The 72,089-nt window shown below is 42.8% G+C and overlaps 3 protein-coding genes across 3 annotated transcripts in view; 1 reads left to right on the forward strand and 2 right to left on the reverse strand.

Annotated features, from left to right (window-relative positions):
- GABRE (gamma-aminobutyric acid type A receptor subunit epsilon) overlaps nt 1-932 on the forward strand; it is a 24,007-nt gene extending 23,075 nt beyond the window's left edge. Inside the window, exon 9 of the mRNA XM_072818301.1 lies at nt 1-932. This exon is cut by the window's left edge and continues 961 nt beyond it. The gene's annotated coding sequence lies outside the window, so the exon portion shown is untranslated.
- A 27,883-nt stretch (nt 933-28,815) lies between these two features.
- LOC140627517 (melanoma-associated antigen 4-like) lies at nt 28,816-34,506 on the reverse strand. Its single transcript, XM_072815881.1, has 2 exons — nt 34,365-34,506; nt 28,816-30,436 (listed from the first exon to the last, which is right to left on the reverse strand). Exon 2 carries the CDS (start codon nt 30,414-30,416, stop codon nt 29,328-29,330), a length of 1,089 nt encoding a protein of 362 aa, XP_072671982.1. The 5' UTR covers nt 30,417-30,436; nt 34,365-34,506; the 3' UTR covers nt 28,816-29,327.
- Nucleotides 34,507-40,286: 5,780 nt separating this feature from the next.
- Nucleotides 40,287-44,350, reverse strand: LOC140627551 (melanoma-associated antigen 10-like). Its single transcript, XM_072815934.1, has 4 exons — nt 44,253-44,350; nt 42,398-42,464; nt 42,035-42,132; nt 40,287-41,453 (listed from the first exon to the last, which is right to left on the reverse strand). The coding sequence occupies exons 2-4, from the start codon at nt 42,451-42,453 to the stop codon at nt 40,540-40,542; spliced, it is 1,068 nt and encodes a 355-aa protein (XP_072672035.1). The 5' UTR covers nt 42,454-42,464; nt 44,253-44,350; the 3' UTR covers nt 40,287-40,539.
- Between the last annotated feature and the right edge of the window lie 27,739 nt (nt 44,351-72,089).

Consider the following 72,089-nt stretch of genomic DNA (forward strand, 5'->3'; position numbering starts at 1 on the left):
TAGTATCTCCCTCTGCTGCTATGCCACCTCCTTCTCCCCGCATTCCCCACCTCCATCCCTCATCTGCACTACAAATTCAACGCCTTGCATCCATTGGGTATCTATTTTTGTGTGTGGTAATAGTAATGACCCCTTGCTTTATATGCCACCTTTTTCCTCTTCCTTGACCCCTGTGACGTTATCTGTAACTTCCCCAGTGGCTTTCCCAGCCCCGACCCAGGTGCTAGGCCATGGTGACTTCTTGGGGCCAAGACACTAAGAGAACTTTGCTTTGCAGTGGACATTACTAGCACAGATTGGTGCCCTCTAAAGGCACAACATAAGAGTTTTGCCACTTCCTTGGCCCCTGGACCCATGAGCCAGTCCACTCTTATCCTGGGGCACTCACAATCACAATCAACGAATTGAATTCCCTTAAATTTGTATAGCACTTTACCTTTTGCAAAGCACTTTTGACAAATTATTTCTATTTTGAGCCTCATCATAGCCCTGGGATATATTCAGGGCAGGGTTCTCATCCCCATTTTGCAGATGAGAACCCTGAGGCACAGATTTCTATGGGACTGTGGATCTCACTGGAAACTACTCAGGAGCCCACTGTCACCTTCTAGACCACATGACAGGGCTAGGCAGCTCTGTTCATCATGGTTTGATTCTATAGCCTCTGCCAACACCCCAGTGGCAAGACCCAGAATGGCAGCCTCTTTTCAGCATTGGCCTGCTCGATTCCTGGGCCCCCAAGACCGAACCTCTCCTGGCTCTGGTAACCCAGTGAGGTGAATTTGGACACGCCCCAATGCTTGTATATGCTGAATGAAATCTGTGTCTGTATTTTGCTGGGGGGTGGGTAGGGTAGGGAGATACATCTGCTTTTTGTCACCATCACCTGAAAAGGGGAAATGTATCAATAAATATATCAGCAAAGCACAGAAGGTGTAGCTGGTTTCTTAGGCATTCAAGTTTGTTCTCAGTTCAGGATTTAAATCTCAAATAAATGACCCAAATTTGTCTGTTCCCCTCTTGCATCCATGACTCCCAGACCTACCAAGCATGTACCATGAATTCTCTGTTAGTGGAAAAGTGAAGGAAAGAGGGTGACCAAGTGGATGGCCCCCTTTTACTGTTTCACTTACTTGCTCCTATGCCCTTATTCCCCGCCATGTCCTCTTTGCTTTGTCCATCATTCTCACCTCACCTAAGCAGAAAGCTAGAAGTTTCCTGGAGATTATCAGACTCAGAACACTTTTCCCCCATTGCCACCATGTAGAGATGGAGATGCTGAGGCCCAGAGAGGAATATCTACTCTTGCACAAGCAGATAGTGGAGTGGAACCAGACCCTAGGAATCCCAATACCTTGTTTTGGCTGGGAGTAAGTCTGGAGAGCCTGATCAATCCACCCTTCAAATTAAAACTCTCTAAAGGCATATTGAGGAGTGTTGGCTCTGGCATCAGGTGACACATCCAACTCTAAGGGAACTCAGAAACAAAAACAAGAACCTAGGAGGAGACAAAATGGCATGTGAACAGCCAATGTTTTTACTCTAAAGTTCTTGAAATGAGACCTTCCCTATAAGAAATCTGCATGACTTTATTGTGTATTTTTTGATTCCTAACCCATGGCAAAGTACAAATAACAATTTAGAATGAGGAAAATAGTTCCTCACTTTTACTTACATTAGAAAGATGCAGAAAATAAAAAGTAGTCAGGTTATGTTTTTGAAATAGAAATAGTGCAAAACAGATTCCTTAATCACACTCTAATAGAGCTAAGAAATAATAAAATTCTTATCATTTATAAATTATAAAAAGCTCATATAAACAGTTCTTCAAAAATAATTTGAAATTGGGTGCATGATATATCTAAAAAAAATAATGAAAAAAACCTACATAGTAAAGCATGTGGGATGCAGCCAACACTGCACTCAGAAAAATTCATAATTTAAGCATTTCCAGTACTAAACACAATGCATGAAAAATGAGTTAAGTATTGAAACCTAGAAATTGAAAAAAGGATAAAAACACACCTTAGAAAAGATTCAGCAAAAGAGGAATTTTTAGATCATTTAAAAATCAGTAAGTAAAACTGAGTCTGTACCTCTCGTAATATCAAAATTATGGGGTGACTGGGTGACGGGCACTGAGGGGGGCAACTTAACAGGATGAGCACTGGGTGATATGCTATACGTTGACAAATTGAACTCCAATAAAAGAATAAATAAATAAATAATTTTTTAAAAAATTTTAAAATGTCTTAGGGAAACTGTAAGACAACAGGGGTGATTATGTTTATCATCTCAGGATGGTAAAGGCCTTTCTAAGCATAGCATAAAACGCTAGAAACTATAAAGGAACATATTGAAAAATCTTTTCTTACGAAGAAATAGCAATAATTAAAACAAAAGCAAAGAACACAGTTACTTGTTAGTTTTTCTGAGAAGCAGTCTCTGAGACTGAAATTAACACACAGGAGGTTGATTAGGGAGTGGTTTTAAGGTCCATGTCCATTGAGGGGAGTGAAGGGAGAAAGGCTGGGTGGACAAGAGATTGGCCTACAGTAGTAAGGGCCTCAGCTGAACACATGAGAAGTTCTGGGGTTGGGATGGGCCTTCCAAATTGTTGCAAATCAGGGCGATGGGGTTAGGTCTTGACATGTTTTCACTGACCAATTAGTTGTTGGATGTGAGCATAAAGCTGGAAGGACACGAACTCAAGTATGCTTGGAGAAGGACTCGCTTGAAGCCTGTCAGCCTCCAACAATCTCAGCGGCTGGAGAAACAAGAGCTTCTGTGTCAAAGTAGCAGGGATGTAGGAGGTGTTGGTAACACCTACTATAGTTCATTCCTCACCTTACTCAGGCTCATCTGCTTCATATAGATAAATTCTGCAGAAATTATCTCATGGTTATGTTGAGCTTCTTTCCTGCAGAAAACTTAGAATATCAGTGAAAGACACTATAGCACCTGCCACTGGAGCTGGTTTCAGGACCTTAACTGGTACTCATTATTTCTGTCCTAAACTACCCATTCTAGAGTTCCTTTTACTCTCAGCTAGTATCTCTGCTGACATAGGTATCTTATCTGGTGCAGTGACTGAAAACGTCACCCTTGAAGGGTCTGAGACACCATGCCCTTCTCAGGCCATGGCTGAAAAACCTATCATTTCCAAGGGATAGCTAAGTGGGTCACCTAGACACCAAATCTATTCTTGCCTAACCCCATTGTATAGCGATACCCTCATCCCCTCCTAATGATTAGAGTAAGTTTCCCCTGTCATAATGCTGACTTGTTTTCTTTTGGATGGTACCAAAAGTGACCGGGCGGTTTGTTTTCTTTTGGCTGTTGCGAAATGTAACCAGGTAGCAACCATAGATTAAAATTCAATGGGGCTTCTGTGTGTCTCCTGGTGAAGGTACTTGCAGTCTTAGAGTCAAGAGCTCCAAACCTGCAGAACACAGAATTGTGAGCATGGGAAGCACAAAATCACTGGGAATGATGACAAACAAAACAACTCCTACTCCCATTCCCAAACTTGTATATTCTTCCGTATATTGATTTAGGATGACACTGATTTAGGATATATAATGTTTTCTGGTAGGTGATGGCCCATCCTCTCATGGTATCATCTCCAAACTGGCACTTCAGTTGTGTCATCAACACATCATTTCATCACTCTGCTCAGTACCTTTTCAGTGGTGCAGTATATAACGGAATCCCAGGCCATGTGCTTAGTGTTGGACTCCTTTGGCCAGAAAGTGGATCTCTGGGTCCAATCCAGTATTTTAGATGAAATCCTGTCTCAGTAGATCAACAGCCTCTGCTCTTAAATGGTAGTGCTGGCTGAGGCCCTCCAGGAAGAAAGGCAAATTCATATTCAAAAATTGCGTTGATTACAGTCAAGATGAGTCATTGCCACATGCAGTTTTGAAGAGGTTTAATGGACTCAGCTTACCCCCAAGTCGATTTCTGGTTTCCTTCAAGAATGATGACGTATTAGAGATTCACCACTGGTCTCTGAGGTGGGCAAGGTCAATAGCTAAAACAGCCTTAGTGAGTAGGTGACCATGCTGTTGTGCCCACATACAACCTCAACCCTGCCATTGTGATAGGGTTGACAAATAGAGTAAATAAAAGTCCAGGACATCCAGTTAAATCTGAATTTTAGATAAGCACCAAATAAATTTTAGCATAAGTATACTTTATTTGAAGTCCTATTGTCCCTGGGCTGCTCCCAGCCCAAGACTGAGGAGAGTACGAGAGTATGGACACTTGTGTCAAATGCAGAGGGACTCCTCTAACAAGCAATCTATTCCAGAGCTTCTCATAAACTTGACTGGTACTTCTCAAACCTGCTTTACAGCTTGGTGGTCTTCCCCCTATTCTTCTTTACTTCTCCCTCTCCTTTCAGGTGTCAGACCACATTCCCACCTAAAGGTTTCTCCAGTCTGCTCCTGCTCTTTCTTCTTTTACCTTTCACAAACATTTCCCAAAATCAATCTCTTTCTCTTCTAATACCATCTTAGCATCTGTTTCCCAGATGACCTAAGCTCTCACAGTTGAAACCATGAATAATATGAGAAAGCACACAGTAAGATGGGGTTCTGAGATGGGATCACTCACCATCTGGCTGTCAAGGAGCAACTCACCCTGAGTGGTATATGAAGCACAAATAGCATGTGGCACAATGTGAGAGCCCAATCCCAATTCACTGGTGGTTACCTGGGAAAGCATGCTAGTGAAGGGAACCTGGATTGCTGATTCAGGCACCTAAGGGCTATAGCAGAAACAGTTTATACAAAGAGAGCAGAGTTGGCCAGTTATTGCTAAATTATATTGATGACGTACAGAGAGATCCTTATAACTGTGATTATACCCTTATTCATTTTTCAAAGGATCTTCCAGCCATTAACTCAGATGACTGCAGACTTCAGAGAGAGGGATACCAAGACATCTCAAGGACTATTGGACATAGGTCTGAATTCATTTTGATACCAGAATACCATCATTAGACTTCTCTGTCAGATCTGAGGACTTATGGAGACCAAGTAATAAAGTGAATCCTAGGTAGAGGTTCATAGTGGGATGACCAGATCTACAGACCCATTCAGTGGCAATATTCCCAGTTCTGTAATTATATAATTGAATTAGATATATCTGGAAGTTGAAGTAACCTCTAAATTAAGTCCATGATCTCTGTTATAAGAGCTATCATAGTGGGAAAGGCCAAGTGGAAACCTCTAAAAATGCCCTTTCCCAGCCAAGAGAGTAAAAAAATAACAATATAACAAACCAGATGACAGTAATTAGTGCCACCCTTAGAGATCTCAAGCAAGTCCCCTTTATGTCTCCACTTAATCTACCAGACTAGGCCCTGAAGAAACTGGATGGATCCTGAATAATATATATTACCACAGGTTTTGGTAAGTAATAGTTTGGATTGGAGCTGCTGTACCATACTGTTGCTAGAGTAGGTTAACAAAGTCCCAAGTACATCGTACACAGTAATTGATTTGGCAAACGTGTGCTTTTCCATTCCAATTAGAAAAGCGATTTAAAAACAATAGACAGAATACGAACATTTATTTGTAGTTTTCCTCAGGGCTTCGTTAATTCTCATATGCCCAGTCATAATATAGTCAGAAAAGATCAAGACTGTCAAGATATCACACAAAACATCACTCATATCCATTACTGACACCATCCAGTGACACCATCTACTGATTAGAGAGGATGAGTAAAATATGACGTGTTCCAGAGGGTAGGAGATAAACTCTGCAAAGATTCAGGAAGTTATCAATTCAGTGAAGTTTTTAGGAGTCTAGTAGTCAGAGGCATGTCAGGCTGCCACCTCCAAAGTAAAAGACAAATCGTGTCTTGAATCCTCCACTACAAAGAAGGAAGTAGTGCACATGGTAGGCCTCTCTGGGTTCTGGGAACAAAATATCCCACCCCCAAGATTATTGCTCTGGTCCATATATCAGGCAACATAGAAGTCTGAGAGCTTTGAGAGAGGCAGGGTGCAGGATATTAATCTGTAGCAGGTCATTATAATTCATTATAATATATATATTATAATTGACATATATATTATAATTGACATATATATATATTATAATGACTATGTTGTCTTATAGAAGAAAGAGCCCCATAGGAAAGGAATAGATAGGAAAAGTGTCTGATTCACTGAGAATAGAGAGAATGCAATGACTTCCGGGGCTGATCCTGACCCTGTAGCTGAGGACCCCAGGCTCCAAGAATAATGTAATTAAAGGATAAGACAACTTGATAGACAGAAATACATGCAATTTTATTAGCAAAAACATGTATCACCATGATTGGAACGCAGCAAAATCCTTTTCCTAAGCTGACTTTCAGAGCAAGAGGCTTTCACAGGAAACTTATGAGCTTTAAAATTAAAATAATTTTCCATATTCCCTACAACAGTCCTATGTCTCTCCCAGCATAATAGTCAGACATAAGCAAATGCCATAGGAAGGGGGTGCCTGGCCATTGGGGTGAATTGATATGGAGAAACGCTTATAAGAACTACTTTTACAACTTTTGCCCTCCTCTGATGTTCTGATAAGGGCCATGACTAAATCCTGTGTGCTTTATGCTAAATGACCCAAATCCTCAATGTTCATATGAAATAGATAGAATATATATTATTCCTCTTTTCACATATAGCCATTTTGTATCAATGGGATAAATAACTGTGCCCAGGATCTTGGAAAAAAGTTAAATTACCAGAGGCATCATAACTCAGCTAGCTGGGAAGGTCAGCTAAGGAACACCATAATGAAGACATCTAGCCATCTTTACCCATACTGACTTGAAGAGTTTGGCTATAGGATAGCATATTAGGAATTTTGAGTAGGACTAAATATTCCATTTTATTGGAATAATAGATCTCTATATGATTCATAATATTATATCTCAAAAGGATAAATGCCACTGTGTGTTCACGAGCTTAGGACAGACTCTCCTTTGTGTTGGCTGGAGAGCGAGAATGGAGCTAGAGCCATACCAGTGGTCACAAGTCCAAGTCTCAGGCCTTGGAGATAAGATAAGAAATGCAGAGGCTAGCAGAACATCTCAACATTATTATCTACTGGTTTATACCATTTATCTGATATGGGTTTGTTTTTCTAACAAGATCATAATTTTTGGCATTCAAGAGATATGGAGTGAGCTCCTACAGTGTACCAGAACCTGTGAATAAATGCCATGTAGAAAAATAAAGCAGAATGGGGAAACTAAGGAGTATCTGGGCAGGAGCATGCTTGATGTGGATGAAGTATAGCATGGAGACCAGGGTGGCTGGAATCAACTGAACTCTAAGGTGAGTAATTTGACAGGTAAGAGAGGCAGAAGAGAGCAAGATCATATAAAGTCATCTAGTTATTTGTAAGAAGTTTGGCTGTTGCTCTGAGTACAAGGGCTCTTGAACAGAGAAATGACCTCATCTGTCTTCATTTTTTTAAAGGATCTCCCAAGCTATGGTGTTAAAATTATTCCATCACTGGAAAATGGCATATATAATGATATCACTTAGGAGACTATTGCAACAGTGCAGGTGAAAGTTCATGGTGGTTGGGACCAGGATGAAGAGAGTGAGAAGTACATCAATAAGGGAAATTGTTAAGGTTGAACCAATAACATTTGTTGATGGTTTGGATAAGATTGTGCAGCTGAGACTTTTCTCTGCATAACTTAAACTATCAGTCTTTGCACAAAGGAGCACACTGAAGTTCCAAGTTAGAAAGGAAATCCATGGTGTCCTGTATCCTTTAATTGATACTCAGGACAGACTCTCCTTGAAAGTGCAAGATCCAAGAATGAAAATTTCAACTGTGATGCTTTCCTTCTCCTGAAGGGCATGTTCAGTCTAGCTTGACTTGCACACTCTTAGTTTGAGCTCAGTAACCATGTGGCATACCTAATTCTTTGATAAATGTAGTTTTACCTAGACTCCAGTGAAGCTGATAGGGAACTGAATTAGAGGCAGACAAGTAAAACCCTCAGACAGATAATTCCCACCAGAATAAGTAAAAATTCAATGGGAAATGCAGCGTTATGACGTTTTTAAGGTCAGGTATTCACATTTCAAGTAAAGTACTTGAGGGAAATCTCATAAAATGGACAAGACGGGTGATCCAAAGTGCATAGAGCCTCAGGTAGCGCTTCTCAAACTGTGGAGTCAGTTCTGCCAGGACTCAGGCCCAGTAAATTGTTTCTTTGCCATAAGAATGGGCTTTACAAAATTTCAGAAGCTCCTCTAAAAATGAAATGATTACCTTGCAATAGAGACCTAGCCTTGGTATGGATTTCAAACCAGTTCCATATTTTATGGATAAGAGCAGCCTGCAATGAGGTCACTTAGATATTTCCCATCTTTATCACCAAGTTTGACAAATAGTAAAGGAACTACTGACAACCAGCCACATGCTGGTCAAAATTCAAATCCAACCTGTCAAGAGAAATGTGATATTAATTCCATGTCAGGAAATATCACATCTTCATGATAAAAGTGATTATGCTGTATTTCTAGACCTTGACTAGATCTCATCCCAAGACACAGTAAGAGAAGAGGCAAACACTCTGGGTGGTAGCCAAACTAAGAGCAAACTTTTTATCAAAAGTCCATGGAAGAAAAACATTCATATATATGGACGAAAGTTATTGACCTGAGGACTTTGCAGAGTTTTGCTAATTTAAAAATAATGGAGAGAGATCATCTTCCTGCATGACAGTGTATGGGGGGTGGGTTCTGCTAACCTTCTCCCCAGTGAAATGGTGAAAACTATACAAACAACAACAACAAAGCAACAATCATTTAAAGCCCCTGGAAATGGTTCTAAGTAAAAGCAAATGAAGAAACATCTATTTGAGAATATCTAAAAATATTCCACAAGAAAGGTAAGAATCTATGGTATTTAAATGAAGACTGCTCCCCACTCTCTCCTTCCAGTTCAGTAGAAGAGACTCCCAATATAGGAAATAACAATAACAAAAAACTGAACCAGTAAAGACAATTAAAATGTAGTCAGAGGGTTCGAGCTTTAGAAATTATTAGTCACAGATTTAAAATAATCATGTGTAATATGCTAAAGGGAATGAAACAATAGATTGAGAATTATTTCAAGGAACTGGTACTAATGAAGATAATACAATGAAACTTCTAAAGTCAAAAATACACTGGGTGACAGGCACTAAGGAAGGCACTTGATGGGATGAGCACTGGGTGTTTTTTTAAAGATTTATTTATGATAGACACAGAGAGAGAGAGAGAGAGAGAGAGAGGCAGAGACACAGGCAGAGGGAGAAGCAGGCTCCATGCTGGGAGCCCGACGCGGGACTCGATCCCAGGACTCCAGGATTGCGCCCTGAGCCAAAGGCAGGCGCGAAACCGCTGAGCCACCCAGGGATCCCCGAGCACTGGGTGTTATACTATATGTTGGCAAATTGAACTCCAATAAAAAATATATATAAAATAGATAAACAAATAATAAAAAAATAAAGTCAAAAATACAATTACTGATAGTAAAAACAAAAAGGTAAATATAACAACAGATTCCTCGCAGTAGGAGAAAATACTAATTAAGTGAGATATAGATCAGAAGAAAATATCTAGAGTGAAGTACAGATAAAAAGATGAAAAATACATAAGATGAGGTAAGAGACATAGGTAACACAGGGAGAAGGTATAACATAGTGTAAAAAGAATTCAGGAGGAGATGAAAGAGAGAATGGAGTAAATATAATCTCTAAAGAGATAATGGTAACAACTTTTCTGCAATGACAATGGACATTAATTCATGGATTCAAGAAGTCCTATGAACACAAGCAGGATACAAATAAATAAAGCTATTCTGGGCATATTATACTAAAACTGCTGTAGACCAAGCCAAGGATTGAAATAAGAAAACAAATTACCTTCAGATAATTTCCCATGGCCTCTGTGACAAATTACCACAAAACTGATTACTTAAAGCAAGAGAAATATATTCTTTCACAGTTCTGGAGAACATTAGCCTGAAATCACCAACAGTAGACCAAAATCTAGGCATCAGTACAATTGTGCTCCCTCCAGATGTTCTAGGGGAGAATCTGTTCCTTGCTTCTTCTAGCTTCTTGCGAGTGCCAGCATTCCTTGGTTTGTAGCTACATCATTCCAATCTCTGCCTCTATAGTCACATTGCCCTCTTCCATTCTGTCTATCAAATCTCTGTTTCTCTTTTATATAGACACTTATGATTACATTTAGGCCTCACCTGTATAATTCAGGATAACCTCTCATTTCAAGATCTTTAAATTGCCACAGAAAGTAGAATACAGCAGTTAGAGGGATTGGGACAAGGATACTATGTGAGGGAAAATTATTCAGTCTACCACACATCAGAAGAGCAATAATTAGACTGACAAATTCTCAACAGAAACTGGGGGCACAATATAATGGTATGTTGTCTGCCACACAGAAGAAACATAGTTTCCAATTTAGAATTCTATATCCAGAGAAAATATACTTCAAGAATGAAGGTAAGAGGCACCTGGGTGGCTCAGTCAGTTAAGCATCTGCCTTCATCTCAAGTCATGATCCCAGGGTCCTGGGATACAGCCTTACCTCAGGCTCCCTGTTCAGCAGGGAGTCTGCTTCTCCCTCTCTCTCTGCCTCTCCCGCCTCACTTGTACTCTCTCGAGTGCACTCTCTCTATCTTAAATAATTTAAAAAAAATTTTAAAGGGTAAAATAAGAATGTTTTCAGACAAACAAAAAACAACCAAATTTATCACAATCAGATCTCTCCTAATGGCAGAATATTAAATAGGTTTTTCCAACAGAAGAAAAATGATTCCAGTTGGAAGACCAAAGATACAAAGAGTAACAAAGAGCAAAAGAAATGATAAATACTTTATTGGTAAATTTAAATAAATATTGACTGCATACAACAATATAATTATTCATGCATACTCACATATGTGTATATATGTATATGTGTGCATAATAAAAGTGTATAGTTAAAAAAACAAAAACAAATATTTGGAAGTAGGATGAACTAAACAGAGTTAAAATATTCTAAGTCACTTGAATTATTAGGGAAAAGGATATAATTAGTAATTTACATAAATATTTGTTAAGTCAGACAAGTATAGAGGAATATTTTTGAATAACGACAAAAACAACAATGCAGGGATACATTGCTTCCAAGTTACTTGAGAGAAAAATCAGGGAAAAAAATCCTAACCAAACCAAAAAGAATGCAAGGGAAGAGGGGAAAATAACATAGAATGGGTGAGACAAAAAAATAGAACAAAAAGTAAGATGATTGATTTAAACTCATATATTTAAGTAATTACATTAACTGTGAAAGACTAAAATGCTATTTACAAGAGATACATATACGGATACAGGAAACCAGAAAGTCAAAGTATGAGAAATTATGATATAAAAACCACAAATCAAAAGGAAGTCAGCATAGCTATATTAATTTCAAAGTTGACTTCATAGTGAAAAGCATTACTAGAAATGAAGAGGGACAATTATTAATGCTAAATTTCAAGGCATCAAGAAGCTATAACTTCTCAAGTTTTGTATTTATCTAATAATATAAAGTATATCATATAAAATAAAAATTACTAAGACTAAAAATGGAGATAGACAAATTGACAATTACAGTACCAAATTTTTTCACATCTCTCTCCATTACTAAAAGATCAAGCAGAAAAAAAATTAGTAACACATAGAATACTTGACCAACACAAATAGTGAACTTGATATGATGGATATCTATAGAACACTGCATACAACGAATGCAGAATTCTCATTCTTTCCAAGTGATCATGGATCATATACAAAGTTGTCTATATGCTGGATCATATAGCAAACCTCATATTTCAAAAAATAGAAATCATATTAAGTTATGTTATCTGTTATGTATGCTGTCTCTCACATAGAGTAATATTTACAATAAAATTAAGCAAGAAAAAGTAACAGACAACTGGAAATTACCCATGGGTTTGGAGATTAAGAAACTTACTTCTAAATATCTCATAGGTCAAAGAATATAGCACAATGTAAATTAAATAATATTTCGAGTGGAAAAAAATGAAAATACTACATATAAACATCATCAAGATTAAATGCTTCTGTACAGTGAAGGAAATAATCAACACAACTAAAAGGCAACCTATGGAATGGGAGAAGATATTTGCAAATGACATATCAGATAAAGCGTTACTATCCAAAATACATAAAGAACTTATCAAAGTCAACACCCCAAAAATAATCCACTGAAGAAATGAGCAGAAGATGTGAGTAGACATTTTTCCAAAGAAGACATCCACATGGCTAACAAACACATGAAAAGATGCTCAAGTCTATGTCTTCCTCTGTGAGATTTCTGTTCATGTCTTTTGCCCATTTCATGATTGGATTGTTTGTTTCTTGGTGTTGAGTTTAATAAGTTCTTTATAGATCTTGGATACTAGCCCTTTATCTGATACGTCATTTGCAAATATCTTCTCCCACTCTGTAGGTTGTCTTTTAGTTTTGTTGACTACCAACACGCACATGAGAAAATGCTCTGCATCACTTGCGATCAGGGAAATACAAATCAAAACCACAATGAGATACCACTTCACACCAGTGAGAATGGGGAAAATTAATAAGGCAGGAAATCACAAATGTTGGAGAGGATGCGGAGAAAGGGGAACCCTCCTGCACTGTTGGTGGGAATGTGAAATGTTGCTGCCACTCTGGAAAACTGTGTGGAGCTTCCTCAAAGAGTTAAAAATATACCTGCCCTACGACCCAGCAATTGCACTGCTGGGGATTTACCCCAAAGATACAGATGCAATGAAACGCCGGGACACCTGCACCCTGATGTTTATAGCAGCAATGTCCACAATAGCCAAACTGTGGAAGGAGCCTCAGTGTCCATTGAAAGATGAATGGATAAAGAAGATGTGGTTTATGTATACAATGGAATATTACTCAGCCATTAGAAATGACAAACACCCAACATTTGCTTCAACGTGGATGGAACTGGAGGGTATTATGCTGAGTGAAATAAGTCAGTCGGTGAAGGACAAACATTATATGTTCTCATTCATTTGGGGAATATAAATAATAGTGAAAGGGAATAGAAGGGAAGGGAGAAGAAATGGGTAGGAAATATCAGAAAGGGAGACAGAACATAAAGACTCCTAACTCTGGGAAATGGACTAGGGGTGGTGGAAGGGGAGGAGGGCTGGGGTGTGGGGGTGAATGGGTGACGGGCACTGAGGGGGGCACTTGATGGGATGAGCACTGGGTGTTATTCTGTATGTTGGCAAATTGAACACCAATAAAAAATAAATTTATTATTAAAAAAAACTTGCTCAACATCACTCAGCATCAGGGAATACAAATCAAAACCACAATGATATACCACCGTACACCTGTCAGAAGGGCTAAAAGTAACAACACAGCAAACAACATATGCTGGCAAGGATGCAGAGAAGGGGGAACCCTCTTACACTGTTGGTGGGAATGCAATGTTGGTGCAGCCACTCTGGAAAACAGTATGGGAGGGTTCCTCAAAAAGTTAAAAATAGTACTACCCTACAACCCAGCAATTACATTACCATGTATTTACCCAAAGGGTGCAAAAGTACTGATTTGAAGGGGTTTATACCCCCCAATGTTTATAGCAGCATTTTTTTTAATTTTTATTTATTTATGATAGTCACAGAGAGAGAGAGAGAGGCAGAGACACAGGCAGAGGGAGAAGCAGGCTCCATGCACCAGGAGCCTGACGTGGGATTCGATCCCGGGTCTCCAGGATCGCGCCCTGGGCCAAAGGCAGGCGCCAAACCGCTGCGCCACCCAGGGATCCCATATAGCAGCATTATTATCTACAATAGCCAATTATGGAGAGAGCCCAAATGTCCACAGTCTGAGGAATGGATAAAGAAGATGTGGTATACACAATGGAATATTACCCGGCCATCAGAAAGGATGAAATCTTGCCTTTTACAACAACATGAATAAAGCTAGAGTGTATTATGCTAAGCAAAATGAGTCAGCCAGAGAAAGACAAATACCATATGATTTCACTCACATGTGGAATTTAAGAAACAAAACAGATGAACAGAGGGGAAGGGGGAAAAGAGAGAGAGAAAGAGAGAGAGAGAGAGAGAAGGAAGCCATAAGAAGCCATTCTCTTTTAAATATAGAGAAGAAACTGAGGGTTGATGGAGGGAGGTGGGTGGGGGATGGGCTAGATGGGTGATGAGGATTAAAGAGGGCACTTGTGATGAGTACTGGCTGTTATATGTAAGTGATGCATCACTGAATTATACACCTGAGATCAATTATAATATATACATTAACTAGAATTTAAATTAAAACTTGAAATAAAAAAAAACTTTGGCTCATAAACTTATAATTTTAGATAAAATTGTCAAAATCCTGATGAATACAGCTTACCAAATTTACATTACAAGAAATTTATAAATCTCTTTTTTTATTTTCTATTTACATTGTTAAATTTATTTATTTATTTATTTATTTATTCATTCATTCATTCATTCATTCATGAAAGACACAGAGAGAGGCAGAGACACAGGCAACGAGAGAAGCAGGCTCCATGCAGGGAGCCTGATGTGGGACTTAATCCTGGGTCTGCAGGATCACGCCCTGGGCCAAAGGCAGGCGCTGAACCGCTGAGCCACCCAGGCGTCCCGTCATTTTTAAATTTAAATTCAATTTCCATTAAAAAATTAAAAAAACAAAAAAATAAATTCAATTTCCAGCATGTAGTATAACACCCAGTGATCATCTCAAGTGCCCTCCTCAGTGCCTGTCACCCAGTTTCCCCATAGGAATTTGTAAATCTCAATAGTTATATAAATATTAAAGAAATTGAATCAGTAATTAAAATTTTTCTGAGAAAAAAATCCAAACTCAGATATCTTCATCAGCAAATTTTACTAAATATTTAAGGAATAAAAAACATCAATCTTAAACAAAATCTTCCAGGAAAAGAAAAAGAAAAAAGAGAGCACTCTCCTTATGCCTATCGTTAGCTCACTTGCTGCCATATGCTTTCCCTGGCCTTTGCATGTACTGCTCTGCATTGCAGGGAACCATATTTCTCAGCTTACCTTACTAACCATCTTTCATATAGGTTCAGTCAACAAGCGCCTGTGATGTGTAAGACTAGTGTGTAAAAGAAAGGGAGAAACCAAAAAAAAAAAAAAAAAAAAAAAAGAAAGGGAGAAACCCGGATCCCCTTCCTCTTTGAACAGCCTATCAGACATTTACTCAAGTCCCTCTTGGGTCCCAGGCCAAACTAGACTGCCCCTAATGTGGTTATTTTTTTTAAATAATTATTTACTTATTTTAGAGAGGGGGTGGGGGTGGGTAAGAGCAGAGGAAGAAAGAGAAAGAATCTTTATGGTAATTCTACACTGAGCATGGAGCCCAACTCAGGGCTCAATCACATGACCCTGAGATCAAGACCTGAGCCAAAACCAAGAGTTGAATGCTTAACCGACTGTACCACCCAGGTGCCCCTCTACTGTGGTTCTTTTTTTTTTTTCTCTACTGTGGTTCTTAATGGATGACACCAACTTCTAGTTTTCTCAGGTTTTACCACTTTCTCCATTGTCTCTTCAGACCTGAAGATGGTAGATATTTTCCAGTCTTCATTGAGTTGCCTCACTCTGTTCACTCGCTATGTAACAGTTTTTTGGTGCTTAATTCTCCTTTCTGTTTTCCAGGCTGGGCTCTGCCTGATATAATTCTTGTATAAAGAGTGCCCCTAGAACCTTCTTGCCCTGTTGGTGGGAATGTGAACTGGTACAGCCACTCTGGAAAACTGTGTGGAGGTTCCTCAAAGAGTTAAAAAGAACTACCTTACCACCCAGCAATTGCACTACTGGGGATTTACCCCAAAAATACAGATGCAGTGAAAGACCGAGACACCTGCACCCCGATGTTTATAGCAGCAATGTCCACAATAGCTAAACTGTGGAAGGAGCCTCGGTGTCCATCGAAAGATGAATGGATAAAGAAGATGTGGTCTATGTATACAATGGAATATTACTCAGCCATTAGAAAGGACAAATATCCACCATTTGCTTTGATGTGGATGGAACTGGAGGGTATTATGCTGAGTGAAATAAGTCAATTGGAGAAGGACAAACATTATATGGTTTCATTCATTCGGGGAATATAAAAAATAGTGAAAGGGAATAAAGGGGAAAGGAGAGAAAATGAGTGGGAAATATCAGTGAGGGTGACAGACCGTGAGAGACTCCTAACTCTGGGAAACAAACAAGGGGTAGTGGAAGGGGAGGTGGGTGAGGGGTTGGGGTTACTGGGTGATGAGCACTGAGGAGGGCACTTGACGGGATGAGCACTGGGTGTTATGCTATATGTTGGCATATCGAACTCCAATAAAATGTATACCAAAAAATAAAATAGGGATCCCTGGGTGGCGCAGCGGTTTGGCGCCTGCCTTTGGCCCAGGGCGCGATCCTGGAGACCCGGGATCGAATCCCACGTCGGGCTCCCGGTGCATGGGGCCTGCTTCTCCCTCTGCCTGTGTCTCTGCCTCTCTCTCTCTCTGTGACTATCATAAATAAATAAATAAATAAATAAATAAATAAATACCTAAAAAAAATTATAAAAATAAAATAAAATAAAATAAAATAAAATAAAATAAAAAATGCAATCTTAATATGGAAAAAAAAGAGTGCTCCTAAGAAATAGGCACTCACAATGAATTTCTGGAGGTGGTTTTTGAGCTGAAATTCAGTGAGGACCTCCTTGCAGGTGGAAAAATGGAATACTGGAAACCTATACTGTAATTATCATCTATATTACTTGGAATGAAGTGCCTCTTGTAAGGTTGTGGAAAATCACATATCTTCACTGCTTGTTCTGTGTAGGAGTAATAATGACTGTGTGAGGTAGGGTGGTTAATTTTATTTTAGCTCTGAAGGAAAAAATTTATTATTGCCTCTGGCTTTCTCCATTACAGTATTATGTACCTAACATAGAATAGTGGTGACAATGGAAATTTTTTCAACATTTCATTATAAAAATTTTCAAATACACAAAAAATTGAACGAATTATATAATGAATGCACTTATACCCACCACCTAGATACTACAATATTTATGAAATTTTAGAACTTCTTATACTGAAAAGACAGCATAATATTAAAATGTGCAAGAGACTAGAATAGACTCTTCATAAGAGAAGTTGTACAAATTGACAATAAGGATATAAAATGGTGGTCAACCTATTTAGTAAATTCAGGAATCCAGATTTAAACCACTATAAGATACTAGATACAATATGCCAACCAGGATTGATAAAATAACTGTCAAAAAGAAATGTTGATAATGATGGAGAGCACCAGTAAGATCTAAACACTACTAGTAGGAGTGTAGATTGCTATAATCTCTTGGGAAAATATTAGGGCATTATTTACTAAATTTGAAGACATGTTCATAGTATATCCCAGAAATTGCTCTGGGACATTTTTAATAATTTTAATGGTAGAATTATCCATAATGCCCCAAACTAGAAAAACCTTAAAATATCTGCAAATAGTGAAATTAGTTTTTAAAATCATGGTCATTTATACAATAGAAAACTAAATAGCAATGGGAGTGAATAAACTAATGATATATCAACATGGATGAATCTCACAAACATAACACTGCATTAAAGAAGCCAAACATAAAAGACTATATACTATATGATTCGATTTATATAAAACTCAAAAATAAATAAAACTGGAATATTAGCTATCATTTTGTGGTGAGAGCATCAGCAATAGCTGTGTAGGCACCTAAAACTCTCAGAAGGGAATTCATCTCTCTAACACAAATGTAGATCCAAAAAGTGTGATGTGAGAAAAGTCTCTTTTCCTAGTTTTTATTTTCCCACAATGTGACCACTGAAGAAAAACCATTCAAAGGAAGTGCACAGCTGACTGGCTATATTACAGACCCATTTTTTAGCTAGAGGACCGAAAGGGAGTCGTTTAGAGTCAGAGTGTAGTGGAGATTGCTGAGAAGAGGGAATATTAGAAAAGATTTCCGGGATCCCTGGGTGGCGCAGCGGTTTGGCGCCTGCCTTTGGCCCAGGGCACGATCCTGGAGACCCGGGATCGAATCCCACGTCGGGCTCCCGGTGCATGGAGCCTGCTTCTCCCTCTGCCTGTGTCTCTGCCTCTCTCTCTCTCTCTCTCTCTCTCTCTCTCTCTGTGACTATCATAAAATAAATTTTTAAAAAAATTATTAAAAAAAAAAAAAGAAAAGATTTCCATCAGGTGGTGTATCAAGCCCCCAGTTCAACCCCAGCTACTCATACAGAAAACAAGTATATATGGAACAAATATTACTTTACTCATTAACAGCAAAACACATTTTTTCAAGCACATATTGAATATACAGTAAAATAGACAATATTCTTGGTCATAAAAAAAGGATCAACAAATTTTCAATACTTGAACCCATGAAGAGTATATTATCTGAACATAATGGAATCAAATTAGAAATCAAACAATAACAAATACACTGGGAAAAAGATCGCAACACTTGGACATTAAATAATACATTCTTTTTTTAAAGAATGATTTTATTTATTTATTCATGAGAGACACACACACACATACACAGAGAGAGAGAGAGAGAGGCAGAGACACAGGCAGAGGGAGAAGCAGGCTCCATGCAGGGAGCCCGACGTGGGACTTGATCCCGGGTCTCCAGGATCGATCACATCCTGGGCTGAAGGCGGCGCTAAACCGCTGAGCCACCGGGGCTGCCCTAAATAATACATTCTTAATGGGTCAAAGAGAAAGTCTTAAACTAAAAATGCACTGAAGTGAATTGAAATTAAAATGCAACATATCTTAGCTTGTGGAATGCAGCTGAAGGAATATTTAGAGGGAAAATGATAGCATTTAATGATTAGATTAAGAAAGAATAAAGGTCTCAATTCAATAATCTAAGCTTCCACCTTAACCGGGAAACAAAAAGACAAAGCAAGCAGAAGGAAGGAAATAAAAGGTAAGAAATTGATGAGATTAAAAAAATAAATAGAGGAAGCCAAGGAAACCAAAAGCTGTTTCTTTGGAAAGATTAAGAGAATTCATAAAACTCTAGAGAGACAAAGAAAAAGAGAAAAAAGACATTAAGTGGCTAATTTCAGAAATGAAACAAGGGATACCATTACAAACCCTGCAGACATTAGAAGGATGAAAAAATACTAAGAAGAATTTGGATAAACTAATTCAAAAATTTAGATGAAACTGAACAATTCCTTAAAAATCAGGAACTACCAAAGCTCATCCTAGATAAAATGGATAACTTGAGTAGTACTATACACTATTACATAAATTAATGGAATACTTTAAAACATTTAAAAAGGCATGCCTAGATCCAGATGGTTTTGCTAGCAATTTCTCCCAAAGTTTTGAAGAGTTGTCATCAATTATATAAAAATCTCTTCCAGAAGATAGAACAAGAGGAAGATTTTTGCAACTCATTTTTTTAAGATTAGCATTGCCTTCATATTAAGACCAAGATAAAATAGCATAAGAAGAGGAAAAACTACAGATCAATACCCCTCATGAACCAGATGCAATGATCCTCAAAAAATAATAGCAAAGAGAGTCCAGCAATATAGAAAAATAATAATGCACCACAAGTAAATGGGATTTATCTGGGAAATGCATGGCTGGTTCAGTATCATAATTAATTAGTGTGATAAACCATATTAACAGACTAAATAATTTTATAATAATCTAAACTGAAGCAAAAAATATTTCAAAATAACACAAAATATCCAATTATAATAAAAATGCTCAGAAAACAAAAAATAGAAAGGAGCTCTACTCAACTTGATAAAGGACATCTACAAAAAACCTAGAGCTAATATTAAACTTTATAGTAAAAGACTGAGTGTCTTCCTCCTAAGATCAGGAACAAGGCAAGAATGTCTATTTTCACTATTCTCTTCCTATTCAAGATTGTGTGGAATTCTTACTTGTGGAATAAAGCAAGAAACATAAATAAGAAGTATACAGGGTGGAATGGAAAAACAGTGTCCTTATTCTTAGAAGACACAATTATCTGTTAAAAATTTCAAGGAAACTATAAAAAAACTCCTAGAATTAAAAAGTAAGCTTAGCAAAATATTAGGATAGCAAATTAATACTCAAACATAAATCATATTTCCATATAACAACAATAAACATTGGAACACAAAAATTTTTAACTACCATTTTCAATAGTTCAAATAAATGAAATACTTAATTACGTATAAATCTAACCAAAGATAGTATCTGTATGCCGAAAACTACAAAATGCTGATCGCAGAAAACAAAGAACTGAATAAATGGAGAAAGCATGAACTGAAAGATTCATCATAGTGAAGTGGTCAATTCCCACCAAAATGATTTAGAGTCAAAGCAATGCCAATCAAAATCTCAGAAGTTTGGGCAGCCCCTGGTGGCTTAGCGGTTCAGCGCTGCCTTCGGCCCAGGGTCTGATCCTGGACACCTAGGATCGAGTCCCACGTCGGGTTCCCTGCATGGAGCCTGCTTTTCCATCTGCCTGTGTCTCTGCCTCTCTCTCTCTCTCTCATGAATAAATAAATAATCTTTAAAAATCCCAGAAGTTTTTGTAGATATAGGCAAGCTAATCCAAAAAGTATCAAAAGGCAATGGAACCAGAAGAGCATTTTTTTTTTATTTTTTATATTTATTTTAGTTTCTTCTGACTCAAGACATACCAGTTTTTTCCAATAAAAAGATCTCTTAAACAGATACAATTGTGTCAGTGTTTAGAAAAACTTATTTTCTGGGGTGCCTGGGTGGCTCAGTAGGTTAAGCATCTGCCTTCAGCTCAGGTCATGCATGATCCCAGATTCTTAGGATCGAGTACCACATCAGGGCTCCATCCTCAGTGGGGAGCCTGCTCCTACCTCCTGCTTGTGCTCTCTCTCTCTCTCTCTCTCTCTCAAATAAATAAATAAAATCTTAGAAAAAATTTATATTATCTTTAAAATCAAGAGAAGTTTATTAAATTTCCTTCCCCTCTTTTTAGAAGGGATACATTTTTATTTTTTATTTTTTAAATTTGTTTTGGAGTTCAATTTGCCAACATATAGCATAACACTCAGTGCTCATCCCACCAAGTGCCCCCCTCAGTGCCCATCACCCAGTCACCCTAACCCCCCCCCCCCGCCCACCTCCCCTTCCACTACCCCTTGTTCATTTCCCAGAGTTAGGTGTCTCTCATGTTTTGTCACCCTCACTTATAGTGAAACAGAATAAAGGGAAAGGAGAGAAAATGAGTGAAAATATCAGAGAAGGGATACATTTTTAAAAAGTAAAACAAAGCTTGAAGAACCACACTAGCTGATTTTAAGACTTACTATAAAATTATAGTAATCAAGACCATGTGGTATTGGCTAAGGGATAGACACATAGATCAATGAAAACAAATAGAGTGCCCAGAAATTGATTCATACAAAAATGGCCTGTGGAGTTTTCCAAAGGAGGAAGACAATCCAATTGAGAAATGCTGGCCTTTTCAATAAGTAGTATGTTAAAAAGTGATCTCTTATCTAAACATCAAACTTCATACTAAAAATAAGATCTAAATGTCAAATGAAAAACTACAAAATATTTACAAGAAAACCTAGAGCCAAATCTTCATGGCCTGGAGTTAGGCAAAGAGGTCTTAAACATGACACAAAAAGCATGGTCCGCAAAGGGAAAAAATGATACATTAGATAACTCAAAATTAAAAATACTGGCTCTGAAAAAAAATTTGCTCTGAGAATAAGAATAAAAAGTCAAGCTACAAACAGGAAGAGAACATTTTTGTAAATCATATATCCAACAAAGGTCTTATGTGCAGAATATATAAAGAGCTCTCAAAATTCCAGTATTAGAAAAGAGCACAATTTTAAGATCAGCAAAAGATGTCAATAAACACTCCACCAAAGTGAATGTGGGGATGGCTAATAAGCATATAAAAAGTGTTCTGCATCATTAGCCATAGAGAAATGCAAATTTTTAAATATTTTATTTATTTATTCATGAGAGACACACACAGAGAGAGGCAGAGACACAGGCAGAGGGAGAAGCAGGCTCCATGCAAGGAGTCCGACGTGGGACTCGATCCCGTGTCTCCAGGATCACACCCCAGGCTGCAGGAGGCGCTAAACCACTGTGCCACCCGGGCTGCCCGAGAAATGCAAATTAAACTATGATGTAATACCACAGCACACATTTGAGAGAGGTTAAAATTAAAACAAAAAATTTTTAATTTTAAAAGAGCATTACTAAAAGCAAGCAAGGAAGACCAACAACTGGAACTTTCATCCGTGAATGGTGGGGATGTAAAATGGTAATATGGATAAATAAGAACATTACATAATGATGGAAGAGCTGATTCATAAAGACATAACAATCCTGATGTATATACACCCAGGGTAGAATTTCAAAATACATGAAACCAAAACTGATAAGCCTGAAAGGAGAAATAGCCACATCTACAATTATATTTGGAGACTAAACACTCCTTTCTGAGTAAATGATAGTAGAAGATAAACCAAATATCTGGAAGTATAGAAGAAACCTAACAATGCTATTAACCAACTTAATCTTTTCTTAACCATAATGGAATTAAACTAAAGAATTTAACAAAAAATGTGTCTGTGAGGTCTCCAATTATTTGGGAACTACACAATATATATTTACTAAGTCATGTATCAAAAGGAACTATTCAGTGAAATTAGAAAACACTTTTCAATTTAGTGAAAGCGAAAAAATATCAGAATTTGTGGGATTCAGCCAGTCATGCTTTACATGGGAATTTATGTCAATAAATGCTTATATAAGAAAGAAGGAACTCAGATTTAAAAATTCAAGCTTCAAAAAAATAATAAAAATAAAAATTTAAGCTTCCTCTAAGAAAATATAAAAAGAAAAGTAAATTAAATCCAAGGCAAGGATGGTGATAATATAGATAAGAACAGAAATTAACGAAATTAAGATTAGAAAAATAATGAATAATGTAAAATAATTTTTTGAAAAGGTCAGAGAAGCTGAAATACTTGATGCTGGCTTGAGGAATTTTCAAGAGTGTTTTTATAAGCAATAGCTTTGGATACAGATAAAAGTATAGGAAACTAATGTATGTAAGTGTTGAATCACTATATTCTACACCAGAAACTAATACAACACTGTATATTTACTGGAATTTAAAATTTTTTTGAAGTATAGGAAACTGTACATAAGGAACAAGGTATATATGATACAGGAATTTTGAGAAAGGATGAAAATGACTAAACACATAAAATCAGTAAATATATTATGTCCTAATGGTAATGTGTAATTGTTTAAAAGTGTGGGATAATCAACAAATCATTTACATATACAGCAAATGCATATAAAGGAAACAAAGTGAGAATGTGAAAAAATAGAGAACTTTTTTTTTTTTTATTTTGCAAGGGGAAAATTCTGAGTGAATATAAAATGGTGTTGGCAAGAAAAGGATATTTGCAAAAATACTAGTGCTTACTTATTTCAATTTATCCTTTTTTGAGATTGTAAATCTACATTTTAAAATTAGAAATTAAAATATTTTAAGATTGTTCCGTTACAAAAAAATAAATTATGTGTATATATTTTATAACTGAAAATTTATAGAATCTTTTTTGAATCAAAATAATTTGATAAAACTCGGGAGCTTATGAGTTTTGCCCCCAAAAAGTCTATGGAACAAAAATTAGAGAGTTCACAGAAGAAAAAAAAAGATATTTAGTTCTTCCGAAAAGGGAAATGCACATAACACCTATAGTACAGAAGAAATTTTAACAGAATTATTAATTACAGTTCTTTTTACATGGTATTTACTTTGTGAAAGATAATCACTTGTCATAAAACTATGTGTTGTATAATTGTCAATGAAGGAAATTGCTGATCATACTCATGAAAATCTTGCATTGTTCTTATGAAAATCAAGGAATGTTTAAATCAAAGTGTGTTTTCAGGCAATCCTGGGAATTAATGACAGTATTGACTGAAGCACGCTTTAAAAAAACACTTTTATTGGTTTATTATTAACTTGGAAAAAAGATGTATAAATAACGTATAATAATGTAATCATTATAATTCCTCTTGCCTGTGCATGAGCCTTTATGTAAATACTGGATCTAATTGTGTTATATGGAACATGATCTAAATATAAATATAATTTTCCCTTTAAAAGGCTAGTTAATACTTTGTGAGGAGGGAAGGCTTCATAAAAAAGGTAGGTTATTACCTGTGGCATTGTATTTGAAAGTCTGAAAAGAAGTTGTGTGACTTCATGTAGCCAACCAGTTGGATTTCAAAGTTTTTTGTTTCTTTCTAGTTACACAAATGGTAAGCACACTGGAGGCTCAGTATAATCTAGCAAGAGGTTGATCGATACTGGAAACTAACCATCTAGAGGATGCATGTTCATTTTTGGTAGTCTAAGTCACATTTAAGATATTTATTATATTTTATAATTATGAAGGGAATTTATATGTGTTTCAGAAGAGAATATTGAAAGAATAATTAAATAAATTATATTTCCACTAGCAAGAGAAAAACGATTGTTGCTATTTTGCTGTTTACTCTCCTGGTTGTATTTGTCTACATGAACGTGTGTAAGTGTGTGTGTGTGTGTGTGTGTATCAAATCATTTTCTTTTTCAGATCTAGGATTAGGAATAGGTTTAGGGCTATAGAATAAGAGTTAAGGTTAGGGTTAGGTCCAGGATGAGTATATGTGCTTATTATCCTGCAGTTCAGAGACTTTTTCAGAGTGATAAAGTTAGGATTAGGGTTATAGTTATGGTTATGGTTTGGTTGAGGGGTTAGGGGTTAGAGTTAGGGTTTGGGTTAGGTAGGGTTAGGGTTAGGGTGAGGGTATGTACCATTTAGAGACCTCTCCAGAGGTTAGGTTCAGGACTAGAGCTAGGGCTAGGAGTAGAGTTTAGGGGTTATTGGTTAGGGGTAGATTTAGGTTTAGGGTCAGAGTTAAGGTCCTGGTTAGGGTTAGGGTTTGTATTTGGCATCCTACAGTTCAGAGACCTCTCCAGAGAATAAAACCTCAGAATTCTGTGGGGGTGAGAGTAAACATGGCAACCATCCACCAAACTGAGGTAAAGAGGGGATATGGTGCTCTAAATACTCTTTAAGTGGATATTCAATTGGTCCTTCTCTTTTTATCTCTATCTTCACATCTGTTTTCAAAAATACTACATATTCTTTTTTTAATTTTTAATTTTCATTCTATTTACTAACATATAGTGTAATATTAAATTCTGGTATACAATATAGTGTTTCAACACTTTCATACAACTCCCGTGCTCTTCACAACACACTCCTTAATCTCCATCAACTATTTAATTTGAATAAATTTGAAATGCTGGGACATTTGTTATGCACATATAATTTATCTTTTAAATTTTAAGTATAGGACTTCTGCTTCAGGCCAATATGGAGTAATAGGAATCAAATATACATCCCTACCTAAAACAATTAAAAATATATATGTATATAAATACATAGATATGTGTGTGTGTATATATATATATATATACATGTTTATGAAACAAAACTTTTTAATTTATTGGAATTAGGCAACAAGGGACAGTGATTTCTGATAAATGAAGAAACAAATAAGGCAAGCCCTACAATTGCCCCCATCTTACATCATAGAGAGAGATTGCAGACCGCAATGAATAGTGGGGGGCCGCATTATCTCCTTCTGTTGAGGAGTTGGAGCTGGGACACTACGGAGGCCAAGGTGGCTAGAGCTTGCACAATAGGATGCTGGAGAGAGAAAAGGTGCACAAAGAAATCTCCTGAGCTCACACAGGGCTACATATAGTTCTTGATAGCAATAGAGTGGAAAATTTTATAATTCATAGTGCACTAGTTAAAGTACTCAGAATGGTTTTCCTTAGTAGTGAAGAATTATTGACCACAGATTAAAAACTGCTCTCATCTCCCCTAACAAACCTTAAAGCAAGATTCAGAAAAATCATACTGTTTTCAAGTAATTAACTGAGTTCCAGCTAAAACTTATAGGAATCACTTCAACAGTGTTCTTAAAGGAGATTAAGCTACACAGCTTTAATAGATTGTATTTGTTTCCTGTTGTCACTATAAAAAATTAGCAAAGTTATCATGCTTTACAATTATACAAGTTTATTCTCTTAAGATCTGTAAATCAGAAATCCAAAATTAGTTTTTACTAAATCTTCAGAACTGGGTTTTGCCACACCTAAGACTGCTATCATTCCACGGTTTGTGGCCACATCACTGAAATGCTTCAAATTTTATTTTTGTGGTCACTGTCCTCTTCTGTCTTTTGTAAATATCCTTCTTTTTCCAACTAAGAAGGATTCATGTGATTTCATGTAGGGCCCATGTATATAATCCAGAAAAATCTCCAAATGTCGCTATCCTTAAACACATGTGCTAAGTACTTTTGCCATGAACGTAATATTCAGAGATTCCAGTAATTAGTACATGGATAATGTTAAGAGGGTTATTATACAGCTTATCACATAGATTTTGATTGAGATTAGGGAATCTGGTATCAGTCAAAGGTGTGCCCTGTTGTGAGCAGAGGCAAATGGTGAAAGCAAAATGAACCAAACTCACCATTCTTATTGAGAAAATTTGACAAAATTTAAGAATAATTTTTGAAAGATGTAAGCACGGAAAGATAGAGGACCGACTCAATGTTGAGAGACTACCAGGTCTGGGAAGCACCTCTTGCCCAGAGAAGAGTTTGGGTAGGTAAAGCCAGGGATTGGTGCTGGCAGAAGAGCCTGTGCAAATCACAGAGGGTGGGAAGCAGCAGGGAATTGGAGGGAGAATAGCCAGTCCTGTGCTGAGAACAGAGAAAGGTAGGCAAGAGGATGGTGTGTGTGTTATGTGTACCTAGGTTAGGGGGGTGGGTAATGAGAATTTAGGGAAGCAAGAAAGGGGTTGGTAGTGTGCTAGTATGCAGAGGAAACGTGGTCTATCAGGAGATTCCCCAGCCCATGCATGTGCCTTCTCCTGCACTGGAGCCCACCCTTCCTCACCAGTTGAATAAGAAAAGGCGCCATCTCCACAGGATGCCCACCCACCCCGCAAACATGTGCACCTTGGGCCAGTCCTGGTGACACAGGCCAGCCATCATGCCACAGCACGTAACTCATGCCTCTGCTACGCCACGACCTCAGAAGCCCCCGGAGGCCTCCCAACCAGGGACACTATCGTTACACAGTAGGTGCTCAACCAAACGCGACTACATGATTTGTTATGACAACTGACTTTATCGCTGGGAGGAGTTTCTGAGGCCACATTTGCCTTGGAATTCTTTGAACTTTATCAAGCATCTCTTGTGTGACACCTACTTCCAAATACTTCCAAATACAGGACCACGTCTAGTTTTCAAATGATTCTGTAATCTCAGCGGGGACGATTCGCTTTATGCATTTAATGGCCAGAGGCTACTACAGAGTAAGGTTCTGTGTTGGGGGAGAGAAGGTGATTCCTACCTGTTCTACGCGGACCAGTGATGACTCATTAGCGGGCCAGGTCCAAGGGGTAGACAGAAGAACACGAGGGGAAAACCAGGGGAAGGCGCTGTCATTTGGGAAAGTGCTAAGTCTGGAAACATTGCCAGCACCTGGGCAGCCAGTTCCCGAAGACCTCTGGGGCTCAGACAGAAGAACTCTAGGTTAACGAGCCCACAGACAAAATCCTGTTTGATTCTCATTATCACCTGCCTTCCTTAGCCCGGGTCTTGGAACCTTCGCCACCGCATCCTTCCTTTTGTCACCTGGGAGACACCATGCTGTCCTCACTCCTGATGTAGGAGTCAGAAAGCTGGCCACAGGCTGGGCGGGGAGGGGACAGCATGGACTCGACATGGCTTCGCACCAGGGTTCTAGTCTCTGCCTCGTCACTTACCAGCCATGTGATCCTGGGAAAAGGACCAACCCTGAGAGCCTCGGGATTGTCACCTGTGAAGTACGTGGTTTGGAGCCGCCCCGCCCCGCTGGACGGCAGGAATGTGTGTCGGGGATGGGAAGCACCTTGCACGGCGCCTGGCATATATTGGAACCTGGATGAACAGCAGCTATGTTGAATGCTGTCCTGTCCTGACCCCGGGGCCTCCCACGCTCTCCTCTGGGATAGGTTTTGTTAGCCCGGCCAGAGTTAGAGTACCTGCAGCTCAACCTGACCTGGAACAGCTAATCGGCCAGAGAGGGTGCTTCAAATATGAAACTCAATCCATTTTCTAAATCAGGGGCTGTATGTGGGCTATAGGAGGCTATGTGTGGAACTCGGGTGCGGGGAGTTGTCCCAGCTGGATACAACACAGAGGTGCGACAAGCCTACAGTTCGAGTCAAAGACTAACTCCCCTGCAGAGTCTGGCCCGGGAGCCGCCCCACGCCCTCATCATTCTGCCACTTGGGGCTGGAAGGCTGGCCCAGGTCTCAGGGCACTCCTCCCCACCTCCCTGCGGGACGGCGACCGCTACACACAGTCCCCGAAGGCGGTGTGGCCCCGGGGCCCTCGTGTCCTCACTGCTCACACACAGGGCCTTGCAGGGAGCAGAGCTCAGCCGCTGTGTGGCTGTGAGGGAGCCGCCAGCAGGGCTCCCCTGGCCTCAGACAGGACCCTTCTCTCACATTCCCAAAAAACCAAGTGAATGCATGAGCGCACATCTATGTAACTTTGGAAAAAAGACACATGGCATGGGTAAGAAGCAAAAGTGAACAAGGTTTATTTTCCTATTTGCACACTCCAGCACTTGCCTGCTCCACTCTTGCCCTTTCCAACATATTCCAACGCAATGCCCTGTGATTTCATCCAGAACCCAAACAAGGAGGGAAGGTCTCCCAACTTGTTTACAGGACATGACAAAATTCTTAACTCTTGAACTGGGGAAGTACAAACGCGACGGGGGATGTGTCACTCACACACTGGGCTGTGGAACCCTTCTATCCCAAGGAACAAATATTGAGAGCTTCCCCAAAGAAACTAAGCTCTGTATTTCAGGGTGATTGCAGAGCCCAGGCCCCCAGAGAGGCTCTTGGCCATGCTCTCTGCCAACCTTCCCTGGCCCTTAACTCCTGAGAACACCCAGGACTTTCTCTTTACACACCCAACAGGACAACACCGGGAGGAAGCACCCTAAGGCCTCCCTTCATGCCGGCCCCACCAAAGCTTGGAAAGGGCCTGGCCGCCTCTGGGGCTGTGGCCCCCTCTTCCTTATCTCAGAATCTGTTCACACAGGGCCAGGGAGTAAGTAAGGTTGTTGTTACCAAGCTGGAGCACGTAGTCCATGACCTGCAACTTGCTGGTTTCCTGGAGGGCTCTGGGCCCCCACAGGAACTCCTTACGGGCAGGATTGCTGCCAGCCACCTGCCGGCACTCCAGGTAGCCTTCCTGCACCCAGACATTGGTGAGGAGGTCCCTGGGTGCCCCAAAGAGGATGTGATCCTGGCCATCGTATACCCCCATGATCCCCATCGCCTCCCACACCTCCTCCTCGGGTGCACAGTCATCCGCCAGGACGATCAACCCCAGGACCAGCACCAGGAGGCTGGTCTTGGGCAGGCCCCCCTGACTACTCAGTGTCCCATTCCAGGTGAGGCCCAGGATGATGCTGAGGTTGTAGTAGTGCTCGCTGGGATCCACTTCTATCACGTCTAGGCCAAAGACCAGCCGCAAGCAGATGGACGCTTGGCGCAAGATGACGGGGAAGTTGTCCTGGAATTCTGGGGTGATGATCTCCAGCATCTCTGCCTTGCTGGTGGGCTGCTTGGTGCGATACTTGAGGAGCAGGAATATCACCAGGGCAGCCGTCTTCAGGTGGAAACTGCCCTGGGGCTGCTCATCTTCCTGCTGTTCAGGTGGGTTTGACCCCACCTCCGCTGGGCTGCTGGGGACAGCAGGCTGGGGCTGGCCAAGGCCATGGGATGCCCCGCCACAGGGGGACGAGTCAGCATCTTCCTCCCCTTCACTGCCACTTGAGCCCACCTCCTCTGGGCTGTTGGGGCCAGCAAACTGGGCACTGGCTTCCCTGCCCCCCTGGGAGGTGTTAGCACCCTGAGAGCACTGGAGAGGACTTAGGGACCCCTCATTAGCAGACTCCTCCTCCTGGGCGCCAGAACACCCGCCAGACAAGGAGAAGTAAGGGGAGGAGGAAAACAGAGAGGGAGGAGTTCGGGGAGATAAAACCTCCCCCGGCTCCTCCTCCTCCTCCTCAGCCCTGGTCTGTAGGGCATCCACCACGCCCTGGGCCTCTTCTGGGTCTTCTCCCAGCCTCCAAGGCTCACTGCTCTTTCCTACGGACATGATGTCAAAATTGAGGTGACCTGAAGAGAGAGGTGGGAGGGCTTGTCAGGGGGGACCTGGCCAAGAGACCTAGAGGTGCCAGGGCTGACAGGGGGCCATGCTTGGCTCCCATGCAGAGGGCTCCCCTGACACCAGGCTTGGAGAGAGCATAAACCTAACCTGGACAAGTGGCACTGGCCTGTGCCTCCTCTGCTCTGTGTCCTGAGGGACCCCCGCCTCAGACTGAGGCCTCCCCTGCCAGTTCTTGAAGTCTCTGCAGGAGAGAAGGAGGAGGCGCCTCAGGGTGTAGACTGCCAGCCCAGCCCTGGGCCCCAGTGTGGACAGGAGGGCTGGCTCATACTCTGGGAAGTCTCCAGCAGGCCAGGTGGGGCGGTCCCCTCCTTGGCCTCTCAAGGGACTGCCTTGGCCCTGTCTCTCTCAGGCCAAAGTGTCCCTGCAAGACCACAGGGCCCTGACACTCCACAGAAGGAAGCCAGGGGCCCAGCCATGGCCACACCTGCCAAAGTCTCCAGGACAAGTCCTGGATCATGCACAAGGGATGGGTCAGCTCTGGCTTCCATCTGGGCTGGGATGGGGGGCCTCTTGCTCTTTACCTGGACCCCACACAAGGCCTGGGAAGACTCCACAGCTGGCCCTGAAGCACCCGCCTGGTTCCTTGCAAGGCCCCCAGCCACGACCCGTCACCAGCTAAAGCCCAGAGAAATCAGTCGGCCCACCTGACCCACCTCTCCCCATGGCCCATACATGGTCCCTAGGGATCCTGCTGAGGAAGGCATCCCCTCATTTCTCACCTCGACCCCCAGCAGGGCTGGGACCAGGGCCTGGGCAGGGCTCCCGCCTCCTCTGCTGACCTGGATTCACACCCTCAGGCCCAGGCCCTCCCCTCCCTGAGTCCAGGGATCTGAAGAGGAGGAGGGGCTCCGTGGGACAGTCCGCACCCCGGGTTCCCTACCCAGGGCTGTCAGGGAAGGGCACCTGGATTTTGGGGCTATCCCCTCCTGGGCCTGATGGCTGTCTTGGGGGCCACGCACTCTTTCAATGTGGGGTGGGCAGGGTTCCTCACACAGAGTCTTGGCAGGCCCCGAGACTCCTGGGCATCTATCCCCCAGGTGGGACTCCTCCCACACTCTGACTGGGACCTCTCCCAGCGGGGTCCTCAGCTCCTTGAGAACTGGGAGAAGAGCAGGAGGAGGTACCCTGTTATGTCCTGTGTCCCCGTCCTGTCCTGTGTGCCCAGCCAGGCAGGTCACAGCCGCAAACCCCCACCCCTCCCAAGTCCCCCAGCAAGATCAGGAAGGGCAGGCCTGTTGCCCGGCCCCTGTGTCCTGGGGGTTCATGCCCTCAGGCTCCCGAGAGTGTCCTCAGCATTATCCTGCCAGGGCCTGCTCTTCCTCCAGGCCCCCAGCCTCCCATAGAGGACATGTGCCCCTCACACCAAGACTTCATCCTCCCCAGGTCAACCCACCTTCCTGCCACCTACCCGCCCCAGGAACAAGTGAGAATGCCACTGAGGGCCAGCGCTCTCTCATCCTCCGTGGGCAGCCCACAGGACAAGGCCTCACTCCAACCCACTCTGCTGCACTGGCTTCTTCGTTCACCTGCCGGGTGGGGCAAGCCAGGGTGTCCCCAAGGTCCTCACCCTGACTCCCCACAGGTCGTGTGCCCTCCACACACACCCTCACCCCAACCACCCCCAAGGCCCTGCTCCTTTGAAGCACAAGCCCTCAGGCCCTAACACCCAGACGTGGACATCAGGACGGCAGCGTGGGCTCATCCTGCACGGGGCCTCCTACCTCCTTCCTCCCTGGACTGCACGTGCTAGGGCCCAGGGTCCATCAGTCCTCCCTCTGGTCCTCACCTTCAATCCCACGAGGCCCGGGGCTGGCCCCCAGCCTGCTCCTTCCACCAAGCCCCCAGGCTCTAGGAGACTTGGCTGGCAAGCCAGGGCATACCCCAGGTGGTCATCAGCCCCAGGGAACCCCAGGACCCAGTCTAGGCTGCGTTCCTAGGGCTGCAGTTCCCCTGTGGTCCTGGCCTTGGCCGCCAGCCACACGTGGGCCATTGTCCCCCACCCAACCCGACCCCACCCGCCCACACCCTGGAGGCAGTGCTCCAGCCCAATAGCCACAGTGTGGGAGGCCCCGTCGCACCAGGCAGCTCGGGATTTGTCCACCGCCCGGCAGCCTCCCGAAGCTGAAGCAGGGCAGGGCGGTGGTGCTGGGGTCTCCCTGGGGACACAGTCCCTCCAGGGTCTAGTTCCTCGGGAGTCCTCGCCTCCACCCCTAGCAGACCCCAGGCCCCTTGGGCAGCCATCCCGAGGCCGGGCCGCTCACACCAAGGCCCTCCCCTAAGCCCGGACCCCAACGGCGACAGGGAGTGACCGTCTTTCCATCAGGACCGCGACCCAGCCTGGGGGTTTCCCAGGGCTCACAGAGGGGGCTGAGCTGGGGGGCGGGGGACAGGCTCCCTGGGCCCTTCTTCCCCACCCCTGCTGGCGGGGCTCCCTGGGTGCCTGGGCCTCTGCCTGGCTCCACTACCTGCCGGCCCATCGGCTCCCGGACACGGACACGAGGGGCGGGCAGAGCTTCGGGGACCCGGATGCGCCGGTCGGGATATGCACACAGACACGCGGCGTGGCCCCGTCCCGCACTCGGCCTGCCTCCCGGGACCGCCTCTGGGCTGGGGTGTGGGGTCCCCCGGGCCTCTTCTGCATCCTCACCGGGATTCCCAGCAACACCCGGGGCCCTCCCCTCTGCACACGTGTCCTAGGCCCTGCTCCTGACGCCAGGGGCCCGCAGTGTCTCGGGAGGCCCGGATGTGGAAGTCTGAGCACCCATACTCCCACGTGAGGGCAAGTACCCATCCCCACGGAGGCCTCACAGCCCTGGCGACCCTCTACCGGGGTCCCCTCTGTCCCCCTGGGGGTCCATCCCTGCCTCCCCCTAGCCCCTGGACCCTCCCTCCGCCCCCCTCAGCGTCTGCTCCCGCCACACCAGGCCCCAGGCTCTCGGGTACCCGGATGTGCCAGGCCTGCCGCACCCGCCGCCACCATCCGGCCCCATCCCGCTCCCCCGCGGCCTTCCCGGGCTGACCGTGGGTCCTGCCCTCCGCCGGGTCCCCTCTGTCCTCCCTCGGGGTTTGTACCTTGCCTCCCCTTAGCTCCTCAGCCGTGGACTCTGAGCACCTAAGAGCCGCTCCTAGTGCCAAGTCTCACAGAGACCCGGATGCGGAATTGGGCCCTCATCACGTGTTTGATGCCACACCAACCCCCCCCCCACCTTCCGGGGACTGTCCCCCTGGAGTCTAGGGTTCCGTATCCCGCCCCTCCTCCCCATGCTCACCGGAAATCCCTGCGGCGCCTGGGTCCCCCCGCCCCCCTCTGCCCACCGTCCAGACCCCGCTCCTGACACCAAGGAACCCCAGTCTCTTAGGGACCCAGACGGGAAAGTCTGACCGCCGGACACCTGCCACGGAAGATCTCCAGTCGGCCTGGAGAGGGGCGTGCTCCCCTCCCTGGAGACCTTCTGCCAGGTGCCCTCTGTTCCCCTTAGAGTCCATCCCTTGCCTCCCCTCCTGCTTCGTGCCGGGGCCCTCCTCTCCGTCTACCTGCATCTGCTCCCGCCACACCCAGGCTCTGCACCCAGGCTCTCGGGTACCCGGATGTGCCAGGCCTGCTGCACCTGCCGCCTCCATCTGGACCCATCCTGCCCCCGCCCCCCCGCGGCCTTCCCGGGCTGACCTGGGCCCTGACCTCCACCGGGTCCCCTCTGTCCCCCTCAGGGTCCATCCCTCGTCTCCCCTTAGCCCCTGGACCCTCCCCTCCCCCCTCAGCGTCTGCTCCCGCCACACCAGGCCCCAGGCTCTCGGGTACCCGGATGTGCCAGGCCTGCCGCACCCGCCGCCACCATCCGGCCCCATCCCGCTCCCCCGCGGGCTTCCCGGGCTCACCGTGGGCCCTGACCTCCGCCGGGTGCCCTCTGTCCTCCCTCGGGGTTTGTACCTTGCCTCCCCTTAGCTCCTCAGCCGTGGACTCTGAGCACCTAAGAGCCGCTCCTAGTGCCAAGTCTCTCAGAGACCCGGATGTGAAATTGGGCCCTCATCACGTGTTTGATGCCCCATCAACCCCCCGCCCCCCACCTTCCGGGGACTGACCCCCCTGGAGTCTAGAGTTCCGCATCCCGCCCCTCCTCCCCATGCTCACGGGAAATCCCTGCGGCGCCTGGGGCCCTCCCCCCGCCCCCCTCTGCCCACTGTCCAGGCCCCACTCCTGACGCCAAGGAACCCCAGTTTCTTAGGGACCCAGGTGGGAAAGTCTGACTGGCACCTGCACAACGGAAGATCTCCAGTCGGCCCGGGGTTGGAGGGCTCCCATCCCTGCAGACCTGCTGAGTCCTCTCTGTCCTGCTCAGGGTCCATCCCTCAGTCCCCTTAGCCCCTGGACCCTCCCCCCCCCTCAGCGTCTGCTCCCGCCACACCAGGCCCCAGTCTCCCGGGTACCCGGATGTGCCAGGCCTGCCGCACCTGCCGCCTCCATCTGGCCCCATCCCGCTCCCCCGCAGCCTTCCCGGGCTGACGTTTCTGAAGTCCCGAGTCCCTCCATCATCCCTCCATATCCTCACCAGGAGGACCCGGGTCCATGCTCTGTCCATCTGAAGGACACCCTGCTTCTGAATCCAAGGGCCGTCAGTCTCTGGGGAAACCTGGATGTGGAAATCTGGCTGTGCTGCCCCCCTCCCCGCGGTTCCCCCTCCCAGCCCAGGGGCCATGCAGGCCTGACATCGCTGATGGCCTTCTGCTGGGGTTCCCTCTGTCCTCCCTCCGGGTTCATCCCTTGCCTTCCCTCCCGATACCCGCAGGACCCTCACCTCTCCTGCCTGAACATCTGCTCCTGCCACCAGGCCCACAGGCTCTCTGGGACCTGGATGCAGAAGTCACACTTGACCTTGTCCCCATGCAGCCCTGGGGTCTTTTGGGCTGACCCTGGGGCCTGACCCCTGTGAGGTCCCCTCTGTCCTCCCTGCATCATGGACATTTTCCACTTAGGTAAAGGGCGTTAGGACGGATTCATGGAAAGCTACCTCCTGGACCCAAAGTTGTCCTTGCTCTGTTTTTCATGAGTACTTTTAGTTACTGCAGAGCTTCCAGCTGCCTGATGCAAGGTTAGAGGAAGTAAATATTGAATTCTGGTGGACCTATGCTCAGCCTTAACAACGATGCCAGGAACAGAGTATTAAAAAGTAATCCAAAATGATAAAAAAAAAAAAGTAACCCAAAATGGCATATATATGCCTGTACTCAACCAGAAATCCACCTATCAGAGGAATTTTTCCATGTTTCCTTAAAAATTGCATACATACATACATATACATATGCATATGTGAATCAAGTTGCTGTAGGCTCATTCACTGACACAGAAGGTGGAGCATGCCCCCTGCCTGGGCCTTCCACCTTCATGGATAAAACTCACAGTTCTCCAATTGCTCACGTACCCTAGAATTCCAAGGGAAACTAATATTGAGGGTATCACCATGGACGTCTCTTCCCAAGTCCAAACACCATCTTGGAGGTGGGGATGCTCTCGACAAGATGGTCCACGGTGCTTCCTTCCTAGGAAACATGGTCTATCAAGAGATTCCCCAGCCCATGCACACGCCTTCTCCTGCACTGGAGCCCACCCTTCCTCACCAGTTGAATAAGAAAAGGCGCCATCTCCACAGGATGCCCACCCACCCCGCAAACATGTGCACCTTGGGCCAGTCCTGGTGACACAGGCCAGCCATCATGCCACAGCACGTAACTCGTGCCTCTGCTACGCCACGACCTCAGAAGCCCCCGGAGGCCTCCCAACCAGGGACACTATCGTTACACAGTAGGTGCTCAACCAAACGCGACTACATGATTTGTTATGACAACTGACTTTATCGCTGGGAGGAGTTTCTGAGGCCACATTTGCCTTGGAATTCTTTGAACTTTATCAAGCATCTCTTGTGTGACACCTACTTCCAAATACTTCCAAATACAGGACCACGTCTAGTTTTCAAATGATTCTGTAATCTCAGCGGGGACGATTCGCTTTATGCATTTAATGGCCAGAGGCTACTACAGAGTAAGGTTCTGTGTCGGGGGAGAGAAGGTGATTCCTACCTGTTCTACGCGGACCAGTGATGACTCATTAGCGGGCCAGGTCCAAGAGGTAGACAGAAGAACATGAGGGGAAAACCAGGGGAAGGCGCTGTCATTCGGGAAAGTGCTAAGTCTGGAAACATTGCCAGCACCTGGGCAGCCAGTTCCCGAAGACCTCTGGGGCTCAGACAGAAGAACTCTAGGTTAACGAGCCCACAGACAAAATCCTGTTTGATTCTCATTATCACCTGCCTTCCTTAGCCCGGGTCTTGGAACCTTCGCCACCGCATCCTTCCTTTTGTCACCTGGGAGACACCACGCTGTCCTCACTCCTGATGTAGGAGTCAGAAAGCTGGCCACAGGCTGGGCGGGGCGGGGACAGCATGGACTCGACATGGCTTCGCACCAGGGTTCTAGTCTCTGCCTCGTCACTTACCAGCCATGTGATCCTGGGAAAAGGACCAACCCTGAGAGCCTCGGGATTGTCACCTGTGAAGTACGTGGTTTGGAGCCGCCCCGCCCCGCTGGACAGCAGGAATGTGTGTCGGGGATGGGAAGCACCTTGCACGGCGCCTGGCATATATTGGAACCTGGATGAACAGCAGCTATGTTGAATGCTATCCTGTCCTGACCCCGGGGCCTCCCACGCTCTCCTCTGGGATAGGTTTTGTTAGCCCGGCCAGAGTTAGAGTACCTGCAGCTCAACCTGACCTGGAACAGCTAATCGGCCAGAGAGGGTGCTTCAAATGAAACTCAATCCATTTTCTAAATCAGGGGCCGTATGTGGGCTATAGGAGGCTATGTGTGGAACTCGGGTGCGGGGAGTTGTCCCAGCTGGATACAACACAGAGGTGCGACAAGCCTACAGTTCGAGTCAAAGACTGACTCCTTCCCTCCCTCCCGGCTGCTCTTGCACCCAAACACTGCTTTCCTTCAATTCTCCCCACCCAAACCTCAACTTTACTGACTTACAGCTGTCCTGATGGCACTCTAGAGAACCAAATTAAAATGTCTTTTTGATGCCGTGGGCTCTGACTTTCCGTGGTCAGGAACAAGAGAGTTAGTCGAGAGTCTTCTGGGCTCCTTCAAAGGAATATGGGACTGTATTTCCCCAGAAATCCTTGCACATGATGCATATAAAACACCTAGTTCAGCAATGCCTGGGTGGCTCAGCGGTAGAGCGTCTCCCTTTGTTCCAGGTTGTGAACCTGGAGTCCTGGGATCGAGTCCTGGATCAGGCTCCCTGCATGGAGCCTGCTTCTCCCTCTGCCTGTGTCTCTGCCATCTCTCTCTCTCTGTGTCTCTCATGAAGAAATAAACAAAATCTTAAAAAAAAAAACCACCTCGTCTGTGCACTGTGTTCCACTGCACCAGGACAAGAGTGTAGTGCTTCCTATCTACGTCAGTTAGAGATTCTTTTCTGGTTTAACCACTAATCATAAAGAAAGAATCAAACACCCTGCTAAGTTGAGTTTTGTATTCCTGGCTCCTCTTTCAATCCTAAGACACAGTGTGTGTGAATCTGGCTGCTGGCTCCCCTCAACTTCACTATAATTAACTCCTACAAAAGGAATCACAGTTTTGCACAATTCCAAACTTCCCAGGCTTGACACATCTACATTTGATTATTACCTGTACACCCCCCCCTTTGTCATCCCTTCTTTTATTTCTTATTTAGGAGTTAGAAATTATCTCACTATTGTCCTGATACGTTTGCTGCTCCTAGACTTTATAATTGTATGGAATGTGGCGGGGGGGGGGGTGTCTTGTGTATGCTAGCATCCTCACCATTTACACCAGGCCTTCTAAACAGTCAGTACCTAATTAATGAATGGGGAATAAAATAACCCTGGAGCAGGGGTCTTATTTATTAAGATTTAATATCTGAGACACTTTTGAATTAGTCAAGTATATCCTGGTATATATTTTTTAATTGAAGTATAGTTAACATACAATGTTATATTAGTTTCAGTTATATAATCATAGTGATTCAACAATTCTATTTTTAACTTTAAAAATTTTTTGTGGACCCTCCATATTGTTTTCCAGAGTAGAACTACCCTATGATCTAGCAACTACATACTAGGTGTTTATCAAAAGAACACAAAAATAATAATTCAAAGGGATAAACGTACCTCAATGTTTATAAGAGAATTATCTACAATAGCCAAATTACAGAAACAGCTCAAATGTCCATCAACTGATGAATGTATAAAGAACTTGTGGTGTATACACACAGACACACAGACACACACACACACACACAATCACACAGAATATCTCAGCCATCAAAAAGAATGAAATCTTGCCATTTGCAATGACATGGGTGGAACTAGAGTGTATTATGTTAAGTAAAATAGTCTGTTAGAGAAAGACAAATACCATATGATTTCACTCAAATGTGGAATCTAAGAAACAAAAATTGATAAAAGGAAAAAGGGAGAGAAAGGCAAACCAAGAAATAGACCCTTAACTTTGGAGAACTAAAGGTTTTTGGAGGGGAGGTGGGTAGGGGAATGGGTGAAATGAGTGATGGAGATTAAGGTGTCCACTTGTCCTGTTGAGCATCAGTGTTGTATAAAAGTGTTGAATCACTAAATTGTACACCTGAAATTACACTGTATGTTAACTGGAATTTAAGTAAAAACATTTAAAAACCCAATCCTATACATTATTCCATATTCACCATGATAAATACAGCTTTTAATTTTATAGAATGATACACTCCAAGGGAGAACAGAAAGCAATAATTAACTAAATTTTACTTTTTCTATTTCTTTTTTTTACAGGGGGGAAGGCCAGGGGGAGAAGGAGAGAGAGAATCTCAAGCAGACTCCGTGCCCAGCACATGAGCCTGACACAGGGTTTGATCTCACAACCCTGAGATCATGATCTGAGCCAAAATCAGGAGTCCAACACTTAACCAACTGAACCATCCAGGTGCCCCATTTGTTTCTCTATTTCTTGACTCCATCTGTTTTATTGCTGACTTCTTTCACATTTTTAAGGAAACTTCTTTTCCAATGCTATGTTATCTTGTTCCACATCTCAAAGTGAGACGGAAGGTTTCCTAATTTGTTTTACAAAATAGCAAAACACAGAAAATCTTCAAATCAGCAAGGGAAAAACAACTTGTTATGAGGAACTCCCATAACACTATCAACTGATTTTTCAGCAAAAACTTTGCAGGGCAGATGAGAGTGGCACAATATACCCAAAGTGTTGAAAGAAAAAAGAAACCTGGGATCCCTGGGTGGCGCAGCGGTTTGGCGCCTGCCTTTGGCCCAGGGCGCGATCCTGGAGACCCGGGATCGAATCCCACGTCGGGCTCCCGGTGCATGGAGCCTGCTTCTCCCTCTGCCTGTGTCTCTGCGCCTCTCTCTCTCTGTGACTATCATAAATAAATAAAAATTTAAAAAAAAAGGTAAAAAAAAAAAAAGAAAAAAGAAACCTTCCAACCAAGATACTCTTCCCAGCAAAGTCATGGCTCAGAATTGAAGGAAAGATAAATGGTTTTCCAGACAAGCACAAGGTCAAGATGTTCATCACCACTGAACTGGCCAGAAATGTTATAGGGATTTCCTTAAGAAAGCACACTAATTAGTAACAAGAAAACATATGAAAGTATAAATCTCACCAGTAAAATTAAATGTATAGTAAAGGTAGTGGATTAATTGCTTATAAAGCTAGTATGAAAGTTAAAGACAAAAGAAATAAATATAACTAAGTATAAAACACACAAGATACTTATTAAATGGAGTAACAATATATTTGTGACTAATGTCATTTATAAACTTAGTACTTGATGTTAATTAAATCTTCCATTAATAGGAGCAACATTTGAAAAATGCCAAAAGGAGGAAATTCCAAATCATTCTTATGGAACAAGCACACAAAGATGTTATACACCCAACCCCACCACCACCACCAAACCCAATTCTGCCTCTTTACCACTTATACCAGTGACTGCTTTCTTCAAACACAAAATGAAATAACTGCCTCAGACTTCCCTTGGAGCAAGAGAAGCTGCTGGATATGGCCCTAAAACGGACCCTGGTCCTGGCCCTCCCACTACATCCCTGGCTGCAACCCTGGCTTGGGATCGCACTTCCTCATCTCTCAAGGCTTCCTCATACCAGACAGGAAAGGCACTAGGGATGGTATCATTGACCTTGGCCAAAAACTCTAAGATTTTCATCTTGCTGGTTTCAGCATGGGCCCTGGAACCCCACAGGAACTCGTAGCAGGCAGGGTCGCTGCCCGCCACCTGCCAGTACTCCAGGTAGCCTTCCTGCACCCAGATTTTGGTGAGGAGCTCCCTGGGCTCCCCATAGATGAAGTGCTCCTGACTATCGTACACCCCCATGACTCCCAGCACTTCCCAGACATCCTCCTCAGGGGCACAGTTGCCATCCATAAAGATCACACCAAGGATATTTATCAAGAGGCCAGTCTTGGGCACACTCTGCTCACTGCTTGGCATCTCATTGCAGGTGAGGCCCAGGGCAGTAACTAAGACATAGGCATGATCACTGGAATCCACTTCCCTCACATCAACACCAAAGACCAATTGCATGCACTCAAAGGCTTGGCTGAAGATCACAGGGAAGAGCTCCTGGTAATCTTGGCTGACAGTTTTCAGCATTTCTGCCTGTGTGGTCAGCTCCTTTGTTCTATACTTGAGAAGCAGGAATGCCACCAGGTCAGCTACCTTATCATCTATGGCATCTTCAAGTAAGAGCACAGTTTCTGGCAGGGCCTGCAAAGTGTTTGGCTCCTCCTCTTCTTGGCTTCTGGAACCCTGATCTGATCTGATTGATGGAGTGACTTCCATGGCAGTGGGGGAGGAGCAGGCTCTCTGAGGACTCTGGAGAAGACCTGGTGATCCAGAAGCAGCAGAAATCTTTGTAGTGCCTGAGATCAGAAAGTAACAGAAGGAAGAGGAAGAGGAGAAATAGGAAGAGGAGGATGAGAAGGAAGAAGAGAAAGAGAAAGGGGAGGAATAGGAGGAGAAGAAGGAGGTTGCATTCTCCTTAGCTTCAGGAACCTGTGTCCCCAAAAGACCCTATGTCACACTTTGGGACTAAAGGTGCTCTTCAAGCATGTGACACCAACACTTTGGAGTGGGAATCATGATTACTGTTGGCAAGAGTATGCACAGGAGGGGGGTGATGGGACCTATGGGCTTGCGGGAGAGAGGGAGCATGAGGGGTCTCAGCTGAGAAACACATCCTTGGTGACTCTAACCTTTGTTAGATGCCTTTGCATCTCAGGAATCTCCCCTTTAGGGGTGCTCTAGAGTCTCAAAGGGGTCTCTCCTCTTGGGAGGCCTGTCCCCTGAGAACCTGAAGAAAGAAGTGAGCCAGTTCCTCGTGCAGCCAGCAGGGTCTGAGGTTCTGGGACTGACAATGAGCTTTGGTGGGCTTGGGTGCTGTAGGGTCCCCTCTGTTCTGGGATGGGGAAACCCCTGGCTCCACATTAGAGCATCACCTCACCTTGACTCCTGGCATTGCCCGGTCCTCCTCGGCTCTTTGACCTGAGAATGCATGTCTTACACTGAGGCCAAGGCCCTATTACCCAATTCCTGGATCCCCTGTAAAAGGGAGGGAAAGGGCATGTGAAAGTGCAGACTGCGAGCACAGCCCTACACCCCAAGTGCTGACAGGAGGGCTGGGCCAGACTCTGTGAGGTCCCCAAAAATTCAGTCTAGATAGTCCCCTCCATGCTCATTCAGAAGACCCACCTTTCCCCTGACAGGATGTGAACCCCTTCCTTCTGCCGGCCTGAGACAAAACTCTCAGAACAAGACCTCTGATACTGAACAAAAGGAAGTGAGGGGAAGCCACATCTGGACATACCTGCAAAGGTTTTTCAGGGGGAACAGCAAGGGGCAGCCAAGCACTGTGGAGTCCATCTGTCCTGGGACTGGGGGCGGGGGGGGAATGCATGCTCTGTCCCTATGTTGATGCATAGCAGGGCTTCCCTCTCTTATCCTGAGGCCGCTCTCTTTAAATGAAAGTCTCACATTTATGTGAGACCAAAGATGGAAGAGAGGGAGCACCACAGCTTTAGGTCCTCCCATGGCTGACAGAAATGGGCAGGAAGGGCTGAGGTTTCATGTATTCTTACATGGATTTACCCAGTCCTTTCTCATGGTCCTCACTGTCTCCTGATAAAGCCTGGGCCCTTTCCATCTGTTCACCACAGTACAGCCCTCTATGCTGAACCCTCACTTCCCTCAGATGCTTAAGCAGGAACTCAGTTAACACATTGGCAACCCCTCCCTGATTCCTGCCTGGGACCTGCTGGGGCTGACAGCTGTGACCCGATTCTGAGAGCCCCCTCTATTCTGGGGTCAAGGGTCCCCTCAGTCCTACCTTGGGGTCTTCACCCTGACTCCTGGCAGGACATAGGCTGTCCTCTCTCCTGACTTGTCATCCTGCTCCTTACACCAGGACTCCTGACTCTCTGAGACCCAGATGTGGAAATCTGGACTCCCTACATGTCCCTGTCTCCACCTCTCCCGACCAGGAACTTTCCTGGACTGACTCTGTTTTGGGGTCCAGGGTCCCTCAAACCTTCCTCTGCATCTTCACCAGGAATCCCAGCAGGACCTGGACCCTCCCCTCTGACTACTTGAGGCCCTACTCCTGACAACAGGCCCTTAGTCTCTCAGAGACCAGGATGTGGAACTGGCCAGATTGGCCGCATGTCCCCATCCCATCCAGGAGCCTTCCTAGACAGACACTGGGACCTAACCTCTGTGTGGTCGCCTCTGTCCTCCTTCAGGGTTCATACTTTGACTCCAATTAGCTCCTGGGCCCTTTCCTCTGACCACCTGAGGTTTGATCCTTACATGAGGCCCTTATTCTGAGACCCGGATGCGGAAGTCTGGACTCACCCTGTGTTCCTATCCCCCCGCAACGGACCTTCCCAGGACTGACTCCACTGGCGTGCAGGGTCTACCCCTCATCCTCCCTCTGCATCCTCGCCGGGAATCCCGGCAGCACCCGGGGCCCTCCCCTGTGCCCACTTGTCCAAGGCCCTGCACCTGAAGCCAGGGGCCCCCAGTCTCTCGGGAGACCCGGATGTGGAAGTCTGGCCGCCCGGCGGCCCGCCCGAAGGCAGGTCCCCAGCCTGCCCAGGGGGCCTCCCAGGCCTCCCATCCCTGGCGACCTCCTGCCAGGTCCCCTCTGTCCTGGGCTCCAGGGCCCCCGCCCCCACAGGCACTCCCTGTGCCCCTCCCCCCCTCAGGCCCTGGCAAACCTCCCTCCGGATGGGCTCCTGAGCTCCCTGGGCTCGGGTCCCCACCCCCACCCCCCGAGGCGCATTTCCCCGGGGGCCGCGTGTGTCCGGCCTCCCCAGGGCGGCCCCCCAGCCCCGAGGCGGGGGCCCAGTGCCTCTCTCTCTCTCTCTCTCTCTCTCTCTCTCTCGGGGAGGGCGGGCCGTGGGTTGAGGCATGATGGTGGGGTGGGGGACCCCGGGGGACCCCCGCAGTTCTCCCTCAGGTCCTCACCCCGCTCCGGGGAGGGCCGGGTCCCGTCCTGCCTCCGGGGACCCGAGGCCACTGCCCCAGGCCCCGGCATCCAGGCCTCAGCTCGACGCCGCGGCCCCGCCTTCCCCCCCTCCCCCCGTCGTCTCTCGGGGTTACCAGCATGGCCGCCTGGCTCCCGGAGGCCCCCCGCCATCCTCCGGGCCCCCTCCCGGGGCTACCTGCTCGCCTGGCTGCTGCTAGGCCCGCGCATGGCCTCCTTTCCTCCGCTGGGGACCCCAATCCCGCCTCCCAGCCTAAGTCTCTCCACTCTCTCAGATCTCCGAGGCGGAAGTCGGCCCACGTCACATCCGGACCCGGTTGCGGGCTAACAGCATGTAGCGCAGAGATGGGTTCCGGGGTGTGATAGGTGGAGGGAGTGGAGGGAGGGAAGGGCGGGGGTCCATCTGTCCTCTTTGGGGTCCTCACCTTGACTCTAGCAGGGTTGGGCCCCTGCCCCCTGCACACCTTGGAGTCTGTAAGCTTCACATCATGGCTCTCACTCCCCAAGTTCCCTGGGGAGATGGAGAGTGAGTGAGTATATTTTCCTACATGCAAACGTTAAGACATACTTTTAGCATGTAATACCTGCCTTATTCATTTTACACTGTTAAAACCCAAGTCTGGGCACCATTCCTACTGAGATGAACACAACTCTCTCAGATTTGAAACAAGACTGAGATACCAAATTGGACAAATCTATTCACTGAAGACAGCCTGAAGGCAGTGACTTCAACCTTGAAAACAGGAAACTGAGGAAAGCTACATGGACACTGGGGAAAAGACATGAAATAAAATTTTCCCTGGTAGTGGCCAATAACAGTGATTTTCATAGAGAAGTTCATAAGGGAAATTTTAGGAGGAAAGTGGATTATTCACATTTTCACAGAAACATAAATACATCAATATTACCTTGGAGAGATTTTAGGTAAGACATACAAAAACTACTTGTATTAATGGTGAATGAAGGGTGGGAGATAACATAATGAACCACTAAAATGGGTGGTCTTGGGGGAAGTTTTGTTGGAAACACTCTTCCTGTCATGTGACCCACCGGAATTAAACCGTTGGGTTGTGAAGAGCAGAGGTCAGTCTGTTTAAAATGGCTCTTTAGAGGTGGTAAAGAAATGTCCCTTTTCTCCAACCAAAGCATCTTGATGTCCTCAAACCCACCCCTCCACACCCACCACGGAGGTGTCAGGATTGTGCTTTGTTATGTCTATGCTGTGTCTTGGCCTACTCAGCACCACCCCTATCCAAGGACAGGTTGGGATAGCTCTTAGCAATGTCTAAGGCTCTTCCCCAGGGCTACCATTGGCTAGAGGAGAGCCTTGCTTACCAATCAAACCCTAGGAGTGTGGCTTCTCATTGTCCTAGAAGTAGGTCACAGCCCTGGGTAGACCACTGGGAAATTTTGACAAGGCAAAGGTGACCAGGAAACCACAAATCCCTAGCAAAGTTGTAGAACAACCAACCCCAAGCATCAAAAGGAGGAAAAAGAGGAAGATGCCCTCTAACTCAGATTCAGACACAGTCAGTGTCAAGGTGATACGACCACACCCAAGCTCTTTCCCTTACTCTTTAAAACCTCCCCCAAACTCCTACCCTGTTCTTGCCTGGAAGACCCTCTCCTCAGCCTGCTCTCCTTCTCATGAAGCCCTTGTTCCCATCCACCCCCCCATCATCTTTCCTGAAACCATTGTCCTGTTCTCACCTTGTTGTCATTCCAGGTGCCCAAGACAACTTCAAGGGAGTTCAATAATAAAAAATCCTTTCCAAAAATTCCCACTCCTTCAAGAAAACCTAACAATGCTAGAAGGCTAACACTATGAGGTCTTTATAATAAGCCAAATGTGGGACTGAATCAAAATGAGCCAGGGCAGGACTAAAAGCACGGATAAATTCACCCCTTTAAGAGATGACCTGGACAGCCAGTAGCTTCAGAGGGAGGCCAGAGACCTCAAAACTACCTGTGAAGTCTCCAAAGTCTGACCCCTGAGAAATGCCCAGTGGTTTAGAAGACAAATCTTGCATCTACAGGATATGCCAATAATGATGATTAAAATCAACTAATTGTGAAAAGATGTGTGTGTGCACATGTGTGTGTTCATGAATTCTCTGAATGTGGAGAGGAAAGAAGGAAAGAAGGAAATAAGCAAATATATGAAAAGGGAGAAAGGTGGAGTCCTACAGAGTTGGGAGTCAGATCAGAGAGTCTACAGTAAGCCATATATGGAAGATAAGGACTGGGTGAGGTGATGAGCACTGAAAAAAAAATAACAACAACAAAAAAAAACATTATATTTTATCCCATGGGCAAGGAGGAAAAGGGCTTGTTGTTTCTGTTTGTGTGTCTTGGGGGAGCATGGCACAATGTCAAGGCATAGATTGCAAGAACTTATATATAGAATGATATGTATGGGTGGCAGTGAATCCCCCAAAAGGCAGACAAATACATCACATCTAGGTCACTTACATCGTAGTCGTTTAAAATTTTTTTTTACACTTTCAAAATGATGAATTTTATATTATGTGAATTTGTTATAAAGAAAAATTTACAGCATCTAAAAAAAGGGGGGGGGAGGAAATATATAGCCATGGTAGAAAACTTGAGAAATATATGAGTAAAAAGAAGAAAATCATCCTTAAATTTGTAATCTGTGCAATTACCATGGTTAATGTTTAGTTTTATTCTGGACACACGCAACCTATATATGTGTACGCATATATACTTATGCGTAAAAACCACCTATAGACAGGGACCATAAGGGAAAGGAGGGAAACTGAGTGGGGAAAAATTAAAGAGGAAGACAAACCATGAGAGACTCTGAACTCTGGGAAACAGGGTTGCGGAAGGGCCACTGAGGAGGGCACATGATGAAATGAGCACTGGGTGTCATACTATATGTTGGCAAATTGAATTTAAATAAAATATTTATTTATTTTTTTAATACTAAATTAATTTTTTATTGGTGTTCAGTTTGCCAACATACAGAAAAACACCCAGTGCTCATCCCGTCAAGTGCCCCTCTCAGTGCCCATCACCCATTCACCCCACCCCCCGCCCTCCTCCCCTTCCACCACCCCTAGTTCGTTTCCCAGAGTTAGGAGTCTTTATGTTCTGTCTCCCTTTCTGATATTTCCTACCCATTTCTTCTCCCTTCCCTTCTATTCCCTTTCACTATTATCTATATTCCCCAAATGAATGAGACCATATAATGTTTGTCCTTCTCCGATTGACTTATTTCACTCAGCATAATACCCTCCAGTTCCATCCACATTGAAGCAAATGGTGGGTAAAATTTTTTTTTTGTATTTCACTCTATGCTGTAAGCAACTGAAGGCCCTCAAAATAACCAAAAACCTTATACTACTGAAAATCAATATTAGTACTCCCCAGCATTAACATCATAGTGTTTGGACACTCAAATCTAACACCAATTAGGTCATTTTTTTTTTTGCTAAGAAATTTGAATTAAATAGTAGCCCTCCAAAGGCAGGGCAATTGGAGTGGTTCACACCCAGTGCAGGCAATAAACTGCAGACAACTTTTAAAATTAAATTTATAAAATTGAGATCATTGTAGATTCACATGCAATCATAAATAATAAAAGGAGATTCTTTGTACCCTTTATCCAGTTCCACTAATGGTAACTTAATATAAATTGTGGTAGTATAGTATCAAAACTGGGATATTGACATAAATACAGAATATTTCCATCATTTCAAGAATCCCTCATATTGCCCACTTATGGACACATCCACTTCCTTCCTATCTCCACTCCTTCTTTAACTTCTAGCAACCAGTCATCTGTTCTCCATTTCTATATTACTGTCATTTCAAGAAAATTATATAAATTGAATGGCACATACGTTGTAGGAATTGGCTTTTTTCACTCAGCATTATTCTCTGCAGATTTATCCAGGTCTTTGTTGTATATATCAGTAGTTCATGTCTTTTTATTGCTGAATAGTATTCTATGGTATGTATGTACCACAGTTTGTTTGACCATTACTCCATTTGAAAGTTATCAGATTGTTTCTGCCGTTTGGCTATTATGAATAAAACTGTTCTGGATAAATATATACAGGCTCTGGGTGAAAATAAGTTTTCACTTCTCAGGACAAATGCTCAGGAATATATGGGTCATATGGTAGTTGTGTGTTTCATTTTTTTAATTTTTTTATTTAAATTCAATTAATTAACATCTGGTGTGTTATTAGATTCAGAGGTAGAGTTCGGTGGTTCATCAGTCTTGTTTTTTATTTATTTATTCATGAAAGACACACACACACAGAGAGAGAGAGAGAGAGAGAGAGAGAGACAGGCAGAGGGAGAAGCAGGCTTCCAGCAAGGAACACAATGCAGGATTCAATACTGGATCCCAGGATCACACCCTGAGTCGAAGGCAGATGCTCAACCGCTGAGCCACCCAAGTGTCCCAGTGATTCATCAGTCTGAATGATTTTTACTTTTACTCAGTGCTCATTACCTTGAGTACCCTCCTTAATACCCCATCTCCCCCTCCCTTCCCCTCCATCAACCCTCGGTTTGTTTGTCTCCCTCTCTGATTTCATCTTGTTTTATTTTTCCCTCCATTTTCCTATGATACTCTGTTTTGTTTCTTAAATTCCACATATGAGTGAGATCATATAATAAAATTATCTTTCTCTGATTGACTTATTTCACTTAGCTTAATACCCTCTAATTCTATCCATGTTGCAAATGGCAAGATTCATTTTTTATGGCTGAGTAGTATTCCACTGTATATCTATACCACATCTTCTTTATTCATTCATCTGTCGATGGACATCTGGGTTCATTCCATAGTTTGACTATTGTGGACATTGCTGCTATAAACATTGGGGTGCAGGTGCTCCTTCAGATCACTACATTGGTATCTTTGGGGTAAATAGTAGTACAATTGCTGGGTTATAGGGTAGCTCTATTTTCAACTTTTGAGGAACCTCCATACCATTTTCCAGAGTGGCTGCACCAGCTGGCATTCCCACCAACAGTGTAAGAGGGTTCCCCTTTCAACAAATTCGTGCCAACATCTGTTGTTTCCTGACTTGTTGATTTTAGCCATTCTGACTGGTGTGAGGTGGTATCTCATTGTTGTTTTGGTTTGTATTTGCCTGATGCCAAGTGATGTGGAACATTTTTTCAGGTCAGGTGTCTGTTGGCTATTTGTATGTCTTCTTTGGAGAAATGTCTGTTCGTATCTTCTGCCCATTTCTTGATTGGATTATTTGTCCTTTGGGTATTGAATTTGATAAGTTCTTTATAGATTTGGGATACTAGCCTTTTATCTGGTAAGACATTTGCAAATGTCTTCTTCATTCTATCAGTTTTCTTTTGGTTTTGTCAACTGTTTCCTTTGCCGTTGCAAAAGCTTTCTATCTTGATGAAGTCCCAATAGTTCATTTTTGCCTTTGTTTCCCTTGCCTTTGAAGATGTGTCTAGCAAGAAGTTACTGGGCTCAAGGTCATAGAGTTTGCTGCCTGTGTTCTCCTCTAGGATCTTGATGGACTCCTGCCTCACATTTAGGTCTTTCATCCATTTTGAGTATATTTTTGTATATGGTGTAATAAAATGTTCCAATTTGATTCTTTTGCATGTGGCTGTCAAGTTTTCACAACACCATTTGTTGAAAAGACTGTCCTTTTTTCTATTGGATATTTTTCCTGCTTTGTCAAAGATTAGTTGAGTAGAGTTGAGGGAACATTTCTGGATTCTTTATTCTGCTCCATTGATCTATGTGTCTGTCTTTGTGCCAGTACTATACTGGCTTGATGATTACAGTTTTGTAATACAGCTTGAAGTTCAGAATTGTGATGCCACCAGCTTTGGTTTTCTTTTTCAACATTCTTTTGGCTATTTGGGGTCTTTTTTGGTTCCATACAAATTTTATGATTATTTTTCCTAAAACAAGTTGATAGTATTTTGATAGGGATTGAATTGAATGTATAGATTGCTCTAGGTAGCATAGAGCAGTATTTGATCTTCCAATCCATGAGCAGGGAACATTTTTCCATTTCTTTGTGTCTTCCTCAGTTTCTTTCTTTTTTATTTATTTATTCATGAGAGATACAGAGAGAGAGAGAGAGAGAGAGAGAGAGAGAGGCAGACACACAGGCAGAGGAAGAAGCAGGCCCCATGCAGGGAGGCGACATGGAACTCGATCCAGGAACCCTGGGATCATGCCCTGGGTGGAAGGCAGGCGCCAAACCACTGAGCCACCCAGGGATCCCTCTTTCATGAGTGTTCTACAGTTTTCTGAGTGAAGATCCTTTGACTCTTTGGTTAGGTTTATTCCTCAATATCTTATGGGTTTTGGTGCAATTGTAAATGGGATCAACTCCTTAATTTCTCTTTCTTCTGTCTCATTGTTAGTGTATAGAAATGCAACTGATTTCTGTGCATTGATTTTACTTCTTTCCACTTTACTGAATTCCTGTATGAGTTATAGCAGTTTTGGGGCGGAGTCTTTTGTGTTTTCTACATAGAGTATCATGTCATCTGTGAAGAGTTTGACTTCTTCTCTGCTGAGTTGGATGCCTTTTATTTCCTTTTGTTGTCTGATTCCTTAGGCTAGGACTTCTAGTACTATGTTGAACAACAGTGGGGAGAGTGGTCATACCTGTCATGTTCCTGACCTTAGGGGAAAAGGTCTCAGTTTTTCCCTGTTGAGGATAATATTTGCTGTGGGCTTTTCATATATGGCTTTTATGACATTGATGCATATTCCCTCTATCTTTGCACTATGAAGAGTTTTAATCAAGAAAGGATGCTGTACTTAGTCAAATGCTTTTTCTGCATCTATTGAAAGGAACATATGGTTCCGGTCCTTTCTTTTATTAATGTAGTGTATCACATTGATTGATTTGCAGATGTTGAACCACCATTGCATCCCAGGAATAAATCCCACTTGGAAGTGTTGAATAATACTTTTAATGTACTGTTGGACCCTACTGGCTAGCATCTTGATGAGAATTTTTACATCCATGTTCATCAGGGATATTGGTCTGTAATTTTTGGTGAGGTCTTTGTCTGGTTTAGGGATCAAGGTAATGCTGGCCTCATAGAAAGAGTTTGGAAGTTTTCCTTCCATTTCTATTTTTTGAAATAGCTTCAGAAGAATAGGTATTAATTCTTATTTAAATGTTTGGTACAATTCTGCTGGGAAGCCATCTGATCCTGGACTCTTGTTTATTGGGAGATTTTTGATTACTGCTTCAATGTCCTTGTCTGTTCAGGTTTTCTATTTCTTCCTGTTTCCATTTTGGTTGTTTACACCTCTTTAGAAATGCATCTGTTTCTTCCAGATTGCCTAACTTGTTGGCCTATAATTGCTCATAATATGTTTTTATAATTGTTTGTATTTCTTCACTGTTGGTTGTGATCTCCCCTCTTTCATTCATGGTTTTATTTATCTGAGTTCTTTCTCTTCTCTTTTTATAAGTCTGGCCAAGGGTTTATCAGCATTATTAATTCTTTTGAAGAACCAGCTTCTAGGTTCTTTGATCTGTTCTGCTATTCTTTTGGTTTCTATTTCATTGATTTCTGCTCTAATATTGATTAATTCTCTTCTTCTGCTGGTTTTAGGCTATATTTGCTGTTCTTCTCCAGCTCCTTTAGGAGTTAAGTACTTGAGTCCTTTCTTGTTTCCTGAGAAAGGCTCATATTGCTATATACTTTCCTCTTAGGACTGCCTTTGCTGCATTCCAAAGGTTTTGAACTGTTGTGTTTTCATTTTCATTTGTTTCCATGAATTTTTAAAATTCTTTAATTTCCTAGTTGACCCATTCATTCTTTAGTAGGATGCTCTTTACCCTCCATGTATTTGAGTTCTTTCCAAGTTTCCTCTTGTGGTGATTTCAAGTTTCAAAGCATTGTGTTCTGAAAATATGAGGGGAAAGATCTAATCTTTTGGTACCAGTTGAGACCTGATTTGTGACCCAGTATGTGGCCTATTCTGGAGAAAGTTCCATGTGCCCTTGAGAAGAATGTGTATTCAGTTGCTTTAGGATAGACCGTTCTGCATAGATAGACTTCTGTGAAGTCCATCTGATCCAGTGTGTCATTAAAAGTCCTTATTTCCTTGTTGATCTTCTGCTTAGATGATCTGTCCATTCCTGTGAGTGGGGTGTAAAGTCCTCTACTATTATTGTATTACTATCAATATGTTTCTTTAATTTTGTTATTAATTGGCTTATATATTTGGCTGTTCCCGTGTTAGGGACCTAAATATTTACAATTGTTAGATCTTCTTGTTGGATAGACCCTTTAATTATGATAGTGTCCTCCCTTCTTCATCTCTTATTGTAATCTTTGGTTTAAAATCTAATTTGTCTTTTTTTTTTTAATGATAGGCACGCAGTGAGAGAGAGAGAGAGGCAGAGACACAGGCAGAGGGAGAAGCAGGCTCCATGCACCGGGAGCCCGACGTGGGATTCGATCCCGAGTCTCCAGGATCGCGCCCTGGGCCAAAGGCAGGCGCCAAACCGCTGCACCACCCAGGGATCCCTAATTTGTCTTATATAAGGATTGCCACTCCAGCTTTCTTTTGATGCCCATTAGCATGGTAAATGGTTTTCCACCCCTTCACTTTCAATCTGGAGGTGTCTAGGTTTAAAATGAATCTCTTGTAGACAGCATATGGATGGGTCCTGCTTTTTTATCCAATCTGATACCCCGTGTCTTTTGATTGGAGCATTTAGTCCATTTACATTCAGAGTGACTATTGAAAGATATGAATTTAGTGCCACTACATAACCTGTAAAGTCACTGTTTCGGTATATTGTCTCTGTTCCTTTCTGGTCTATGTTACTTTTGGCCTCTCTTAGTTTAAAGGATCCTCCTTAATACTTTTTGCAGGGCTAGTTTAGTGATCACAAATTCTTTTAGCTTCTGTTTGTCCTGAAGCTTTTTATCTCTCCTTCTACTTTGAATGACAGTCTGGCTGGATAAAATAGTCTTGGCTGCATATTGTTCTCATTTAGTACCCTGAATATATCATACCAATCCTTCCTGGCCTGCTAGGTGTCTGTGGATAGGTCTGCTACCAGTCTAATGTTTTGTCCCTTATAGGTTACTGACCTCTAGACCTACACTGCTTTTAGGATTTTCTCTTTGTCTCTAAGATTTACAAGCTTCACTGTCATATTTCAAGGTGTTGACCTATTTTTACTGATTTTGAGAGGAGTTCTCTGTGCCTCCTGGACTGGAGTGCCTGTTTTGTTCCCCATATCAGGGATGTTCTCTGCTATAATTTTCTCTAATATACCTTCTTCCACTCTCTCTTTCCTTTTCTTCTGTGATCCCAATTATTCTAATATTGTTTCACTTTATGGTATCACTTATCTCTCAAATTATCCCCTGTGATCCAGTAGTTGCTTATCTCTCTTTTTCTCAGCTTCCTTATTCTGCATCATTTTCTTCCATGTCACTAATTCTTTCTTCTGTTTCATTTATCCTAGCAGTTAGAGCCTCCATTTTTTATTACATCTCATTAATAGCCTTTTAAATTTTGAATTAATTACATTTTAGTTCTTTTATTTCTCCAGGAAGGGATTCTTTAGTGCTTTCTATGTTTTTTTTTTTTCAAGCCCAGCTAGTATCTTTATAATTGTTATTCGGAACTCTAGTTCCAATATCTTACTCATATCCATACTAATTAGGTCCCTGGCCATCAGTACTGCCTCTTATTCTTTTATGTGGTGAGTTTTTCCATCTTGTCATTCTTGCAATAAGTGTCCACTTTTCTATTAGTAGAATTGCAGCAACTCTTAGATCTCCAGTTGAGTTCACAGGTGTTCTGGATGATTCGATAGCTATCTAGCTGAATTCCAGACAAAATTAAGGTCTCCTATGCCTCTGCCATCTTGGGCACTTCTCACATGTTTAGTTTTTTAAGAAACTGCCAAACTGTTTGTGGAGTGACTGTACCATTTTATATGCCCACCAGCAATGTATGAGTGATGCAGTTTTTCCACATCCTTACCATTTTTTATTTTAGCCATTCTGATAGGTGTATAGTGATATCTCATTGTTGTTTTGATTTCTATTTTCCCTAATGGTTACTATTACTGAACATCTTTTCATGAGTTTATTTGTCATCCTTCTGTAAGTCCCCTTCAGAGAAATGTCCACTCATGTCTTTTGCTATTTTATAACTGTATTTATTGTCTGGGTTTTTTTTTTCCTGTAAAGTTTTGAAAGTTCATTATATATCCTAGATGCTAGTGCTTTATTGGGTGTATGATTTGCAAATATTTTCTCTCAGTCTGTATTTTGTGTTTTCAACCTCTTAACAGAGTCTTTTGTATAACAAACATTTTCAATATTGATAGTCTATTAATTTTTTACTTTTATGGATCATGCTTTTGGTGTCAAGTTTTAAGAATTCTTTGCCTAACCTATCCTAAAGATTTTCTGTTTTTTTTCTAAAGATTTTATAGCTCTATGCTTTACAATTAAGTCCATTATTCTCTTTATGTTAATTTTTTGTGTAAGAAGTAAAAATGAAATCAACTTTTTGTTTGGTTGGTTTTAGGGGGTTTTTGGCCGATAAATGTCCAAATGCTCAGGACCACTTGCTGAATAGGCTTTCCTCCACTGAATTGCTTTTATATCTTTATCAAAAGTCAGCTGGGAACATTTGTATGGTTCTATTTCTGGGTTTTTTATTCCATTGATCTATGTATCTAACATAGTTTTGATTACTGTAGCTATGTAGTAACTTTTGAAGTAGGTCAGACAGAACCATCTCAATTAATTCTTCTCTTTCAAAAATGTTTTATTCCAGTTCCTTTTTCTACCCATATAAATTTTATTTTATTTTATTTTTATTAATTTTTAAGTGCTGTTGACACACAGTGTTACATTGGTTTCAGTTGTACAACATAATGATTTGACAAGTTTAAATACTGTGGTATGTTCAGCACAAGTGTAGCTACCATCTGTCACCATACAATACTATTTTAATATCATTGACTATATTATTTATGCTATGTCTTTTATTCCTGTGACCTTGTTTAATTCATAACTAGGAGCCGATATGTCCCACCCTCCTTCACCCATTTTGCCCATCAGACACACACACACACACACACACACACACACACACACACACACATTCCCCTCATTTTAGAATAAATTCATCTGTATCCACAAAAATTCTTGCTTGGATTTTGCATTATGCCTGTGTATCAACTTAAAAGATATAAGGCCAGTGAGATCATCTTTTCTCCTTGTATGTTTTGTATCTTTCCATAAATTGATCTATTTCAACTAAGTTACTGAATTTATGGCCAGAGAGCTATTTGTAGTATCTATTATTATCATTTTAATATCCATGGGATTGCTAGGGATTGCTCCCTCTTTCATCAGTGATACTGATAAATTTTTTTTTCTTTTTTCTTCGTTAGCCAAGTTAGAGTTTGATTGGTTTTACTGATCTTTTCAAAGACTTTTTTATTTTATTGATTTTCTGTTTTAAATTTATTGATTTCTCCTGTAGCTTGGATTATTTCCTCTCTTCAACTTGCTTTTTTGTTGTTGTTGTTGTTTTGTTTTATTTTTATTTTTTATTTTTATTTATTTATTTTATTATTGGAGTTCAATTTGCCAACATATAGCATAACACCCAGTGCTCATCCCATCCAGTGCCCCCCTCAGTGCCTGTCACCCAGTCACCCCCACCCCCCGCCCACCTCCCTTTCCACCACCCCTTGTTCATTTCCCAGAGTTAGGAGTCTCTCAAGTTCTGTCTCCCTTTCCAATATTTCCCACTCATTTTTTCTCCTTTCCCCTTTATTCCCTTTCACTACATTTTATATTCCCCAAATGAATGAGACCATATGTTTTACCTTCTCCAATTGACTTATTTCACTCAGCATAATACCCTCCAGTTCTATCCATGTTGAAGCAAATGGTGGGTATTTGTCATTTCTAATGGCTGAGTAATATTTCAACTTGCTTTAAATTTAATTTGTTCTTTCTTTAGTTTCCTATGGTACAAGTTTAGATGACTGATCTTAGATCTTTCTTTTTTTCTCATATGAGCATTTAAAATATGCTATAAATTTCCCTCAAGGACCACTTTAGCTGAATTTCACAAATTTTGGATGCATATTTTTATTTTCATTCAATTTAATGTATTTTCAAATTTCTCAAGACTCCCTCTATAGCCCTTTCTAGCTTTCAGTCAGTCAACAAATGTTTATTGGGCACCAATTTTGTGCAATATTGTGCTTGGCACTACAGGTACAGCCAAACAGAGCCTCAAGAAACTCACGGTCTATTGAAGGAGGGAAGTTAGAATTTATTAATAAATGACCAGATTAGATTATGTAAAACTTGATAATCTCCACAAAAAGATTCAATAGGAAATGTGGTGGAAAGTGGTCGAGGGCTGCTTTACTTATGGTGGCAGGGCCTTAGCATTGCATGAAGCTTTAGTGTAAGAATGCATGTGGAAGTGCTCAGGAAACCAGGCCAATGGTGAGGAGTGAGAGCCATAATGTGAGAGGGTCAGGTCAGTTTGCTTACTATCTTCAGAATCTTCTACCTCACCTTCCTGGCTTCCCACTATCTCTAGCTTCAATAGTTTGTTCCATCTCCAGCTTGGGCCCTATTGCTCCCATCCTCCATGCCTCTAGGGCTTTTTTTGCTAATACTCTTCTCTCAGATTCATCTTTCTTTAGCCCCAGCTGAGATAGTGGGAAGCCAGGAAGGTGAGATTCATCTTTCTTTAGCCCCAGCTGAGATTCACCTCCTAAAAAGACACTTGCTGCTCTTTAGCTTCCTCTCAGGACTCAAACATCCATCTTCTCATGCTCTAGCTCCACAGAGTATGCTTCTGTATAAGAGTGGCTTTGTGCATGTGGGTATTTCACTTAGACTACAGGATAGGAACTCAAAGGGCCATGACTTCTTCTGAGCCTCTTGGTGTCCTCAATGTTACCCAGAACACTGCATGGCACAGAAGAGAGGAAGCACTCGGGTTATGTTTCATGACATTACCAATGGTGACAGCAGGACTTGTAAGCTCTCAAACTTAAGGCTTTGCAATGCCCCACATTGTTAGAGCAGAACCAAGCAGAGGTTATGGGAGGGAGGAAGGGAATGCAGAAGAGAGGACTGTGTTTGTCCAAAGTCATTGGACTAGAAGATCAAGAGCCTTCCTCTCCTTTGCTCTCGGACATTTTCTCCTGGGTTTCTCCTTATCACTGGACTCTCTGTTTTCTTTATCTAAATACTAAATGCAGGTGCTCTTCCAGACTGTGCCCCAGGCCTTCCTAACCTCTCATTTCTGTCACCACATACTTCCTGCCTATTATCATCCATTCTCTGTCTCAAGCCTGGCCTCTCTTCTGACCTTTAGAGATGAGTATGCTTGTCTCCCAGGTCCATCCACCTGAAGGCCTAATAGGCATCTCAATTTCAACAAGGCCCCAAACAGCCTCATCTCCTATAGAAGAGCACCATGATTATTCCAGCCATCATCAGGATGTAAGTCAATGATTAATACTACTGTCAATTTTAATCCTAGATGGTTTCTGACTCCACCCTTTCTTCTCTATCCCCACTGAAACCATTTTGGTATGGGTGCCCTTATGCTAATCCATTTTCTCTCAGATCCATTCATCATACTTCTGCTCCACTCTGTTTTTCAGTCCAAATTTCTTTGGCTTTTATACCTCATGGAGGGAGACTGAGGGTGAGAGGATGGAAGAAGGACAATGAGAGAAGGAGTTGCTCTCTCTCTCTCTGTCTTGAGCTACATCTCCTTTGTGACTTCATCTCCCACTAACAGATTCTCTGTGATTCCAGTTTCTATGGGGTGCCTCAGGACTCTAGAGACCCTGGCTCTATTCTTTGTCCTTCTAGCCTGGGTGTGGTAGCAGTTTCCTGCTGTTGCTTATCCCTGGGTTGCTTTATCTTATACAGTCTGACTCCTCGGCAATTCCATTGTGTATATAGTCAGCTCCCTATGTTACATTTCTCCTCTTGCAAAATATTAGAGTGGCTTCTGTTTTTTAGATTGGACCCTGACTGACACAGCCCTTATTACTTCTAACCTAGCTCATTGTAACAGCTTTCTAATAAATCATTTTGATTCTAGTCTTATTCCTCTCTAATGTGCACAAAACATTGAATCCAAAGTAATGTGTCTTAGACTAACTTTGCCCAAAAACGTTAATAGTTCCTTTTTGCCTACAGGATGGAGCCCTTATCTTAGTTTTTCATCTAATGGTAAGATGGATGGGAGAGAGGACTGTTGCCAGTGTTTGGTGGGCTAAACAAGATGGGAAACAAGGAAGCAAGCTAGAAATGTCCCTTAGCTGCTGGTTCAGTTTTAGATTTGTTCCTCATAGGAAGGGAAGTGAACTCTCAAAAACATCCTTGGTGAGTAATAAAGTCTTCAAAATCCTCTGATAAATATAGACAAAATGATTAGAAGCTCCTGATTCATATACTTACTACATTCTCAGAAGATTCCTGACCCCAAAACAGATGATCATAATGTACCTTTAAGCTTATTTATTTTTATACTTCCTCTTTCTCAAAAATGGAATAGGAAAATTTTGAAAAACATTTACAATATAATTGGATTTTTAAGATATTGGGATATGAAGGCTAAGGGAAAATTCAAATTAATAAAAAAAAAGATGGAGCCAGGAGTAAGTTTGTACATACAATGCATACTGTGGGACCCTAAACTTTCAGTTAAGCTTGAGATCTTTTGGCAGCCAGTGCTGGGAGAAAAATTTTCCATTTTGTGATTCTCATAGAAGCCAAACTATTTCCAATGATATGAGAAAGGAATTGCTTCTAGGGATAGTCCTCATGGAAGGGACAGTATGGACCATAATGAGCAATATCCTCAACAGCATCCTAGCAGTAACTGCTTTAACAAAGGCTTCTGCCAGAACAGAAGAGGTTTCCCTGGATTCATTGCTTAAGTGTATATGTTGGATGGAGAGTGTCCTGGAATTATAGTTTCTTTGGTTAGTATTTTTTTTTTGCCATTTTCTGAGACTCCTATATTATAATATTTACTAAACTTGTGATTATCTGAAACCCTTTTGCTTTTGGCTTTCCCTTGGTTGATATGCCAGGTCTATGTCATTTGGACATGTATTTATTCATCCACCAACCACTTATAGATAACCTACTGGGTTCTGGTAATCCAGTGGCGAAGAAGATAGACTTAGCTTCTGCCACCTTGAAATATAAAAAATTAGTGTGGAGGGATAGAAGATAAATAAGTCAATAAATAAAATAATTTTAGATAACTATGACATCCTGTCAAAAATAAAACAGAAGAATGGGATAATGTTTGGGTGGTAGGAAGAATGCTAGTTAATTTGTATAAGTTGGTCAAGGAAGGCCTTATAGGAGTTAATATTTGAGCTCAGACTTAAATGATGGAAAGGAAGCAGCCATACAAGTCCTTGGAGAAAAGTGATTAAAGAAAGCAGACAAAAAATATAAAAACAAAGAAAGAAAAAGAAGGGAAGAAATAAAGGAAAAGAAAATAAAGAAAAAGAAAGGGGACAGTAAGTACAAAGGCCTTGAGGTTGAAAGCAAGGAACAGGAAGAAAGTCAATGTATCTGGAATGGAGTAAGCCAGGAGGAAAGTGGTAAGAAATGCAAATGGAGGGATAAGCAAGGGCCAGATCACATAGGACCATTTACATCATAGGGAAGAGTGTGGGTTTTATTCTGAATGTGATGGGAAGCCACTGAAATATTTCAACAGGAGAGTGGCATGACTTGAATATGTTCTTAAAAGTTTACTCTGCTGTGTGGAGAATGGGTTGTAAGGGAGAAGTAGTGGAAATAGGACGACAAAGAAATAGAATGGTGTTGCAATGATATAGGAGAGCAAATATAGTGGCTAGGAAATCAAGAGACATGATAATAAAAGGTATATGGGATGGGGATGAGGAAAAGAGAAGAATCAAAGATGACACTTAGACATTTGGCTTGAACAGTTAGCTCACTGAGATGGGGAAGACTTCAGGAATAGTAGGCCTGGGAAGAGGAGAATCGAGTATTCTGCTTTTGGCAATATAACACATGCTTTTGACTACAAGTGACATAAAACCCAAATCAAAATGGCCTCATTAGTAAAGGGATTGTAATAGCTCATGGAAGTTGAAAAGGTCCACAGCAGCAAGGTTTCAGGCATGATTTGATCATAGCTTTGGCTCAGTTGTTTTTACTCTTTTGGCACTTTCTTTCTCTGGGCACCAATATGATTTATCTCATGGTAGCAAAATTGCTACAGTACTTGCAAGCCTCATTTTCACATGCCACATCTGCAGAGGAAGGAAGAACATATATGAAACTCTCCTGGCAGGAAAAAGCTCTGGGGATCCCTGGGTGGCGCAGCGGTTTAGCACCTACTTTTGGCCCAGGGCGCGATCCTGGAGACCCCAGATCGAATCCCACGTCGGGCTCCCGGTGCATGGAGCCTGCTTCTCCCTCTGCCTGTGTCTCTGCTTCTTTCTCTCTCTTTCTTTCTCTCTCTCTCTCTCTCTCTCTCTCTGTGTGTGTGTGTGTGTGACTATCATAAATAAATTTAAAAATTTTTTTTTAAAAAGGAAAAAGCTCTGAAATCCACTAGCCTGGGTCGCACACCTGTCCTAAAAGCAATCACTGTACCTTAGGAAATAGGATGTGCTAACTGACTTAAGTTAGGTCATGCGCTTCTCATCTAGTTCTGGGGAGGTGGAATTAGGCTTCTCAGTATACAGATATCCTCAGAAAATCATAGGAGATAGGGAAGCTATTGAGAAGTAGGAGGAAGGGACTGGATTCTAGAGCATAAATTAACTGGTATCCAATCCAGACGTGTTTAATTTGAAATTTGAACAGGACATCTAAGAGGAAATATTGGACGGCAGTTGGCTGTTTGAGTCTGGAGAGGTCTGACTTGGAAATAGACATTTGGGAGTTGTAGGTTTATAGATGGTATTTAAGGCTATTGAAATGGATGGATATTGGAATCCATTAAATGGATTAGAATGGATTGGACATTGGAGTGGATGGACACTTAGGTAGTTGCAAGAACAGAGAGAAAAGTAAGGAGGTTCATGGACTGAAGCCCGGGATGCTCCAACATTCAGAGGTCAACATTCAGTGGTCAACAGAATGTGGCATCACAGAAGCTAATAGAAGAAAGTGTTTCAGGAGGAAGGAACTATATATGGGTGCTGAACATTGCAGAGAGGACAAGAAAGATAAGGGAAGAGATGTAACTTGGATTAGGCAACATACTTGTTTGTGATCTTCACAAGAGCCATTTGAGAGGAGTTGAGTTGATTAGTCTCTCTAATTTAAATTTGATTAGAAAGAATTGAGGAGAGAATATGAGGTGATAAAGTAGATACAGAACAAGAAAATTATTTGAAGTAGACTTTGGTGTGAGAAGGAGCATAATAACCTGAGTTTCCTGACACACCTAGAAGGCAAGCCCTATGAAGACAGAGTTTTTTTGCCTATTTTTTTCCACTGCTGAATCTCCAGTACTTAGAACTCTGCCTGGTATGGAGTAGCTGCTCAATTAATATTTTTTGAATTAATTGATAGTGATTCTGGAGAAGAGTGGAGGACCCAAGAGACATCTTGGGTGCACAGGTGTCCAGTAAAGTCCTGGCCCTTCAGTGCTTCTGGGAAGAATGCCACGAATTGTTAAGAATTGTCAAGAAGATAGAGGAGACTTCTTATGGATCACATATCCAATGTAAATATAAAGGTCATTCTAGTAGCTGATTTCTCCATCTCTCTCAGAAACATAATGCTAGTTCTTACAGCATTAGAATGAGGCTAAACCTGGAATGGGACTATAAAATGTTTTGATGGAGGATGGAATCTTTCCCTTTCTTATATGACATATTTGCAGAATATCTCTTTTGGAGATAGGCTGGCAACATTCATTGCTCAAGCTCCTATAACATCCAGCCAGACAATGTGAAATCAATAACATGGTTGGCAAATGTGTGAGTCATAGCTGTGTTTGTCTACTTTTAAGTTACATACAGATGCCAAAGTATCATTGATGCTAAAATGATTATCCTAGGATTAGTAACCCATACTTCTTGCATAGGGTTTGTAATAGTCAAGGAGAGAAATAATGAGGACCTAGACTAAGATAATGGCAGTGGGGATGAGAAGTGAGGGATAGACGTGAGAAATGTTGATCAAAGGGAAATTGGCAGAATGTGGTAACTAGTTGGAAACTTCCAAGATTTGTGACATTGGTGACTCTGAAGATGATGTAATCATTCCCTGAAACAGGTACACAAAGAACGAGTTAAAACTGCATGGATGGAGTAAGGGGGAGATGACAAACTGATTTTGGACTTGTCGTATTTGAGATGCTTGTGTGGTGTCTAGTCAGAGATGTTAGAGAGTTTGTTATATGAATTGGGAGCTCAGGAGAGCTATGAGCTGCAGGTGTGTGTGTGTGTGTGTGTGTGTGTTGGGGCTTGTCTTGAGCTTAGTAGTGCTAGTTGGAACCATGGTAGTAGAAGATATAGAAGATAATGTCCAGGGAAAGTAGTCATGGACTTGAGGAAGGAACCCTGGGGTGCCTAACATTTGATGGATTATTAAATAAGTGGCAACCCCAAAGAGACTAAAAAGATTAATAGTGTGTCTAAGGAGTACCATGTTTCAAGGAGGGAGTGGTCAACAGTATTTAATGCTATCAAGGGGTCAGTAAGAAGAGAACTGAAATTTGACAATGGATTTAGGGACCTGGAAGGCATTGATGACCTTGACAAAAGCAGTTTTTGTGGAGTGGTAAGCAGAAGCCAGAGCAGAAGTGGTGGAAATAGTGAGTACATATCTCTCTCCAGGAGTTTGGCAGTCAAGGCAATGGGATAAAGACACAGTGGGTGGCTGGAGAATAAAGAATCAAAAGATATTTTCCCTTAGATTGTGGCAACTCGAATGTGTTCTCAAGTTTGAAGAGGAAGCTATTAGAATTTTTTTAAGTTAGCTCTACACCCAACATGGGGCTTGAAGTCATGACCCCAAGATTAAGACCCACAAGTTCCACTGAAGGAGTCAGCCACATGCCCCAGGAGAGGAAGATATTAGAGAAAGGAAACAAAAGAGCAGAAAAGAAAGGGAAAGAGTGATGAGGTAACAGAGAGGAGGGATTAAGGATTTAGGAATATGAGTAGGGAGAAGTGTTTACCTTTGAACAGAAGAAAATAGTCATCTCATCTCTGGGGCTGGAGGTAGTGGTCAGAGAAAAGAAAACTGTCATAAATCAATAAGGGAAAGGGTTAGGAAGTTGAAAGATATAAGTTTTGATGGCCTTAGTTTTGTCAGGGAAGTAAGAGTAATGTTGCTTCCTGTAAGTAAGAAGGATGACAATTGATGAAGCCTAAAGATAGCATGAAAGTTTTAGGGTAGTGGCTGGTAAATGTAAACATTCAAACAGTTTTGCAGGCCAGAAAGCAGGCCTAAGAAAGCAGGTATCCAAGGCCTTCTTGAGCTTGCCTCTCACTCACAGTTTAATGGTCTAGTCTCAAAAACAAAAACAAAACTTTCAAGTACAAAAAAAAGGTCTAGCCTCATCTGCTGGATTTAAAAACATAGAAGATTAAAAAAAAAAAAAGCTCAGTATAACCATGGTAATGGATTGCCTGGCAGCAATGATTATTCAACTGAGATAGACTCTGATTTATGATGAGGCTAATTATGATGGTGTGATTTTTTTTTCCAGCTGGACTCAGAGCTAGGTCTAAAAGCAAAGAATTTGGATTGTGGATTATTAGTCCATCCAGAATAGGGGTTTTGCTGGGTGGGCACAAGGGAAAGAGATGAATGCAAAGGAATAAAGCCTATTGGGGACAATTGTTCCAGTGATCCACCATGTATGGTGGCTTGGCTTGAGAGGGAAGAAAGAGCCTTGGAGGAGGCTACTGGACTGAGAGCAAAGAGATGCGCACAGGGACTGGACATCCATCTGAGGTCAAGGAAAAAGTACATTGGAAATGAAGGTGCAGAAGAGTTCAAAGGCCCAGGGATATGATCTAAAGGTTGTTGGTAATTTTGTTGGCAATTTCTCTGGGGTTTTGGCATCTGAAATTTCAGATGATGTTCCATATCTCTTTACCATTGGCATTGGCTTACAGTTTCCTGCCTTAGGTAAAATCTGGCAGAAGGGAGCGTGTGAGTGGACTTAGAAAGTTCCAGCTCTTCGAGAGGAAGAAAGGGTTTAAACTTGGAAGCCAAGAGAATTCTATGGAAGAAAAAAACACTTTCAAATGAAAAAGGTATCACAAATGATTCATTAGAAAGAAGACTTTTGTCTTCTTGACCAGCTGAGAGATGTGTGTGATTTGGAGCATAGTGGCCTTTTCATTTCCTTGAAAGAGATAGGACCACTATGGAGCTTTTTTTTTAAATGTGCAATGGCATTAACTGAGCTAAAATTGATTCTTTTATCTAAAATAATAATAATAGGGGATCCCTGGGTGGCGCAGCGGTTTGGCACCTGCCTTTGGCCCGGGGTGCGATCCTGGAGACCTGGGATCGAATCCCACGTCGGGCTCCCGGAGCATGGAGCCTGCTTCTCCCTCTGCCTGTGTCTCTACCTCTCTCTCTCTCTCTCTCTCTCTGTGTGTGTGTGTGTGTGACTATCATAAATAAATAAAAATTAAAAAAATAAAATAAAATAATAATAATAAATAATAATAATAAATAATAATAAACAAAATTGGCCAAATTAACAGAAACCTGAGGCTTCAGTGGAAATGATTTGTACTCTTAATGACTGGGACAAGATTGGACCAAAGATGTCACTGGAGGTTCAAATGCAAGGTGCTGAGACATGCTAGCATGGTGCTGGAGCAAACTAGCCTGGGGCATGCTATCTTCAGCAGAGGAGCCATCTCTGAGGCTGTCTGGCTGCACACTGGCTATGGAACCTCACAGATATGATACCCTCTGCTTGGTCTCTGGCATGGTCAACATGATCTGGAGGAGTCTGGGGACCATGGAGCATCACAGTCAGCTAGATGCTCTCCCAGGCTGCTCTAAACAATCTCAGCATCCCATTTCTTTGTGAGCATTTGAACCTGTTCTGACCTTTAGCTTGTTTCTGTGACAGACAGAAGATCATTAATGTCCTGGGGTTGTTTTTCAGTCTTCTTGCATCAACTCTTCCAGTACTTCTCAAACTATAATCATCATAAGAAACAGGTATCTTGTTCAATAAAGATTCTGATTCCGTAGGACTGGGGTGAGGCCTGAGATGCTCCCAGGTGTCCCAATTCTGCTGGTCTGGGAGCCACACTTTGAGTATTGAGGATCCCAGCTGAGCATTCTCCGAAAGGCATTGCCTTCACTTTCCCCTTTGCAGTGAGCATTTACTCCAAATCTCTCAAGAATCAGTGGTTTGGGGATAGGAAGCAAGAAGAAAAAAAGGGGGTTACACAAAGGAACAAGACATGGTTCCTCCTTGGAAGAGAACAGGCAAGGATATTATAAAGAGATGGACAGAGGATTGGGGTAACACAGAGAAGGGACTGAATCTGCCAGGGTTTTCAGGAAGGGTTCCACAGATAAAATGACATTAAGATGGATACTGAAACCTGAGTTGGAGGGCATCAGGTGAAGAGATGAAGAGACATTCTCAGCAAAGGGAAAAGTTTGTGCAAAGGCCTGGAAATGTTTGGGCAATGGTGAGAGTCCTAGGGGAACAGATGGGTTGTGAGTGAAATACAATGTCACAAAGGCTTTTTCTACCCTGCTAAAAAATTGGTTGGCAAAGCTTTTTGACATGTTTATACTTACCAGCTAGACAAAAGGTCAGACAGGCAGGTTGGACAAGCAGGTATCTCAGAATAACAGTAACTTCCCATTGATTCCATCCTCCACAAATGCTCATTCCTCCTATCTGGACTAGGCCTACCCTGGGAGAAAAGGGGTAAAAGTCAGATAGGAGGAGACGACAAAGGGGCAAAGCATTGCAAGAGCTATCATTTGTACCAAATTCATGTGCTAATTATGAATGAGTCTTATTTGTGTGTCAACACCAGTCCCAAGCCTCCAGGCTACTACTTTGGGTATAATTTGCTGTGATACTACATGAGCTTTATGTAATTGAAATAAATTGACTTTTTTTTTTGAAGACCATATATAATCTGGCCTTCTACCAACTTCTGTGGCCAGCCTCTATTTTCTACCACGTCCCTCTACAGCACAGCCAGGCTCCATCTGTACAGCGAAGGGGCCCTGACCTGCTAGCCTTGTCTGGTTTAGCAGGGGAAGAACAGCAGGGAGAAGGAAAAAAGAAAAAGGGGAAAGAAGAGTAAGAGGGAGGAAGAAAGGAAGAAAAAGAAAACAAAAGATATTTAAAACAAAAAAAGTAGGTGCCTGCATATTGCAGTCTGACAGGCAGTTTGAATTTCACTTCTGGAGTCAGGTGACACAATCTCAGGATGTCCACCTGGCACTGACTGGGCCCTCTGCTCCCTAACCCACACAAGAGGCTTATTTGGCAGTGGTGGTGTATATGGGGGGGGGGGAAGCACAGGTAGCCATCACCATGAGCAAAACCAGAACTATGTAGAACATTCTTAGACTTATTTTATGGTTTATATACAATAGCCAGCCATTATTTGTAATTGCATATGGGAGGGTGGCATAATCCTTTCTTCCTAGCTTAAGGCCTTTTAAGCTCATAATTAGGCTCTGTTCTGGTGAATTCTACCACCTGGAGTGTGAGTGTATAAGGTACAGGTGTGGTGGTAAGCTGGCCCAAACAGCCACAGCCATCAGCTCTGAGTATTTATCCATTGGCATTCAGTTTAGCCCCCACAATAAAATTACCCACCAGGATGAAAGACTCTGCCTTTACTTAGAAACTAATTTTATTGGATTTAGCTGCATTCGATCACACCCCCCCCTTTTTTTTACCCCCTGGCTGCATGGAGCTAAATAACTGACTTGATTAAGTCTTCCATTGTTGAACAATTTCTTTGGGCATAATGTAGCCTTCCCACATGCACAGAAAAAGTGACCAGGTATGTAATAAGCTACTGCTTCCAATCTCTCATCCTAAAGAACTCTGAGGATGCTGAGTAGCATCCTCTGGATTCATTACTGGTCTTGGGTGATTCATGCATTGGGACCTATGGAATTTATTTACTAACTCCTGTGCCTCTTAGGGAATGACAGAGCCATCAGGAGGAGGGGGAAAGAAGGAAATTTGGTGGAGCCTGACTAAAAGTTTTCTGTCAAGTCTGAGAGACTGGAGAGGCACACTTACCATTAAAACTACAGGTCGGGGCAGCCCAGTTGGCTCAGCGGTTTATTTTTTTTTATTTTTTATTTTTTGATTATATGTTTTTTTTTTTATTGGTGTTCAATTTACTAACATACAGAATAACACCCAGTGCCCGTCACCCATTCACTCCCACCCCCCGCCCTCCTCCCCTTCTACCACCCCTAGTTCGTTTCCCAGAGTTAGCAGTCTTTACATTCTGTCTCCCTTTCTGATATTTCCCACACATTTCTTCTTTGGCCCAGGGCCTGATCCTGGACACCCAGGATCGAGTCCCACTTCGGGCTCCCTGCATGGAGTCTGCTTCTCCCGCTTCTCCCTCTGCCTGTGTCTCTGTCTCTCATGAATAAATAAATAAAATCTTTTTAAAAAAAAAATAAAACTACAGGCCTGAGCAGCTATTGTATCTGGATTCTAATCCTGGGCAAGTAGTTTCCCTTCCTTTGTCCACACATCACTGAAGTGGAGCTGCCTAACAGTTACCTCCCAGGGGGAAACATGAAGGTCCATTCATTCACCTCTTCATTCATTCATTTTTTTAAAGATTTTATTTATTTATTTACTTATGAGAGAGAGAGAGAGAGGCAGAGAGAGGCAGAGAGACACAGGCAGAGGGAGAAGCAGGCTCCACACAGGGAGCCTGATGCGGGACTCGATCCCGGGTCTTCAAGATCACGCCCTGGGTGGAAGGTGGTCCTAAACCGTTGAGCCACCCGGGCTGCCCCCTCTTCATTCATTTAACAAACATGTATTGAGTACTTAACTTTGGTCAGGTCCTGTGAAGGACCATGGGATACATTCATGAAAAGAATAGACATCATCCTATCTTCCTGGGTTTTCTGTTAGAGGATTCATATAATAAGCAAATAAATAAATAATGTGATCATAGGGGGCCTCCATAGGGAGGTAGCATCTGAGTTGAGACCTACATGATGAGAAACAGATGGCCCTGCAAAGATCAAGAAGAACAGATTCTAAGCAGAGAGGCCAGCATGGACAAACACTGAAGGAAACCTAGGCTTCTTAGAACAGAAAGAAAGCCTGAGGGCTTCAGTAGAGTCACCCAGTGAGACTACAGAGGCAAGCAGGGCTCTGAAAGACCATAGAAAGGTATGTAGAATTTGTGTGGACTTTATTTGAAGTGTGATGAGAAAAGACTGGAGGTTTTCAAGCATAGGAGTTGGGATAGGGGGAAATGAGTTGGTTTAGCTACTTAAAGGTTACCTCTGGCTGCTCTAGAGAGAATGGATTGGAAGAGCAGGGGTGGATGTGGAATGGCTGTCACAGTGTTCCAAACATGAGATATTATATGGTCACTGAAGTTGAATGAATCCTTGGGTCATGGCTCTATTAAACAGTTGATTGTATTTAGCTTCTATTCCATCCCCCTGCTTCACTATCCAATTTCTCTTTGCCATATTCCTTACCCAGTCCTGCAAGTGAGGTGGAAATTCTCTTTCTTGGCAGGTCTAGGCAATAGAATATAATTGAATGGAGGAATAGAGGTGATTGAAGAAAGAGGAGATGGATGGATGAACGGATAGTTGTAATGGATTATATTATCCTTCTACATCCCCAATGCCCAGCAGAGATCTTTGATACAAATAGGTCCTCAATAAATGTTGACTGAATGGGTAAAGGAATGGGGTGATAAATCAAAGTCAGTTTACATCCAGAATGAGCAATTGTGCCTTCTATATATTTAGTGATGAATAGATAATAACCTTTGGGTTAGAAAGAACATCTGCATCTCTATAAAGGAATGCACGAGAACTTAGGAGCAATCTTTAGGTAAGGTGAGCTAGTAAGAATAGACTTGGAGGAAATGATTCAAAGTGACTTTAGAAAGTCATTTGACATGGACACTGAACACATGCTTATCGCTGATGATATAGCAAACACGAAAGATTTGGATTAGTTGTAAATAAATTCCAAATATCCCAAACAAACCAGCAACCCCCTCCCCAAGTTTTCTCTATCTAAATAGCTTCATCACAGTTAACCCAGTTTCCCAAGCCAGAAACCTGTCAGTTATTTTAGACTCCATTCTTTCCCTCACTTTACTGCATGTATTTTAGATCCCCAAGTTCTGTCAATTGTACCTCTTAATCATATGTCCAATCTACCCACTTCTCACCATGCTCACTGATACCACCTCCTTTCAGGCTGCCATTATCTCTTGCCTAGACTTCTGTGAATGCTTTCTAATCTCTGCTTCTACTTTTGTACCTCTATAATCCATTTTTTACCTAGCAAAGGTAATATTTTTAAAGAACAAATCTGATCACTTTTCTCCCCTACTTTAAGCCTTCAATGACTTCTTCTAATACCTGCATCCCCAGCTTCTTCTCACACCTGTCTCCTTGCTTGCATTCTACTCTCCTGCCATATTTGAGTTCCTTCAGATTCTTTTTTCTGGAATCTGGGCCTTCACATGCTTGGTGCATTCTGTCTAATGTGCTATTTCCTCTGCCTACTTCCTCTACTGCTCAGGAGGAGTTACTAGTGGTGGAAGAGATAGTCCAAAGTAATGAAACAGGCAGAAACTCTCTATCTCTATCCCTACCAGCAGTCAGGCATCGAACAGCAGCAATTATTCTTCTAGGCCTGAAGTTGGGTGAGGAGAGAGGGGAAGGAAAAGATGGAGAAGGACAAACATTATATGGTCTCATTCATTTGGGGAATATAAATAATAGTGAAAGGGAATAGAAGGGAAGGGAGAAGAAATGGGTAGGAAATATCAGAAACGGAGACAGAACATGAAGACTCCTAACTCTGGGAAATGAACTAGGGGTGGTGGAAGGGGAGGAGGGTGAGGGGTGGGGGTGAATGGGTGACGGGCACTGAGGGGGGCACTTGACGGGATGAGCACTGGGTGTTATTCTGTATGTTGGCAAATTGAACACCAATAAAAAATAAATTTATTATTAAAAAAATTCTTGAAAACAAAACAAACAAACAAAAAAGATGGTCAGACATCTAGAGACATTTGCTCTCTTCTCACCTCATTTTGCTTTTCTTTCGGGTTCTGCACCAGGACTGGAGGTAAGTCTTAGCCAAAATAGTAACCTCTCATGTCAATGCAAGTTGCGGCGGTAAGTAAGAGGACACTATTGCCTAGGCTAATTTATTCCTGACCTGCACCATCTGAGTGAGAGCACTAGAGAACACAGACTTGGACCAAAGTTGTCCAGGAAAACACAAGTACAATTCATATTCTATATGGTTTCAAAGGCTCTGCTAGGGCAGGAGCCACTTCTAATGACACAATTTAGAGCAATACACACTCCTCAAGTCTCCCTGGTAATCTAGTTGCCTTGGAAACACAATGATGCGAGGAATGACACAAACAGCTAATGGTTGCTGCTTATCCCTATTAAATGAAAAGCTTCACTCATCAAGGTTTTGAAAATTCTGATCCCTTTTCATTTTTGTCCCACTGCCTGGCAATTCTATTCTTATACCAAGAGGTACGAGCAGCCCTGTGTCCATCCTTAACTGATGCAAAGACTTTTTCTGGTCTTGAATTTTGCTACTCTCTAATTGGCTATTAACTTTTGACCCCAAGCTGCTTTTCACAGCACACGAGGAGACAAACTAAAGGTGTACTGTCCGTGAGCTTTTCCCTTATTGGTCCCATCTAAAAGACTAAGAGCCTGAGATATGTGCAGGAAGCCCTCTCTTCTTACAAGTATTGCTCACCAACTTGTGAACTTGCTACAGAATGCCTCCAACTGTCCCTTCAATCCTATCCCCAAGACCAACAGGGTGGCCCACCATGTGATGTTGACACTGAAACATCACATGTGGGGGATGATAAGGTAATGAAATATACTCTTTCATTATCCCTTCATGATCAAAATGCATGAGTCCTCCTTTTTTTACCTCATCTTTAATAGCTCTCATCTGAGCAATGGCTCTTGCTCAAAGTTTAACAGGGCTAGAGCCCTGGAGTCTTGTAGGAACTAAACCTAAAAGCAATATGCTAAAATCATAAAAAGAAAACCTAAAGGCAGGAGTGGATAGAGGGTAGGGATCAGGAGGCAGAGCTGGGCTTTTGGTTGGTGGGATAGCACACACATTAAAAAAATGCGTCATCCTTTGACCTCTTTCTATAGTTGTCCTACACTTTGCTTGCACATTCACACTGCTTCCTCTAACAGTCTTTCATCTTCGTCCTAAGCACCAATGTGTGGTTTAGATGTATGGTTTCTGGACTAGATCTCCAGAGGACAATATGCCAGCCTTACCATCTCAGTTCTGTGACTTTGGGCAAGTTGCTTAACCTCTCTGGGCCTCAGTTTCTTCATGCATAAAATGGGAATCTTAATAGCAACCTACCTAATGGCATTGTAAGGAATAAATGATATAATGCATGTAAAGCACTTAGAATACAGCCTGATTCTTAGTGTGTCGAAAACTTGGCCTACTATTATTATTTTTATTATTCAAAGAGATGTTGAAAAGGAAGCCCCGCTGACCTGCAGATATACCTGCCCAAGTATGTCTGACTACTCAGCCTCTACCCACTCTAAAACCTTTTTTCTTTGCCCCTCCTCCTAGACCTCCTTTCTAGCCAAGGCCCTTAGACATCCAGGCTACTTCTAATCCCAACTCAATACTCCAGCCCCACCTTTTTTCAAGGCCACTTTTGTGCCAGGTATAAAATAAGGAACTATATATTAAAGGATTTCA

Source organism: Canis lupus, chromosome X (assembly GCF_048164855.1).
Source record: "Canis lupus baileyi chromosome X, mCanLup2.hap1, whole genome shotgun sequence".
NCBI classification, from domain to species: domain Eukaryota; kingdom Metazoa; phylum Chordata; class Mammalia; order Carnivora; family Canidae; genus Canis; species Canis lupus.

Coding starts and splice junctions, on each gene's coding strand:
- LOC140627517 (XM_072815881.1), bottom strand. CDS start 30,416: ATGTCCGTAGGAAAGAGCAGTGAGCCTTGGAGGCTGGGAGAAGACCCA.
- LOC140627551 (XM_072815934.1), bottom strand. CDS start 42,453: ATGGACTCCACAGTGCTTGGCTGCCCCTTGCTGTTCCCCCTGAAAAAC. Junction 42,133..42,397: donor CCCCTGAAAAACCTTTGCAG/GTATGTCCAGAT, acceptor TCCCTTTTACAG/GGGATCCAGGAATTGGGTAA. Junction 41,454..42,034: donor GGGCAATGCCAGGAGTCAAG/GTGAGGTGATGC, acceptor TTCTGATCTCAG/GCACTACAAAGATTTCTGCT.